General features: G+C 41.2%; 1 long non-coding RNA gene across 1 annotated transcript; it reads right to left on the reverse strand.

Moving 5' to 3' along the window:
• Nucleotides 1-38938: 38938 nt before the first annotated feature.
• Nucleotides 38939-58573, reverse strand: LOC122555226 (uncharacterized). Its single transcript, XR_015758752.1, has 3 exons — nt 58556-58573; nt 44236-44329; nt 38939-39043 (listed from the first exon to the last, which is right to left on the reverse strand). It is a non-coding gene; the product is annotated as an uncharacterized LOC122555226 (long non-coding RNA).
• Between the last annotated feature and the right edge of the window lie 2375 nt (nt 58574-60948).

The raw sequence follows: 60948 nt of genomic DNA on the forward strand, positions 1-60948 counted from the left end.
TTCATTGTGACCTTTCCATTTCTGGCCCTCATTTTGCTCCAACCAGTTCAAAGCAAAGTTCAGGTGTGTAAGACTTTTATTTTTAATCACTCTTAGGACATGGGAGCTACTGACTGGCTAACACAGATTATCGTTCCCAAACTGCCCTTGAGAGGTTGTAGTGAGCTGCTTTCTTGAACTTCTGTAGTCCATGTGCTGAAGGTAGACCCACAATGCCCTTATGAAGAGAATTCCAGGATTTTGACCCAGTGAGACTGAAAGAACGGTGATATACAGAGGAACCTTGATTATCCAAAGAACACGGGCAGGGTGTATTTCGTTCGGTTAATTGAATTCCGGATAATTGAATGCCAGATAACATATTTTAGCCAAGATTTGGGACCTTGCAATCTTGCCGGATATTCCAACATTCGGGTAATTGACTGCTGGATAATCGAGGTTAGTCTGTATTCCCAAATCAGAATGGTGAGTGGCTTGTTAGGGAACTTGCAGGTGGTGGTGTTCTCATGTATTTGCTGCCTTCATCCTTCTATATGGAACTGGTTGTGGGTTTGGAAGATACTATCTAAGGATCTATGAATTTCTGCATTGCTTTTCTAGAAGTACTGAGTGTAAGCTGTGGAGGGAGTGACTGCTTATGGATTTGATGCTAATAAAGTTGGCTACTTTGTCCTGGTTGGTCCCAAGCTTCTTGAATGTTGTTGGAGCTGCACCCATTCAGACAAGCGGGGAGTATTCCATACTTTCCTGACTTGTGCCTTGTAGGTGGTACATGGTATCTGGGAAATCAGGAAGTGAGTTACTTGCTGCAGAATTCCTAGCTTCTGACTTCGTGTTGTAGTCACTGTGTTTATGTGGCAGGTCCAGTTGAGGTTTTGGTCAATGGTAACCCCCAGGGATGTTGATAGTGGGGAATTCAGTGATGGTAGCACCATTGAATGTCAAGGGGCAGTGATTAGATTATCTCTTATTGGAGATAGTCATCACTTAGGATTTGCGAGCTGCAAAAGTTACTTCTAACTTGTCAGACCAAGCCTGGATATTGTCCAGATTTTGTAGCATTTCAATATGGACTATTTAAGATTCTGAGGAGTCCGTGATAGTGCTAAACATTATGCAATCATCAGTAAATAATTACATTTATGACTTGGAGGACAGGTCATTAAAGAACCAGCTGAAGATGGTTGGGCATAGGACACTAGTCTGAGGAACTCTTGCAGAGATGTCCTGGACATGATGACTGATCAACAACTACAACTATCTTCCCAGTACCAGATATGACTCCAACCAGCAAAGAGTTTGTCCCCTGATATCCATTGATTCTAATTTTGCTTGGACTCCTTGAAGCCACACTTGGTTGAATGAAGCCTTGATGTCAAGGGTCACCTCACCTCACATCTGGAATTCAGCACTTTTGTCCATGTTTGAACTAAGACTGTAATGAGGTCAGGACAGGCTTTGGAGAGTCAGGAGGTGGAATCAAACCTTTTGGTGAAGGTGAGTTACTCGCTACAGTGTTTCTAGCATCTGACCTACTCTTGCAGTCATTGTACAAAAACATTTCAGACATGTCAAGCTACACTAATAGTCATTGGAGTAGGTCCAAGCACCAACTAAAGTGCTGGTATGGCCATACTGAAAGTCCAAAGCAATTAAAAGTTCATTGGACAACTAGGATCATTGAATCCCTACAGTGCAGAAGGAAGCAAGTTCAGCCCATCAAGTCTGCACCAAACTGCCAAAGAGCATCACACTCAGACCCAGCCCTGAACCCCCAAATTTACCGTGGTTAATCTATCTAGCCTGTACATCCCTGGGCCCTGCAAGGCAATTTAGCATGGCCAACCCATCTAACCTGTATATCTTCAGACTGTAGGAGGAAACTGGAGCACCCAGCAAAAATCCACACAGACCCTGGGAGAACATGCAAACTCCACATAGATATTCAGCCAAGGCTGGAATTGAACCCAGGTCCCTAGCACTGTGAGGTAACATTGTTAACCATTGTGCCACCATGTACCTTTTATAACTACCTGGTTAGCATTGAGGTCAGCAACTGTTCTGTACCAGCAGCACTACTGGGAGTAGTTCCCACAACTGGTTCTCAGCAGGCTGTGCAAAAGAAGTAGCCTGGGTAAAAGGTTAAGTGCAGCGCCTCACCAGGGCAAGTCAGATATTCAATTTAAAAGGCAGGATGTGGTCTTCCTGCTGGGATGGATCTTGCCATTGGTCACAGGATGCCTGAGCAGGAGGGACTCTCTTTCCCACCCCACCCAGTCAGGAAGGGAGCAGGGTCTCTATCACATGTCTTTCCACCCAATATAGGGGTCCACCACCCAGACTGCTCCTGGGTCATTAAATCCTACCCATCTGACTGCAAAGGAAATTATAGGATTATCCTACTTATAAATTACAAACAATGTTCTCCTAGAATGTCACTTACTTTTGAGGGCGTGTTGCCTTTTGGCTACCACTAACAGTATTTCCTCTCTCGCAGCAGGAAACTGTTTCAATAAGTTACTAAATTTGTCTGATGACAATGAATATAGTTTGCAGACAGTTAATGCTCGCACAGATGCTTTCCGGTAACCTTTAGTAAGAAGACAGATTTCTGAAAATAAATAAGAATTCTAGTAAATAACATCAGCTTTACTGTATCTATCTACTGTCCTACTGATATAATACAATTTGCAATTTGTTTGAAAAATGGTATGGATTTATTGGCTAAAACTTTATAGGACCAAATTTCCTGCTGGTAAAGGAAGGGTGCTTTTGCCTTTTTTATGTAACTTTGTCCAGAGCCTTCTCACAGGCTTGACAATGGAATTTCCTGCTATTGTACTGCTATGTGACATTTTAAAATAGTGGTTATGATTTGAACTACTAATCCAAAGGCCTGATATGATGATCAAAAGATATGGATTCATAATCCCACCACTGGGGAATTCAAATTCCATTAATCAAATAAATCTGAAATAAGAAGTTGGTATTATTAATGATTGCTGCAAAATATCTAGATAGATTTTTTTAAACAATCTGGTTTACTAATGTCTGTTGAAACTTTATTGCTGGAACAGCACAGCAGGTCAGGCAGCATCCAGGGAACAGGAGATTCGACGTTTCGGGCACAGGCCCTTCTTCAGGAATTCCTGAAGAAGGGCCTGTGCCCGAAACGTCGAATCTCCTGTTCCCTGGATGCTGCCTGACCTGCTGTGCTGTTCCAGCAATAAAGTTTCAACTTTGATCTCCAGCATCTGCAGACCTCACTTTCTCCCCTTTACTAATGTCTCCCAGGCAAGAAAATTTACTCTACTTCTCAAGCTTTTGTGACTCCAGACCCATAGCAATGTTCTGCCATTTTCAAATTACCTAGTATCAAGTTACTACTAAATTAATTGAGTATAAATAAAAAAAACCTTGTACTGAACACATAAATAGCATTGCCTTTCCCATCCACTCTGTATTCTTCAGTATCATCTGCGAACATGTGCCAAAATTGGAAAATTTGTCTCATGGACTACATAAGCAACAGCCCACATTGTCTGAAAGGTGTGATTTTATGAGTATGATGATGTCCTAGTCTTTTCCATCATCATCCCAAGGTTTGTTTTGTCCCATCAGGTGAATCTACCAGTTATTTGCAAGCAAGTGAAATTCAATGAGAAGGAGTGCCATTGGAGTCCTCAAAGTTGTTTCCAGATCACTTGAAGTCTCATGACATCAAATCAAATGTAGGCAAGGAAGCCTCCATTGATTATCACTTATTGTTCTCTTTGAGGTGACAGCTAAGTATACTATATTGCCATGTTGAACACTATTTGGAAAAAAACACTGACAGTAACATTTTAGATATGAGTCTTCAAAGTCTACCACCAAGCATTACTCAGTAACACCATAACAAATGCAGCAGGTTAAGTGATGAAAGCCATTTCTACCGAACTGGGACTGACAGGTGCTGAGAGCCAACAAGAGGGAAAAATTGACCTTGTCCTAATCAATACACTTGTGGCAGACAAATTGGACAGAATTTTACCTTTATTGAGACAAAGCGTGGGAGTGGGCCTAAAAGCAAGAGGCAGTTTTCCTTGGAGATAGGTCAGGTTTTCTCACATGATTATGTTCTTCTCAGGTTACTACATATTCATGCACGAGTAAGATGCTAAGATTTATGGATAGGTGGGGAGAACGTTCCTTGCATCATATTTAAGTTGTACCCAGACAGCCCTTCACTTTTTGTAACGCAGGAGCACTGGCTCAAGACAACTTAGCTCCAGTGTTGCAAAAGGATGAATGATCACTTGAACTCTACCAAGATATGTGCTGCTATCTACTCAATGTTTAATGCCTTATAATTATAAGCTAGCATTATAAGGTTGTCACTGCATAGTACTATCACAGACAAGACCATCAGATGCCTGGCGTGCAATCTATATTTGTCAGTTTAATGTAGCGCTACTTGCACCACAGTATCTGCCAGAGTTCACACTTAAAGCATAAAAAGAGTTTATGCATCATCAGCTCACTAATCTTTCATCACATCTTAACACGTGTCTCCTGAAGAAGAAAAACATGAACAACTAGTATGAAGGTGCACAGGCATAGGCTCTGCACCTGCTTTGAGAAGCAGGGCCTGAGCTGGCAGGAAGTGGAAGCATGGCTGTGCTAATAAGGAGGTTGGATACCTACAGCTGCCCATCAGAAAGTAACATCTTAATGAAACATTGGATAAAAGTGGAGGCTCATGATACTAACAATTCCTTGTTTTCTTTGCTGCCTCCAGATGCCAGTCTCAAGCCAGGAGCAAAAGAAGAGGCCCCTGGGTGCCAGCCCCCTGTAGCACAATTCTGATGAGGAACAATAACATGCCTCAGAGGACGGACTGTCAAGGCTTTTGTTCCCATCATTCATCTGCAGTGAGATAACTGACTCATTGGATGCTCTGTCTAAAGTATGCTTGGAGTCATATTCTGGTGAACAGAATACTAATGTGGCCCCATGATAGACAAAGGAGAAATGGTTGAAGTTTCTGATTCATGGAGGACAGAGAACATAGAACAGTACAGCACAGAACAAGCCCTTCAGCCCACGATGTTGTGCCGACCATTGATCCTCATGTATTCACCCTCAAATTTCTGTGACCATATGCATGTCCAGCAGTCTCTTAAATGTCCCTCATGACCTTGCTTCCATAAACTGCTGCTGGCAACACATTCCATGCTGTCACAACTCTCTATGTAAAGAATCCGCCTCTAACATCTCCTCTATACTTTCCTCCAACCAGCTTAAAACTATGACCCCTCGTATTAGCCATTTCTGCTCTGGGAAATAGTCTCTGGCTATCGACTCTATCTATGCCTCTCATTATCTTGTATACCTCAATTAGGTCCCCTCTCCTCCTCCTTTTCTCCAATGAAAAAAAGGACTTAACTTTTAATTCACTTGTGGGACTTGGGCATCACTGGCTGTGCCCTGCACTTATTGCTTGTCCTTAGTTGACCTTGAGAAAATGATGGTAAGCTGCCTTCTTGAACGGCTGCAGTTCTGTAGATAAATCCACAATGCTGTTAGGACGAGAATTCCAGGATTTTGATCCAATGACACTGAAGGAAATGTGACATATTTCCAAGTCAGGATGGTGAGTAGCTTAGAGCAGAACTTGCAGGTGGCGGTGTTCCCATGTATCTGCTGCCCTCGATGTTCCATATGAAAGTGGTCAGGGGTTTGGAAGTTGCCATCTGAGGATCTTTGGTGAATTTCTGCAGTGCATCTTGTTAATGGTAAACAATGCTGTTACTGAGCTTCAGTGGTGGGGGGAATGGAATGTTTGTGGATGTAGTGCCAATCAAGTGGGTTGTTTTGTCCTGGATAGTCTCAAGCTTCTTTAGTGTTATTGGAGCTGCACCCATCGAGGCAAGTAGGGAATACTCCATCACACTCCTGACTTGTGTCTTGTATATAGTGGACAGGCTTTGGAGAGTCAGGAATCGAACCTCCTGGTGGAGGTGAGTTACTCACTACATGATTCCTAGCCTCTGACCTGCTCTAGTAGTTATTTTATTTATATGGTTAGCCCAGTTAAGTTTCTGGGGAATGATAAGATTGTCTCTTATTGGAGATGGTCATTGTCGAAAAAGGTGCTGCTGGAAAAGCACAGCAGTCAGGCAGCATCTGCGGAGCAGGAGAGTCAATGTTTTGGGCATAAGCCCTTCTTCAGGAAGCCCTCGCTTTCTACTCCTTGGAAATGGTCATTGCCTGGCAGTTGAGTGGCATGAATGTTACTTGCAACTTTTCAGCCCAAGCCTGGATATTGTCCAGATTGTGCATTTGGATATTAGTTGCTGGAGAACAGGTCCAAAAAGAAACAAAAATTCCAATTGGAGGACTCACCACATATGGTGAATTAAAAACGTTTAAAGATGCAAGGGTGGGTGGCGTGTCAGAAGGTCAGACAGAATATAAAAACAGGAAAGTTCACCTAATTGCTTAATGAGAGAAAAATAGAGTACGAGGGAATTCTAGTTAGAAATATAACAGGCAAGTAATTTGAACTTCTATAGATATTCAAAAAGGGAAAGAGTTAACAAAGTGACCACTGGTCCCATAGAAAGTACATCTGGGAATTAATGATTGAAAATAAGGAGATGACAGATGAATTAAATTAAAAACTGTAGAGAATATAAATCACACTCCATAAATAACTGTAAATAAGGAAATGGAAGTGTGGGAAAAGCTAAAGAACAACACAATCTTTAATAAAATATTACTGAGCAAACTGTTGCAAGTCCTTAGGTTCTGATGGATGTCATCCTAGGGACTTTAAAGAAGTTGCTTTTGAGATAGCCATGCATTGGTTTAATTGTACAGAATTCCCTTGATTTGAGAACAGTTCCATTAGAATGGAAAATAGCAAATGTAACTCCTTTATTCAAAAGGGAGACAGAAAGCAGGAAACTAAAGGCCAGTTAGGTTAACATCTATCATAGAGAAGATATTAAAAACTATTATTAAAAATGTTATACCAGGGCTCTTAGAAAAGTTTAAGGTAAGCAGGTAGAGTCAACATGAAAGAGAATTTATGTTTAACCACTTTGTTGGATTTCTGTGACATAATAACTTTATTGATAAAGGAGAACCAGCAGATGTATTATATTTGAATTTCTGGAAGGCTTTTGATAAGTTATTGCAGAAAATAAAAACTAATAATTTATATGGTAATGTATTTGCACGAATAGATGATTGACTAGCTAACAGATATGGAAAGTAGTCAAAAATGTTTCATTATCTGGCGGGTATAATTATTAAGTGGTGTGCTGTAGGGATCAGTGCTTGGGGATTAACTCTTTACAAATCAAATAAATGACCTTTTGAAGAGGCTTACACATGGATGGTTCAGTTTAATTTTCCATAAAAACCATACACATAGAAGACAGATTTCTTTTTAAATCATGGAGGAAAGTTTTTAAATGAAGTTGTGTTTACAGAGCTTTTGGAGAGGCCTACAGGTGGATGGTTTTGGACTGAGTTTTTTTAAATCAGAAGATTGAAAGCTGTCTGCTGGACCATTTGAGCAGGAGTTGTTTTTTTTAAAATTCGATTGTTTAACTAAGTGGTTGAATTTATTCAAGATTCATTCTTTTGATATTCTTTATTTCTTTTTTTTTGCATGCTTATCATTAACTCTTTGGGTAAAGAAAGGTTGGTTATTTTATACATAAGGTGTTGAATCAAACAGATACTGTTTGGGTACTGTTGAAAAGGATAATCTCTCAGAGGAAAATAGAAGAGACAGTCAGATCTAATCTAATCTAATCTTGGGCACCAAGAATGAATTCTGTATTAAGTGTTATGAAGGTGTAGAAGTGTACTGTACCTTTAAGAGAGTGAAGGACTTGGCAAGCACACCGAGTGCTGGAGACTTTACAATGTAACATTTGGTTCAGAACAAATAGTACAGGCTGAGTTGCTACGAGACCAAAATAAATTCAAATTCGGCCAATCAGTTTAAATTATACTCCAAAATACCAAATTCCAATCAAGTTTGAATTTAGTATATTGCCAATCTTAAAAGCCAATGACACAATCCGATGCTTTGGGAGTATAATACTGGGGAAAATTGAACAATTGAGAGGAGAACTTGCATGTAAGGAAACATAGTTCTCTTAAAGATGCCTTTATCGATCAGTAACCTGTGAAGCAGAATCCCCAAGAAGAAACGAAGACAGGAATATACCGAAGAACTGAAAGCTGCCTGCTTTTGAGATAGGAAGTTTTGTTTTGTAAATCTTAATCGGGGGGGGGGGGGGGTGGTTATCGGACTAGTATTGTGGAAGGGGAAGGCAAAAGTTAGAGGAAGGAATTGTAAATAGTTGGTAGTTAATTATTCCTTCAAGAAATAAAGTTGTTATTTTTTACTTTAAATAGTTCTTAACCTCTCAAATTTTCACAGATTAATGCATGGGATAAATCTTTTCTGTGTTGCTGGGTTAAGTTGAGCAGGATGGTTTACCCTGTGTCATAACATAAGCAGGGCTTGACACAATTTTAAAAAAATAATTGTTATAGAGGATTCTCCTGTCAAGGGCACAAATAGGAATTCTGCGACAGTGAACAGGAATCTAGGGTAGCATGTTGCTCTCCTGGTGCCAGGATTAAGGACATCTCAAAATGTTTGAAGCATACTATTAAGAGGGGAGTGAGAATCCCAGACATTTTGTACACATTGGTGGGAATGACATAGTTAGGGAAAAGATTTAAGCTTTACAGAGTGAATATGAGATGTTAGGAAGAGGATTGAAAAAAACAGAATCTCAAAAGTTGTAATCTCTGGTTTATTCTTGGTGCCAAGTTCAAATGAGGCAAAGAATAAAAGGATAATGGAGATAAATCAGTAGCTGATGAGGTGGTGTAATGTTCAGGGATTCAGGTTCTTGGATCATTGGGATCTCTTTTGGAGCAGAAAAGACTTGTTCAAAAAGGATGGATTTCACTTGTACTGGAAAAGGACCAATATCCTCGTGGGAAGATTTGTCAGTTCTATTAAGGGAGACTGTATTAGAGAGAGGGAATGGAGGGATCCTAAGTAGCAGAGTAAATAAAAAGATAGATGAGGATGGGTTTGAATCTGAAAAGTACAAGTTAATTAGGAATGGCAGACAAGAGCAAATCAGAGAACGAAGTAATTGAAGAATTAGACTTCATTTATTTCAATTCAATGGGTCTTACAGGTAAGGCTGATCGAACTCAGGGCATATTTGGTAACATGGGATTGGGACATTATAGCTATTACAGAAACTTGGCTAAGGAATGGACAGGACTAGAGACAAAACATCTGCAGATGCTGGAATATAAAGCAGACAGGCAGGAGGCTGGAAGAATACAGCAAGCCACGCATCAGCAGGAGGCGCAGAAGTCAATGTCCTTCTTCAGGATGGGAGTGGATGTGGGGGGAGCTGCAGATAAAGGAGTAGGCAACGGCAAGGTGGTGAAATGGGGATAGATGAAGACAGGTAGAGGGTTCGACTTAGTTGGTGAATGGGAGGACTAAATCCGGTTGGTGGAAGGGACCAGTGGAAGGGAGAGGGAGGGGCGGGATTGGAGTCAGGGGATGGGGAGGGAGGATATTTGAAATTGGAGAACTCAATGTTGAGTCTTCTAGGCTGGAGGGTGTCCAGGCAGAAAATAAGGTGTTGTTCCTGCAACAGGAGCTGTGGTTTGTTTTAGCAATGGAGGAGGCCAAGCATGGTCATGTCAGAAAGGGAGTCGTTGGGAGAATTGAAATGGGCGGTGACTGGGCAGTCTGGTCTGTCTAAACGGGTATGCAGGGCCGACCGGACCTCCCAGTCACTGCCCATTTCAATGTCTGGTGGCCCTCAGGTTAAATCACCACCAGTCGCTACTCTCTGATGAAGAGAGCAGTCCTGATGGTCTGGTAAGACTATGGTGAAACAACTGATGCCATAGGAGGAATAGAAAAAGAGACAAAAGAGGAGGGGGAGTGATGGTTTTGATTTAGGAAACCATTACTGCTCTAACTAGAGAAGATATTTCTGAAACATTATCCAGTGAAAATATATGGGTTGAAATTAGAAATCAAAAAGGAATGATCACCTTGATAGGACTATAAACCTCCCTACAGTCAGAGGGAAATTGAGGAATAAATATGTACAGGTTCTCAAATATATGTAAGAATAACATAATTGAAATAGTAGGTTATTTTAATTTTCCAAACATTGACTAGGATTACAATAGTGTTAAAGGTTTGGATGGTGAAGAATTTGTTAAATGTGTTTACAAAAATTTTCTTTATTAATATGTAAATGTTTCTACTGGAGAAGGAGCACAAACTTGACCTCTGTTATAAGACAGGCTAAGTGACTGAAGTGATAGTAGGGGATTTTGGTTCTAGTGATCATAAATAATTTGTTTTAAAATAGTTCTAGAAAAGGATAAGCCTTCCATAAAAAAAAATAAAGTTATTAATTGGAGTAAGGCACACTTAAATGGTATGAGACAACACTTTGAAAAATTGATTGGAGTAGATTGTTCAAAGGTTATGGGACATCTGATAAGTGGGAGACTTTAAAAGTGGATAATTCAGAGTCACTATGTTCCTGTAGGGTGAAAGGTACGACTAGTAGGATTAGAGAACAATGGATGAATAAAGATATTGAGGTTCTAGTCAAGGATTAAAAAAAACATATAAATTAGATATTAACAACTAAGTTCAAATGAATCTCTTGAACAGTTTAAAGAGTGTAGGGCATTCTTAGGAGTGAGATCAGGGAGGCAAAGAGACGATATAAGATAGTCTTGCCAAATAAGGTTAAGGATAATCCAAAGAGATTCTACAAGTATATTAAGGAACTACAGAGAGAATAGGGCCTCTTAAAGATCAACGAGGTCATCTTTGTGTTGAATCTCAGGAGATGAGAGATATAGTAAAGAAACATTTCATGTCTGTTTTTATTAGGAAGAAAGAAATGGAGGCTAGAGAACTCGGGGAAATAAATATTGATGTTATGAAAACAGTGCACATTACAGAAGAAGAAATGCTGGAGGTCATAGAAAATATAAATTGTGGATACATCTCCGGGATCTGATCTAGTGTATCCCAGGACTTTGTGGGTAATTAGGGAGGAAATTGTGGGGCTACTTGCAGAAGTATTTGTTTCATCTATAAATATAGGTAAGGTGCCAAATGACTGGAGTGTGACAAACATTGTGCCTTTGTTTAAGAAGGGATCAAAGGAGAAGCCTGGGAACTTTAGACCTGTGAGTCTGACTTTGGGGGTGGGCAAGTTGTTGGAAATGATTCTCAGAGATGGGGTTTATATATATTTCAAGAGGCAAGGAATGATTAGGGATCAACAGCATGGTTATGTATGAAGGAAATCGTGTCTCATAAACCCAACTGAGTTTTTTGAGTAAGTAACCAAGAAGATCCATGAGGCAGAATGGTAGACATTGTTTATTTGTTTAGTAGACACTGACAAGGTACCACATGATCAACTAATTAGTAAAGTTTGATCAAATGGGATTCAGGGTGAGCTTGCCAATTGTATTTCAAATTGGCTTAATTGCAGCAGACAGAGAGTGATGGTGGAGGGTTGTTTATCAGACAGGATCCCTGTGACTAACGATATTTTACAGGGATTAGTGCTCAGTCCACTTTTGTTTACCATTTAGATGTGAATATAGAAAGATTGATCAGTAAAGTTTGCCAATGATACTAAGATAGGTGGTGTAGTGGACAGTGAAGAAGGATATCTAAGATTGCAAAGAGATCTTGATCAATTGGGTCAATGGGCTAAAGAGTGACAGATGGAGTTTAGTTTGGATAAATATGAGATCTTGCATTTTAGGCAAGACTTATACGATTAAAAGTAGGGCCTTGGATAGTGTTGTCGAACAGAAAGACCCAGGGGTTCAGGTAGATATTTCTTTGAAGTTTGCATATATAGATCACATATAGATAGGGTAATTAAGAAGGTGTTTATCATGCTTGCCTTCATTGCTCAGACCTCTGAGTACAGAAGGTGGAACATTATGCTGAGATTGTACCAGAATTTGGTGAGGCTTGTTCTGGAGTACTGTCTCCAGTTCTGGTCTCCCTGTTATTGGAAGGATATTATTAAACTGGAGAGGGTTTCGCAAAGATTTTGCAGGATGTTGCCAGGAATGAAGGGTTTGAGTTACAAGGACAGGCTGGGTCTTCTTTCACTGGAGGATAGGAAATTGAAAGGTGACCTTATAAAATAATGAGGGGTAAGGATAAAATGAATAGCAAGTGTCATTTCCAAGGGAGCATATCTTTAAGATGAGAGAAGAAAGATATAAAAAAGACATGGGGACAATTTTATTAACACAAACAGTGGTTTTTGTGTGAAATCAACTTTCAGAGGAAGTGATGAATGTGGTACAATTACAACATTTACAAGATATTTAGATAAGTACATGAATGAGAAATGTTTGGAGGGACTTTGGCCAAACACAGAAGATGGGACTAGTTTATTTTGGGATTATTTGGGTCGGCATTGACTGGTTGAACTGAAGGTTCTATTTCCATGCTGTATGACTTTATGACTTAAATGAAAGGGCTATGTTGCTTTCTTGAGGGTGGATGTGGGAGAATCTAAAACAAAAGATTATTTTTTTAAAATAAGTGGTCATTCATTTAAGAGAGGGATGATGAAATATTATTTCTCACAGAAGGTCATCATTCTTTGGAATTCTGTTCCTTAAGGAGGTGGAAACTGAATATTTGAATTTTTTAAGATACAGTTGAATAAGTTCTTGATAAGGAAAGAGTTGAAAGGGGTCTGGTTTTCGAGGGAATGTGGAGTAGTCAAATCAGCCATGATCTTGTTGAATAGCCAAGAGGACTACTTATTTGTACTACTACTCTATCTTATTTGTGTTTTTTCAGATTAGATTGATTAGATTCCCTACAGTGTGGAAATAGGCCCTTCGGCCCAACAAACCCACACTGACCCTCCGAAGGATAACCGACCCAGTCCCATTTCCCTCTGACTAATGCACCTAACACTATGGGCAATTCATCATGGCCAATTCACCTGACCTGTACATCTTTGGACTGTGGGAGGAAACCGGAGCACCCGGAGGAAACCCACGCAGACACGGGGAGAATGTGCAAACTCCACACAGACAGTCGCCTGAGGCTGGAATCGAACCTGGGACCCTGGTGCTGTGCACCAACATATAATGGTAGGAAAAGCAAGGTTAAAGAACACTGAAATCACTTTGGGTTCACTGGTGTCAATTTCTGAACAACATGTGACACAAATATAGCACTTTGTACGATGGTCCTGTGGTCTCATTCAATCTTTTGAGGCTTCAGTTAATTTATTTTCCTTGCAAACTACTTTGAGGGACAATGATCACTCTAGACACTCACGTGCACATCATGTGCAGCACTGCAAAGAGCATTGAAGCTCCCATTCACAGCTGTTCTCTGGGAGGAACATGACCTCTGTAAAGCAGAAACTTAAACTGAATCATTGAGTTTTGGGAGTCATGCAGCATAGTTTAGTCTCTCGAATTTTCAGTGGTAGATCAATGCCCCTTGCAAATGATTGTTTTAATCACACAAGCGTAGCCTCTATGTACTTCTGTATAACTTCATATTTATGCCTTACCCCGAAAATATAACAATAGGTTATAGTGCAAAGTGAACAAATTAACTTACGATTTATACCAAACCAAGTAACTCAATATGTTAAAGTTATAACATAAGTATTCATTTGAGGGCAAGAATGCTTCTGAACCATAATGGATACCCACATAATACAAAGTAATTCAGCATCAAATGTTGCCACTATCAGGTAATCTCAGGCTTGTCTGCCTCACTTCACTTCTACCCCAGCTTCCTCAGTATCCTCATCAATAGTGTTGGTTTCCTCAGCATCTCCATCAGGCTCCCCTTCTTCCTTGCCTGTATAGACAGATGATTGATCCATCTCCCTCTCTTTTAAGTTTTCACTCTGTTACTGAGTAAGGTTGTGCAGAGTGCATCAAACAATCATTATTGTGGAGGCCCTATCCAAAGTGTATGAGAGTAGTCCTCCTGAATGGTCTGGGCAATGTAAACGCATCTTCAGAAGTCTAATTGTTTGCTCAATGATTGCCCTAGTGGATGCACAGGCAGTGTTGTAGCCCTGTTTGGGATCAGGTTAAAGGATTTCACAGTGGGATCATAAGCCATGTCTTATCAGAGTACCATTTGTCCCCTATCAGCCATATTGATATACTCAGTGTTGTGGGGGTAAAACATTTGAGGAGCTTGGGAGTTGTGTAGAATGAAAGCACAGTGATAACTGTGGATAGCAGGTGCATACTGCAGGAATTATTGCCTATGCTCAAAGACTGGACATTGAGAGTGTTCAGGAATCACACTGGATGATGCCATGGAGTTTTGAGTACCAAGCATACAGTCAATAACTCCTTATACCTGATGGAAGCTGGTGATGGCTGCAAATCTGATGGTTCAGACATCTGGGTCACAGTGAACTAGACAAACTGTACTGGTTTCCTGTAAATCCTAACTGCCAATTGAACTCGCATGTTAACCTTAAGAGAATCCTGAACTAGGACTCCTAATTCCCTTTCTGCTTCAGATTTCTCAAGACCTTCCTCACTTAGAAAATAGTCTATGCCTCTGCTTTTCCTACCAAAGTGCATAACTTCACACTTTTCCACATTGTATTCCATCTGCCACTTCTTTGTCCACTCTCTTAGTCTGTCCAAGTTCTTCTGCCTGCCTGCCTCTTCAACACGACCTGTCCCTCCACCTATCTTTGTATTGTCTGCAAACTTAGCAATTATGTCCTCAGTTCCTTTGTCCAGATCATTAATGTATAACATAGAGTCATAGAGATGTACAGCATGGAAACAGACCCTTCAGTCCAACCCGTCCATGCCGACCAGATATCCCAACCCAATCTAGTCCCACCTGCCAGCACCCGGCCCATATCCCTCTAAACCCTTCCTATTCATATACCCATCAAATGCCTCTTAAATGTTGCAATTGTATCAGCCTCCACCACCTCCTCTGGCAGTTCACTCCATACACGTACCATCCTCTGAGTGAAAACGTTGCCCCATAGGTCTCTTTTATATCTTTCCTCTCTCACCCTAAATCTATGCCCTCTAGTTCTGGACTCCCCGACCCCAGGGAAAAGACTTTGTTTATTTATCCTATCCATGCCCCTCATAATTTTGTAAACCTCTATAAGGTTACCACTCAGCCTCCGACGCTCCAGGGAAAACAGCCCCAGCCTGTTCAGCTTCTCCCGATAGCTCAAATTCTCCAACCCTGGCAACATCCTTGTAAATCTTTTCTGAACCCTTTCAAGTTTCATAACATCTTTCCGATAGGAAGGAGACCAGAATTGCACGCAATATTCCAACAGTGGCCTAACCAATGTCCTGTACAGCCGCAACATAACCTCCCAACTCCTGTACTCAATACTCTGACCAATAAAGGAAAGCATACCAAACGTCTTCTTCACTATCCTATCTACCTGCGACTCCACTTTCAAGGAGCTATGAACCTGCACTCCAAGGTCTCTTTGTTCAGCAACACTCCCTAAGTGTATAAGTCCTGCTAAGATTTGCTTTCCCAAAATGCAGCATCTCGCATTTATCTGAATTAAACTCCATCTGCCACTTCACAGCCCATTGGCCCATCTGGTCAAGGTCCTGTTGTAATCTGAGGCAACCCTCTTCGCTGTCTACTACACCTCCAATTTTGGTGTCATCTGCAAACTTACTAACTGTACCTCTTATGCTCGCATCCAAATCATTTATGTAAACAACAAAAAGTAGAGGGCCCAGCACCGATCCTAGTGGCTCTCCACTGGTCACAGGTTTCCAGTCTGAAAAACAACCCTCCATCACCATCCTCTGTCTTCTACCTTTGAGTCAATTCTGTATCCAAATGGCTAGTTCTCCCTGTATTCCGTGAGATTTAACCTTGCTAATCAGTCTCCCATGGGGAACCTTGTCGATCGCCTTACACAATAGCTGTGGTCCCAACTCTGATCTCTGTGGAACTAAGTGGTCATTGGCTACCATTTTGACATTTAACCCCATTCTCTGAGTTCTGCCAGTCATCCAACACTCTATCCATGCCAGTTCCTTGCCCCTAACACTATGGGCTTGTATTTTATTTAGCAGCCTCCTGTGCAGCACTTTGTCAAAGACCTTCTGGAAATCCAAATATGTTACATCCACTGGCTCTCCTTTATCCAAATTGCTTATTACCTTCTCAAAGAATTCTAACAAATTTGTCAGGCATGACCTCCTCTAGATGAAACCATACTGACTTAGCCCTATTTTACCATGCACTTGCAAGTACTCTGCAATTTCATCCTTCATAATACACTCTAAAATCTTACCAACAACTGAGGTTAGACCCAGCAGCTATAATTTCCCATCTTCTGCTCTCTCCCTTCTGAAACAAGGGTGTTAGATTAGCCATTTTCCAGACCTCTGGGACCGTCCCTGACTCCAGTGATTCCTGGAAGATCACTATCAACTTCTCCACAATCTCCTGAGCTATCTCCTTCAGGACCCTGGGGTGTAGTCCATCTGGTCCAGGTCATTTACCACCTCCAGACATCCAGCTTTTCTAGCACTTTCTCCTTAGTGATGGCCACTACACTCATCTCTGCCCATTATGATACTAGTATCTTCTGCCATGATGCAAATTATCTATTCAGTTCCTCCACCATTCATTTGTAGCCTCTTACTACTTTTGCAGTCTTCTTGCTTCTTTCCTCCCTTATTGCCTTTCGGTTGTTCTCTGCTCATTTTTAAAGGCTTGTCAATTCTCTAGCTTGTCACTAATCTTCATTGCATTGTATGTGTTTTTCTTTCCCTTTTATGCTGTCGCCAACTTTCCTTGTCAGCCATGGTTACCTCATCTTTCCCTTAGTATGCTTCTTGTTTTTTCTTCCTTGGTATGAATTTCTGTGGTGCATCCTGAATTACCCCCAGAAACACCTGTCATTACTGCTCCCTGCTAGGCTCCCCTTCCAGTCAATTCTGTGCAGTTCCTCTCTCATGTCTTTTGTAGTTACCTTTATTCAATTGTAATAACATGTTATCTGATTCAGCTTTTCCCTCAAACAATCAAATTGTGGTCTGCTTCCTAAAGGCTTCTTCATCTTAAGCTCCCTAATCAAGTCTGCCTCATTACATATCACCAAATCCAGAATTGTCTGTCCCTAGTGGGCTCTACCACAAGCTGCTACAAAAAAAGCCATCTTGAAGACATTCCATGAATTCCTTTTCTTGGGATCTGCTACCAATCTGATTTTCCCATTTGCAGGCGACACAAAGTTGGGTGGAAAAATGAGCTGTGAGGATACAGATGTGTTGCATTGTGATTTAGACATGCTGAGTAGTGGGAAAATGCATGGCACATGCAGTATAATGTGGATAAATGTGCGGTTATCCACTTTGGTAGCAAAAATAGAATGCATATTATTATTTAAATAGCTACATATTGAGATATGGGAATGTTCAATGAGATCGAAGTGTCCTCATGCACTGAAAGTAAGCATGCAAGCAGGCAATAAAGAAGGCGAATTGTATGCTGGCCTTTGGTGAAAAGATTTGAGCACAGGAACAAGGTTGCCTTGCTGCAATTATACAGATATTGCTGGACCACACCTGGAATACTTTACACAGATTTGGTCTCCTTATCTGAGGAAGGATATTCTTGTTATAGAGGGAGTGTAGCGAAGGTTTACTAAATTGATTCCTGGCATGACTATGAGGTGAGATTGACTCGGTTAGGATTGTATTCACTGGAATTTAAAAATACAAGGGAGATTTTATAGAAACCTATAAAATTCTAACACAATTAGGCAGATTATATTATGGAAGGATGTTCCCAATTGTGTCCAGAACCAGTCACAAAAGCTCAAACGCATGTACCAACAGTTTCAAGAATAGCTTATTTCTTGCTATTATTGGTTGGGCCTCTCAACTTTCAATCTAATGCTGATCTTACTTTTTGAGCACCTTCTTTGCAGCTGTAACTTTGTATTCCTCACTCTGTTCAATCACCCAATGATCTTTGTATGGTATGATCTGCCTGTACTGCACGCAAAACAAAACTTTTCACAGTACCTAGGTAACTGTGACAATAATAAATCAAATAAATCCAATATCATTGGTTAAGGATTAGGGGTAGGACTAAGGACTGAGATGAGGAGACATTTAGTACTGAGATGAGTTGACATTTCAGACATTTCATCACCCAGACAGTGGTGAGCCTGTGGAGTTCACTACCACTGAAAATGGTTGGGGCCAAAACATTGTGTTTTCAAAAAGGCAGTCATAGCTGTTGCCGCTAAAGCAATCTAGGGATATGGGAGAAGGGTGGATTAGGGTATTGAGTTTGATGATCAGCCCTGATCATATTGAATGGCAGAGCAGGCTTGAGGCTTACTCCTGCTCATATCTTCTATGTTTCCATGGAAATAAACAGTTACTGTATCAGATTAATATCTGCATGTTTCTGTTAAGACCCATTAGTATTCTTTGGTTTATACTATATCTAAAACAGAAAATCTAGATTTGCAAGTGGTGATCAAAAAATACAAAGAGGCATCAAAACATATATAAACTTACTAAACCATTTAGTCTCCCATTAAAGACACTTTGTGATTAAGAGTATTGACAACTAACAGTGTTAACCTATCAGATTTATCCAGACAGTACTTTTCATGTGCTATATGTAGAGCATAAGGTTTACTATAAGGTTTTGTTTCTGTCAACAAATCCACATGTTCTATCTTATTCATACAATGAAATAATTATACATTGCATATGATGTTGATGACACACAATATCTTTTAATACCTGCTATATACTCATTTATATTATCATTTTACCTTGGTAATAAACAGCTTTCTATGCTCTCACTTAACTGGCAGAAATCATTAACTGCCAAAAGATGTCCAGAGATGTGAAGATTAGGTGGATTGGCCATGCTAAATTGTCCCTCGTGTCCAGGAATATAAGGCTAGATGGATTAGCTAGGGTAAATGTAGGGTTACAGGGATAGGTGAGAGCTATGTTTGGATGGGATGCTCTTCAGAGAGTCAATGCAGACTTGATGGGCCAAGTGGCCTATTTAAGCATTGTTGGGAATTCTATAAACCGACAAAGAGAATGTTTTGATTGCTTTGTTAGCAGGTAATTGTGAGAAACAAATCTCTACCCTCCATCCAAACCAACCAATCCAGAAATGGGGCAATTTTGAAAGGAACCAAGTGCAGGAAAACATCACTTCCCTCCCCAGGTCTCCACTCTTGCTGCTCTTTCAATCACAGATTCTATCAGTGGAGGAGTGGCATGATCTGGATAGACAGAATCTGTGTTTGAAGGAGTAGGTCATCATAGATTCTGTCTCATGTTATTACTGGGGTGAACTTTCTCAATGGTTACCAGGACCTTCTGAATAATTTCAAGGGTGAATTACCCAATGTGCATCTGAGCCCTTGTCAGACGTTTGATAGAATTCTGCTTTTCTATGTTTATGATACATAGTTTCCACTATTTAGTACGCACGCAGCTTCACCAAGTTCCTTTCTCTACCTCTCCTAGTATTACTCTTGGTATATTCTTTCTCATTCCGCATTGAACCATGTAACACTGCAGGAACAATGGAATAAGAGTCCAACATTTAGCTCATTGATCCTGCCCTGTCATTCATAGATCATGGCTGATTATCTACCTCAATGCCACTCACCCGCACTTAATTTCATTGGTTTACAAAAACCTACTGACAACTGTCTTGAATATGCTCAATAATTGCTCTCTAGAGTAGAGAATTTCAAAGATTCACCAACATCTCTGAGTGAAGAAATTCCCCCTCATCTCTGTCTTAAATGACTTGCCTCTTTATTGTGAGATTATGTCCCCTGGTTCTAGTCACCAGCCAGGGAAAGCATCCTATCTGCATGCATTCTGTCACAACCTGTAAGATGTTAGAAATTTCAAGAGATCCCCTTTAGTTATTTAAAATTTTAAGGAATATAGTTTCCTAAATCTAGCCTTGTATAGTTTCCTAAATCTAGCCTTGTAAAACAATTCCCCCTCTAGGAATAAATCTTGCAAACCTCATGAACCCTTTCTATGTAACAAGAATCAAACTGTACTGTTTCACCAAAACTGTATCCAACTGAAGAAAGACATTGTCTACGCTCAGACTGCCTTGAAATTAATGCCAACATACAGTTTTTCTTACTATTTGTTTGCTGCACTCGCAGCTCTTGGACCAGGACACCCAGATTCCTTTTATATCTGTACTTCCTAATCTCCCACCATTTAAGAAGTATTCTAGCTTTCTGTCTTTACTCTATCAAAATGAATAACTTCACACTTGTTCACAAAAACAGGCTAAGAAAAACAAAGAAAAAGCATTTCAGATTTGTTTTATTCTCCATCTTCTTTTAACTCCAATCAGGAATGCTGATCTGAAGTTAGAACACATAGAAATTAAATTCATTTTAAAAATCAGGATTCCTCAATTAAATTGAGAGGCACACTAATTTGCACGGTGGCACAGTGGTTAGCACTGCTGCCTCACAGCGCCAGAGACCCGGGTTCAATTCCCGCCTCAGGCGACTGACTGTGTGGAGTTTGCACGTTCTCCCCGTGTCTGCGTGGGTTTCCTCCGGGTGCTCCGGTTTCCTCCCACAATCCAAAAGGATGTGCAGGTTAGGTGAATTGGCCATGCTAAATTGCCCGTAGTGTTAGGTAAGGGGTAAATGTAGGGGTATGGGTGGGTTGCGCTTCGGCGGGGCGGTGTGGACTTGTTGGGCCAAAGGGCCTGTTTCCACACTCTAAGTAATCTAATCTAAGTAATCTAACCTACAAATATAATGTTATAATTCTAACTATTTGCATTTCCCAGTCCTTTTAGATCTTGAGTTCACAAACCTCCAAAGTAAGCACCATCAGAAAGATGTTTTTGATAATATTCGGTCTCAACTGAAACGATACCAGATTCAATGAAGAACATCCTGTCTGCCACATCACCCTCTCTTATGATTACATCGTCCTTTTGAAAGACTTCATAACGCAGATTTACAATGATAGCCTTCAAAAAATTAGGATCCGCATTTTGGAACATGGGTACATTTTGGACCAGACTTCTGCATAGGTATGTTAGAACATCCTGTAATAAAATAATAAAGCAAACAACTTATCACTCACTAATTACTGCTTTTGGAAAAGAGATGCTTAGATAACTCTTGTTTTTGGCATCTTGATGGCTAAGTATGTTTTTCATTATGAATCTCAGAGCTGCCTAACATTTGAATTTGCCTGTTTTAATGAGGTGACTTATTAAATTCAAGCATAGATTGCAAAATATAACAAAATAAAGGAGAAAATAATTGATTTAAAGAAAGGACTACGTAAATATCAGGAGCCTGCACCCAGCACATCATTGTAATGCTGGAAGATATTCAGCAATATCATTCACAATTCTTTTACTCTTTGTTCACAGCTGCATTACTTACAGCTTCACTAACTTTAGGTATCATAGCGCTTATAAAACTCGCTTTGCACTTTGCTTGTCACTGCATCATGCCTTCTTCTACTTGTACTCACATACTCAAATTATTAAAATGCTTATTGTCAGGATTCACACCTTGCAGACCATCAGCCATTCCACCCTTGCAGATAGTACACAAAATTCTTACTAATAAACGTTGTCCTTTCTTGCAGAAGCTGACACACAATGTAAGACATCAGATGACATCACTGGAGAAAGAGCCTGCTTGAAGTTAGTCCTCCATCTCAAAGGAAATATGCTTGCTATCATGGTCAAAGGCAGAGTCAAGGCCATGGTGACAGGCACCATCGGAGAAGGTGTTGGACCTCTTGGTGCCTTCTGAATTTTATCTCACCTCACACACACTACAGAGTTAGGTGCAAATGCTCTCTTTATTCTCCCTTCAAACCACAAGCTAAGCCTCAAATACAGAAATTGCTGGAAAAAGCTCAACAGATCTGGCAACATTTGTGGAGAGAATTCTTCTGAGGAAGGGTCACTTGACCCAAAACATTTACTCTGATTTCTCTCCACAGATGCTGCCAGACCTACTGAGCTTTTCCTGCGATTTCTGTTTCTGATTTCCAGCATTCACAGTTCTTTCGGTTTTGATTTAGCATAAACTAAGCCTCTTTTACTTAAGGTGCAGAAAGTGTGCAAGCCCTTGCACCAGTGTGGGAAAAGCAAGTGAACCTTTAGGAAGATATGTTATCACTCGATCTGACTCTTCAAAGCATCAGGTCAGAGAATAGCACTGACTTTAGAGCTAGGTCAAAAGATACATTTTTATGCAGTGGCTCACCAGTTTCAAGTGGTCTGAGAATTGGGTCTGTATACTAATTTTGGTGCAAAGCACTGAGTGGTTACCTCAAGTGCCCAAACTACCAAAAAAAGGCCAACATTTATCTAATAGGAAATACTAGCTACACTGACAAGAGATGAGAATAGAATAAAACTGAAAGAACAAGGACAGGACAGCAAAAGAACAGTGCCTTTGGCCCACCAGATCTGTGCTGACCATAGTGCCATTCTAAACTAATCCCATGTGCCTCCAATGGTGTATCCCTCTATTCCCCGTCTCTTCGTGTGTAAGTCTGAATGCCTTTTAAATATTGTTATCATATCTGCTTCTACCACGTCCCCTGACAGTGCATAACAGGCACCTACCACCCTCGCACATCTCCTTTGAACCTTTCCCCTCTCACCTTAAACCTACCCTCCTAGTATTTCACATTTCCCAGCCAGGGAAAAAAAACTCCGATTATCCACACTCTCATAATTTTACGTCCTTTTATCATTTTGCCTCTCAACCTCTGACGCTCGAGTGAAACAGTCCAGGTTTGACAAACCTCTCCTTATAGCTAATATACTCCAATCCAGGCAACATCCTGGTAAACCTCTTTTACACCCTCTCCATATCCTCCAAATCGTTCCTATCGTGTGGCAACCAGAACTGTACACAATACTCCAAATTTAGCTAAATTAAAGTCTTATTCAGCTGCAACATGACTTACCAACTTTTATACTTAGTGTCCTGACTGATGAAGGCAAGCATGTTGTACACCTTCTTTATCATCTTATCCACAAGTGCTGCCACTTTCAGGGAGCTATGGACTTGTACCCCAAGGAGCCTCTGTATATCAATGCTCCTCAGAATCCTGAAGAAGAGTTACACTGAAACATTGACTTCTCCACCTCCTGATGCTGCCTGGCTTGCTGTGTTCTTCCAGCCTCCTGCTTTGTCTACCTTAGGCTCCTGCCATTTACTGTATGCTTTCTATATATTCCATACACATATTGTATACATTTACTGTATACTTTATATTTGACCTCCCAAAATGCATTTCCTCACACAAATGTCTGAAAAGTTTGTGACAAGTATTTTTTTTTAAATTTCACTCATAGGATGTGGGTGTTGCTGGCTAGGTCAGCATTTATTGCCCATTCCTAATCCCAGTTAAGAGTCAGCCACATCACTGTGGGTCTGTAGTCACGTGTAAGGATGGCAGTTTCCTCCCCAAAGGACATTAGTGAAGCAGATGGATTTTTCCTGACAATTGGCTGGTTTCATAGCCAACATTAGACTATTAATTCCCATTTTATTTCATTAAGTTTAAATTCCACCATCTGCCATGGCAGGATTTGATCCTGGGTTCTGAGGACATTACCTGGGTCTCTGGATTAATTGCCCAGCAAATGATATTACCAGGCCATTGCCTCCTCATAATTATGTAATTATAGCATTTTTTATGACGTGCAGTGAGGTGCTCCTCGGCCACTTGAAATAGGTGCAACTATTCAAATCCAAATTGGTCAATACGTTAGTTTTCACTTTATTTATCTCCTATTACTGTCAAGATTGTAGACCAATACATCTGTAAATCAAATCAACAGTCTCCTCGACATCTCCACATGCATGTATTACAGGTTGAAGTTCACCTATCATCATATTAGAATATATATATATAAAGTGACAGAAAAGACCATGGCAATGCTTTGGAAAGTGTTTTCCAATGTATCCCCATTATAATTCATCACCACTTTATCAAGATGACTATGGATGAGTAACAAATACAGTTGTTGATTGGTGCCACCACATTCCAAGAAAGATATATTAAGAAAGATTCTTGGAAATTAACATCACCCCAGCACTGCCAATAACAAACTGCAAAAGAATTAGCATAGTAACATTCAGTACATAATTACAAAAGGGCATATGTCACGTATGTAATCAAATCCATTGTTGAGCTTTTAGCGTGTTGTGATTGTAATATTCAATCAAAAGAACAATTTTATCTAGAATAGGGAGAGGGACCCCAATATTTTAACAAGGCACTCAGAACGATCCAAGGGGCCCTGAAAAGCAGTGAATATCATTCAGTAAAAAATCTCAAAAAAGGAACTAAACTGGACAGACCACGAACAACAACCTAGGTACTGGAAAGAACAATGGCAAACTCAGTCCTGTCAAATTCCTGGCTAACACCTAAGGTCTACTACCAAAACCGGGAGAACTGACTCACAGCCAAGTCAAACAACAGCCTAACGTAATTATACATTTGGAATCATACACTACAAACAGTGTCCCAAGCAACACCATCACCATATTTGGGTGTGTCCTGTTTTATCAGTAGAACAAATGAAACATAGCAGTATACAGTCAAGAGAAAGTTGGCCTGGGAGTCCTCAATTCGACTCTGGTCACCATGAGTTCTCATAGCATCAGATCAAACATGGGCAAGGAAACCACCTGCTGATTACCGCCTCACCTTGTCTGACGAACTAGTACTCTTCCAAAGTGAACACCACTTGGCGGAAGCACTGAAGGTAGCAAAGACATAGACTGGGTGGGGACGTCAGTATCCATCAACAAGAATGGCTCAGCAACACCACTACTGATTAAGCTGGTGAGATCCCAAAGGACTTGCTACCAGACTGGATCTGCAACAGGTAACAAGGGTAAAACTAAAAGGGAAAAACTATACCTGACAACATCCTCTCCAATCTGCTTACCACAGATGCATTTGTCCATAACATTATCAGTAGGAGTGACCATCATAAAGTCCGTGTGGAGACAAAATCCTATCTTCACATTCAAGATGCCCTCCATCACGTGTGTGACATTACCACCATGCTAAATGGGATAGACTTTAACAAACCTATCAACTCAAGACTGGACATCCATGAAGCATTGTGGACTATCAGCAGCAGCAAAATTGTACTACTACACAATCTGCTTGGTATATCCCCCTCCCGACCATTCCTATCAAGCCATGATGTCAACCCTGGATTGATGAAGTGTGCAGGAGATTATCCTCGTGGAACTACAACAAAGGACTCCTTGTGTGCAAAACTGCAAAAGCAGAAAATGACAGAGAGAGCAAATAGATTCCACAACCAGCGGATCAGATCTAAGCTCTGCAGTCTTGCCACATTCAGCCATGAATGATGGTGGGCAATTAAACAATTCAGTATTGGAGAAGGCTCCACAAATATCCCCATCATCAATGGTGGGGGAGCTAACAATCTTCAGCCAAAAGTGCCAAGTGGATGATTCATTTTGGCTTCATCTGGATGTCCCCACATCAAAGAGTGCAGCACCCCTTTAAGTGAGACAGGTTACCTTCAAGATACAAAATCAGAAATTGTGGGGAAACTCATCATGTTTGGCAGCATCTGTGGGTGGCAAAAGCAGAATTAATGTTTCAAATCCGATGACTCTTCATCAGAACAGAAACTTCTGTTTTTGTTCCAGATCTCTAGCATCCGCAGTTCTTTGTTTTATTTTGTTTTACTTTTAAAGTGCTGCAAATTAGCGGATAAAAGCAATAGCCATGTTCACCATCGGGCCTGCTGTTGGCATGCAGCAGATCAGCAGCAAGTATGAAGCAAGGCTGTACACTGAAATTGTTGAAATTTGGATTCTTTCCACCAGGAGTGGAGAGTCCTGCAGGTGGTGGCATGTTAATCATTCTGACTGCCTACCTAAGAAGGTGAAGGTGGATATATCAAGGTGCATATGATACAGTGGAGGCCCAGGATTTTCTGATCTCAACTCTGTTTCTTGGCAGCACAAAATTTGAAAGTTGTCTGCCTCAACTGGACTAGGATAATTCTAAGTCAAAATCTGAGAAAGGGAGTTCTCCAATGTTTATATCTTTGCCTTTCAGTAGCCACCTCCATTAAATGGCTGCTCCTTACCGTCACAACCATTTCAGCATGTCCACAGAGTTGTTCATGAACTACAATTTGTAAAACCTATTCAGTTGCCTTTTGAGTTTGCAACGGTTTCAATTTAAAAATAACCAGTAGCTAAACTTCAGCCTTAAACAACATCAAAAATGGGTTTGTCATGCAGCTGAAAGTAACAAACAGTGATACAGTCTCGAGTAAAAATACAGATAATATGATATGAAGGAAGGATAAAAGATACTTATAAAGATGAAAGTCTAAAGGTGATAAGGTCAGTCTGTTATCAAGCCTGTTGCTTGTTTGAAGATTCTCTTTCCAAAGTGAAGGGGTGGAAAATCTGAGTCAGAATTCAGCAGCTGTGATAGATTCTGTCATTGAATAGGTTATAATGGTGGACTTAGTCAGTAATGCAGCCTTTGGGGTAGAAACAGAAGTTTCTTGTGCTGCACTAATTCTACAACTACTGCATGTGCAGATTGTTTCAACTCTTTCAACAAAACTTTGGTCGATTTATGAAAGCTTTTCTCCTTGTTCTTTCTTTAGTGAAAACTTTCACCGAGGGTGTCCATTCTTTGGGAGTTCTGTATAAAATGCTGTTTCACAGCCTGTCTTATATAGATCTAAAGTGTCATATCATGCTTTCATATTAGGCAACAGATCCAGTCATTATCTTTAGAGCATGATAATTAACTTTTAATATCCCAACCATCAGTTTGGATGGTTGTCATTGTCAGGTTGTGGTGAACTAGAACAAACAATTTACACCACAAGGGAACCAGAGTCAGTAAGTTATATAACTGAGTTCTACTGCCCAGTGTGCAGCAATGATCTCATCATAGGGAATAAACTGAACTGCTGCCAACCTGCATAAATGGCATCAGTCACTATCTTGATGCATTTGTGGGTAGACGAATGAGATATATCACACTTTGCTTACTGGAAGGAGCCAGTATCAATAAAGTTCAGTATAGCAGTGACATTCATAACCACCAGGAGAATAAGCAATTCTTATCTCGCAGTCCAGCATTCAGCATAGTTTCGCTATATTGTCCTGGGACATGTGAAACCTGTACCAACACTGCATTTTGCTCTTGCCCAAAAAACAGAGTTGTGACCAGAAAATTCTGGGCCTCCACTGTACACTATGCACCTTGAGGGGCATTACAGGCCCTGTATCCACCTTCACCTTCGTGGGCAGGCAGCCAGAATGATTAACATGCCACCACTCGCAGGACCCTCCAATCCTGATGGAAAAGATCCAAAATGGGAACAGAAGGAGCGAAAGAGATTTTTGTATTTCAGAACAGTCATTGGTGACATGCCCTGCAGTTGAGGGCTGAGCACATTTCCCCATACGGTGAGACATGCTGCACCCAGATAATGAGAGACGCATATCTATCATCCATCCACATTCAGGTTGGCCTCTGCAAATACTTAGTGAAGGTGCTGTCCTGACTGAGTGAGCACAGTCAGGGGAGGTGAGGGGAGGTGATGACATAGTGGTAATGTCACTGGACTAGCAAGCCAGAATTCCAGTTTGTGGGCGGCACGGTGGCACAGTGGTTAGCACTGCTGTCTCACAGCGCCAGAGACCCGGGTTCAATTCCCGCCTCAGGCGACTGACTGTGTGGAGTTTGCACGTTCTCCCCGTGTCTGCGTGGGTTTCCTCCGGGTAATCCGGTTTCCTCCCACAGTCCAAAGATGTGCAGGTCAGGTGAATTGGCCATGCTAAATTGCCCGTAGTGTAAGGTAAGGGGTAAATGTAGGATTATGGGTGGGTTGCGCTTCGGCGGGGCGGTGTGGACTTGTTGGGCCGAAGTGCCTGTTTCCACACTGTAAGTAATCTAATCTAATCAATGTCATCAAGAAGGGAATGCCTGTAGCACTCCACCATCCTCAAAACAACGAACGCTCAACCTCTCACTGCACCCAATCCAATACACCATAACAGTCCAAAGATGTGCAGGTCAGGTGAATTGGCCATGCTAAATTGCCCATAGTGTTAGGTGCATTAGTCAGAGGGAAATGGGTCTGGGTGGGTTAGTCTTCGGAAGGTCGGTGTGGACTAGTTGGGCCGAAAGGCCTATTTCCACACTGTAGGGAATCTAATCTAAAAAAAATCACGTACACAGTAGATGGGGTGAGATGTTTTGTGCCTCACATAAGACCCTTGGAAGTTAGACTAACAGTGGTTCCCCTTCAGCTAGCATTGGCTTTATGTAACATCAATGTTGTTGATTTCCACATTATTAAGATGCCTGACTTTAAGTTGCAAGCATCAATTGCATGCTGCAAATTGCCTTTGACCAGCATCTAACCCCTAAGCACCCTCACTTTGCACTCACAGCAAACTGCAATGAAATATTTGCAAATTAAATGTAGCTGGGCTTTGAAAACTGCTGTTTCATGTATTTGACATTACAATGTTGTGTGACCAGCAAAATGAATCCTGTGTTGACACCCATCAAACTGACACTTTCTCAGTCCCTCCTCGGCACTGTTCCTGCCATTTTCTAATAGCAAGAGAATAGTGTCATGATAGGCCATGCCGGGCTTCTTATCTGTTTCTGCCTCACATCTTACACATCCCATCTCACTCAGACCCTTATAGGGTTCCACCCATTGTAGCCAAAATATATCAAAACTTGTTCTTACAATCGAGGCAAAACTTACATAGAATTTAATTTTCCAGATGCTTATCAAATCATGTGTACACCAAGATGTTTAGAGGTAAGAAATAATATTTAGAACTCTATAGAAACTAATTAACTGAGTGTGTGAACATTAAATGACCTCAGCATCATTTTCAAAAATGACTTCCAAAAGTCTTGTATTTCCATTTCATTTGTACTTGAAATAGTTGATCTTTTTTTAGCATTTTGAAGTATTTTAAATAATTCTTTACAGTTTTGAAACTTCTGGCTCCCTTGAAATTCAGAATTCTATACACATTTTATCACCGTTCAGTACCTCTTTCAGATATTCTGTCATCTCGGAAATTATCGCTTCTTGATTAAACCATTTCCCATGAAAACGTTCTCTGTAATAGTTTGAAATCTTCATCCGTAGATGCCGAGGCAATCTCTTATTCCTTGTGTACTCTTCCACTTGGCACAGCTAAATGACAAAATAAAAAAAAAGTTCTTCAAGCTCTAATCCCTAAGCACTAACCTTATCAGTGATACCCAGTTCGGGTTCCACCAGGGCCATTCAGCTTCTGACCTTATGGCATACTTGGTTTAACCATGAATAAAAATGCTGAATTCCATAGCTGATGACACCTGACATCACTTTACTGGTGATCGAGAGTAGACTGATGGTGCAGTTATTGGTCAGTTCGATTTGTCCTGCTTTTTGAGTGCAGGACAACTTTCCACATTGACGGGTGGATGCCAATGTTCTAACTGTACTGGAAAAGCTTGGCTGGGGCTGTGGCAAATTTTGAAGCATAAGTATTCAGTAATATTGCCAGAATGTTTTCAAGGTCCTTCGCAATATCCAGTATCTCTAATCATTTATTGATAGCATGTGGAGTGAATCAAATCGGTTGAAGACTGGCATCTGTAATGCTGGGAACCAGTGGAGGAGGCCGAGATGGATCATTAACTTGGCACTTCTGGCTGAGATTGCTGTGAATGCTTCAGCCTTATACTTTGCACTGATGTGTTGGGCTCTTCCATCATTGAGGATGGGGATATTTATTGGGAGCCTCCTCCTCCAGTGAGTTGTTTAATTGTCCACCACCCATTCGTGATGGGATGTGGCAGGACTGCACAGCTTAGATTTGATTCACAAATTCATACAGTGCACAAAAAGCCCTTTGTTCCATTGAGTCTGCACCGATATAACTAACATTAAATCTCAATTTCACTCACTTGTCCCATATTCTTGAATGTTAGGATATTTGAAGCATTCTTTTGGTCGTGGGATTGCTTAGCTCTGTCTATCATTTGCTCTGTCTATCATTTGTCATGCAAGTAATCCTGTTTGGTAGCTTCACCAGTTTGCCTCCTCATTTTTAGGTATGCCTAGTGCTGCTCCGGCTGCATTCTCCATTAAACCAGGGTTGATACTGGTTTGACAGTCATGGTTGAGTGGGGGAATATGCTGGGCCATGAGATTACAGATTATGCTGCTGCTGGTGGCCACACACCTCATGGATGGCCAGATGAGTTGCTGGATCTGTTTCAAATCTGTCCCATTGATAGTACTGCACAACATGATGGAGAGTATTCTCAATGTGAAGGCAGAACTTTATCTCCACAAAGGACTGTATATTGGTCATTTTTCCCAATACTGTCATGGACAGATAAATCTGCAGCCATCAGATTGGTAAGAGTGACCACCACGCAGTTCTTGTGGAGACAAAGTCCTGCCTTCACATTAAGAATACCATCCATCGTGTTGTGTCCCATCAATGGGACAGACTTGAAACAGATCTAGCAACTCATTTGGCCATCCACAAGATGTGTGGACCACCAGCAGCAGCAGAATTGTACTTGCGTTATTTGTGGAGGAGTACTGGTTCAACAGCCAAAGGAAGATGGTACAACATAATCAGCAGGAGGTTTCCTTGCCCATGTTTAATCTGAAGCCATGAGACTTCATGGGGTCCAGAGTCGATGTTGAGGACTCTCAGGGCAGCTCCCTCCTGACTGTGTGACACAGTGTTGTCACCACTGCTAGCCTGTCCTGTTGGTGGGACAGGACATATCCAGGGATGGTGATATCTGGGATATTGTCTGTAAGGTTTGATTCTGTGAGTATAACTTTGTCATGCTGTTGCTTGATTAGTCTATGAGACATGTCTCCCAAACTTTTTTAAATTCACTTATGAGATGTGGGCACCTCTGGCTAGGCCAGCATTTATTACCTATCCCTTGTTGCCCTGAGGGCAATTAAGAGTCAACCACATTGCTGTGGGTCTGGAGTCACATGCAGGCTAGATCAGGTAAGGATGACAGATTTCCTTCCTAAAGGACATTAATGAACCAAATCGGTTTTTCTGACAATTGACAATGGTTTCATGGGTCAACATTAGTTTACGGACCCTTAATTTCATGGACTCTTAATTCCAGAATCTTTATTGAAGACAAATTCCATTATCTACCATGATTTGATTCGAACTTGGTCCCCACAACATTAGCTCAGTGTCTGGAGTAATACTATAGTAAAACTACCACTAGGCCAATGCCTCCCTATGCATTAGAAGTCACTCCAAAAATTAGAACCCTCCTGTGCTCACATTCTTCCACGCAGTCAGCTCTCATTCACCCCCATAACAGTGGGGAGTGTGTGTTTGCACTGACCACTTGCACGTAAGTGTGTTAAACTGAATAGTTTTGGGGCTCCTTATCTAAAGAAAGATGTACTGGTATTGAAGGCAGTCCAGATTCACCTGGCTGATCCCAGGTATGAGGAAAGGTTTCAGAGGTTGGACCTGGAGTTTAGAATTGGAGTTTAGAAGAATGAGAGGAGACCTCATTGAAACATGTGAGATTTTTGGGGGACTTGACAGGATAGATGTGGAGAGTTGTTTTCCCTTGTGGAGTGTAGGACCAGGGAATATAATCTCAAAATAAAGGGTCTCCTATTTTAGACAGAGATAAAGAGGAATTTCTTCTTACAGGGGAGTGAATTTGTAGAATTCTTTGTGGCATAGGACTGTTGAGATTGGGTTATTTAAGTATATTCAAGGCTGACAGAGATAAATTTATAATCAGTAAGGAAATTGGTGGTTATGGGAGAAAAGGCAGGAAAATTGAGTTGAGGATGATCAGATTAGCCACAATCTCCTTGAATAGCAGAGCAGATGATGGTCTCAATGGCCTACTTGTGTTGGCCTACTGATGGGCTAAGTGTAAAGCATTCAAGCAGCACAGATTTTGAGCTGGAGGGTGAAATATAGACTGTTCTGATATGGTCACAGATCAGAGACAGGAGGGTGTGACTACAAGCAAGGAAGATCAAGGGACCCACAGGATAGAAGTGCAGAAATGTTAACATCTGCAATAGTCCCAACAGGTTTGAGGCTCTGTTAGGATAAAGTGAGGACTGCAGATGCTGGAGATCAGAGCTGAAAATGTGTTGCTGGAAAAACGCAGCAGGTCAGGCTGAAGCCAATTTCAACCTCCCTGACTGTACTGTCTCCTACTGCCAGTAAATTTCCTTTGCAGAACCCTCTCCTGTGGCTTTTCCTGAAGAAGGGCTCATGCCCGAAACGTCGATTCTCCTGCTCGTTGGATGCTGCCTGACCTGCTGCGTTTTTCCAGCAACACATTTTCAGATTTGAGGCTCTGTTAGTTTGTTTGATTGACAGAGTGGGATGGGGGAGAAGCTGAGCGATGGCTGAGTGAAATGACCAAGGCACCGAGGCACAGAAGTCTTTCAAGCCACAGGAGAGGGTTCTGCAAAGGAAATTTACTGGCAGTGGGAGACAGTACAGTCAGGGAGGTTGAAATTGGCTTCAGCAGCAAAGAGAATGATTTCAGATGGTGTTTTTATCTTCTGGTGCGAGGAGTTAAGGATATTTGGTTCGGGCAGAAGTAGAACTTGCAGCAGGAGGGCTGAAGATCCAATTGTTGTGGCCCATTACAGGCATCATTGACGTAGGTAAAAAGAGGAAAGAGGTTCTGCACAGCCAGGATGCAGGATGTGGAGCTAGGCACCAAATTTAGAAGCATAACCTCAAAGGTTGTAATCTCTGCACTATAACCTGAGCCATGTGCAAATGGGCTTAGGCTAAACTAAGTTTGAGAGATTTGATGAAAATGTAGATTGAAAATGTACCGCCTGATTCTACTTCCTACCGAAGATTCACAAAGCTGACTTCCCCAGTCGACCCATTGTCTCAGCCTGCTCCTATCCCATTGAAATCATCTCTGCACACCTTGACACCATCCTATCCCCCTTAGTCCAGGAACCTCCCACCTACATTCGGGACACCACCCCCGCTTTCCACCTCCTCCAAGACTCTTGTTTCCCCGACCCCATATGCCTTATAGTCCCTGTCTACATCTATTCGCCGCGACAAAGGCCTCCAAGCCCTCCATTTCTTCCCCTCATGCCTTTCCAACCAGTACCCTTCCACTGCTACCCTCATCTGCCTGGCTGAACTGGTCCTCACCCTTAAAACTTCTCCTTATAATCCTCCCTCTTCAAAGGGGTAGCCATGGGCACCCGCATGGGCCCTAGCTATGCCTGCCTCTTTGTCAGGTACATGGAACAGTTAATTTTCCGCAGCTACGCCAGCACCTTTTCCTCCACTACATTGATGACTGTATCGGCACTACCTCATGCTCCCAAGAGGAGGTTGAACAGTTCAACAACTTCATGAACACCTTTCACCCTGACCTCAAATTCACCTGGATCATCTCGGACACCTCCCTCCCCTTCCTTGACCTCTCCATCTCCATCTCTGGCGACCGACTAACTATGGACATCTACTATAAACCCACGGACCCCCACAGCTACCTGGACTGCACCTCCTCCCACCCTGCCTTCTGTAAAAACGTCATCCCTTATTTCCAACTCTCCCTCTCCACGGCATCTGTTCCCAGGATGACCAATTCCACCATAGAAAATCCCAGATGGCCTCGTTCTTCAAAGACCACAATTTCCCCTCTTATGTGGTAATGATGCCCTCCAGCGCATCTCCTCCAGTTCCCACACCTCTGCCCTTGAATCCCACCGCTTAATTCACAATAAGGATAGACCACCCACTCCCCACACCGGTCCTCACCTTCTATCCCACCAGCTTCCATATACATCACATCATCCTCCACCATTTCTACCACCTACAAATAGACCCCACCACTAGGGATATATTTCCCTCCCACCCCTATTGCGTTTCAGAGAGACCATTCCCTCCATGACTCCCTTGTCAGATCCACACATCCCACTCAGCTCTCACCCCACTCCTGGCACATTCCCCTGCCACTGCAGGAAATACAAAACCTGCACCCACACCCCCTCTCTCCAAAGCTCCAAAGGATCCTTCCACATCCAACAGAAATTTAGCTGCACTTCCACCAATGTCATCTACTGTATCTGTTGCACCCAATGTGGTCTCCTCTACATCAGAAACACACGACGCCAACGTGCGGATCATTTCAGAGAACATTTCTGGGACACCTGCACCGACCAACCCCATTGCCCCATGGCTGAATACTTCAACTCCCCCTACCACTCCACCATGGACTTGCAGATCCTGCGTCTCCTCCGTCTCCAAATCCTAATCCCCGACGCCTGGAGGAAGAGCACCTCATCTTCCGCCTTGGGACCCTGCAACCACATGGGATTAATGTTGATTTCAGCAGTTTCCTCGTTTCCCCTCTCCCCACTTTATCCCAGTCCCAAGCCTTCAATTTGGCACTGCCCTCTTGACCTGTCCATCATTTTTCCCATCTATCCGCTCCACCCTCCTCTCTGACCTTTCACCTTCTCACCCACCTTCATCAACATATTACATTCTCAGCTACCTTCCCCCAAGTCCCACCCTCTCCCATTTATTTCTCAGCCCCCCAGCCCATAAGGCTCATTCCTGATGAAGGGCTTATTCCTGAAACGTCAATTCTCCTGCTCCTCAGCTGCTGCCTGACCTGCTGTGATTTTCCAGCACCACACTCTTGACAAAGACTGAGGAGCAGCCTAATAAAAATACATAAAATTATGAGAGGCAAGGATAGGGTGGATATTTGGAGATTTTTTTCCAGAGTGATAATGTCAAATACTAGAGCACATAAGTTTAAGGTAAGAGGGAAAAAGTTTAAAGGAAATGTGTGAACAAAGGTTTTACAAAGAGAGTGGTAGGTGCCTGGAACACTCTGCCATTGGAGATGGTAGAGCAGCTCCAATTGCAACTTTTAAAAGATACTTAGACAGACACATTAACAGTCAGATGAAGGACTTTTGCCCGTAACATCGATTTTCCTGCTCCTCGGATGCTGCCTGACCTGCTGTACTTTTCCAGCACCACTCTAATCTAGACATTAACAGTCAGGCAATACAGATAAATGGATCATGCGCAGGCAGATAGGATTAGTTTAGAATAGTATCATGGACAGCCCAGACATGGTTGGTGAAGGGCATGTTCCTGTGCTGTGCTGTTCTAATTAATTTACAATGTTGAAATTTAGCAACCAGACTAAAATGATCACACTCTTATAATTATGTTGTGATGCTCATGTAGTTCTCTATTTTTTAATTTGCCTTAGGAATTAAATTCTGCCTATGCAAGTGAGAACTAATCCTAAAATTAAGGAAGCAGAACATAAAAATTAGATGTATTTTAAATGTAGATATTTTTAATTAACCTATTCAGACATCTTATGACACACCTCTGAAACAAGTTGAACTTGAGCCCAGGCCTTCTGAGCTGAAAGATGTGTTGCTGGAAAAGCGCAGCAGATCAGGCAGCACCCAAGGAGCAGGAGAATCGACATTTTGGGCATAAGCACTTCTTCATAAGCCCGAAACATCGATTCTCCTGCTCCTTGGATGCTGCCTGACCTGCTGCGCTTTTCCAGCAACACATTTTTCAGCTCTGATCTCCAGCATCTGCAGTCCTCACTTTCTCCCAGGCCTTCTGTCACAGAGGTAGGGACACTATGACTATACCACAAGAGCTCCCTGCACATCAACAAAAGTATCAATACATTAAATGAAAATTACATTTTTACATCTGCAGCTGTTTGGTATTGTTCCCATGTTACCACCTATGCGAAAACACAGTGGGATATATTTTCAATAGTGACTGTAACACATTGTGTTGCATTAATTTGTGTATATACTCAAAAAAGGGTCAGTAAAACATAACCATTTAATATAAATTGAGCAAGTTAATAAAAATGGCAGATTTCATTATCTTGAATCACACTGTGAATTCTAGATACAGGGCTGTAAGAACATTGGTTTTGAGCTCTAGTTCTGCTCAGTCTTTAACCAGAATAGTCAAATTCATTTTAAAAAAAATTCTGATGTTATCTAGAAAGTATTGAGTCAGTAATGAAACTGATTGCAAAAAACGATAATGTTAAATGTTACAAACAAGGTGAGGGAGAACTACTGACATCGATGTTCTTTTCCCAACTGTCTGAAGTCAGGAAACTTTTGAGATGAAAATTTATGTATTTCAACCCAGGTGTGTGTGGACAATTTGAAGAAACAGCACCAGGCTTTTCCTGGATTTAAATAGAGATTGCGTGTTTATAATCTGACCCAAAATCTAACTGCAAGACAGTGAGACAGTTTTTGAATATACAAGCCAGGTTACCTCACTTCTGTCATTTTTGACACAATGGCTACAACATTCCACACAGTAGCTGAAGACTTATCCAGAACTGAACCCACCATTATTGGTAGTGTGTACTCTTTATACCTCAATTGGAAAATTTCTAGCACATATCCACCTCTATTTTATTTTTAAAAATATTGTGCCAGAATTGCATGGAAATTAGAAAATAAAGTAGAAATTAAAGGAGGAGCAAATTACTGTAGATGCTGGAATCTGTACTGAAAACCACAAATGCTGGAGACTACAGCGGATCTGGCAGTGTCCATGGAAAGAGAGCAAGCAAACACATCAGAGTTGAAGTCTGACTGAAAATTGCAACAGTAGGTAGAAAAATATTTTAAAATGAAATCTATGTTTTCATTGCAGCAAGAATTGTACAGAGTTTGAATATGTACTCTTGGTTCTGCGGCAATAGATGGCTCCATCTGAAATTATGTATTTCAGTAATAAGGTAGGGTTCCATAGAGAATTTATGCAAAGTCAACATTTTTATGATTTTTCACATATTCCAATATACAGTTTTGTGGAGAAGGGTGTAAATGTTATTGTTTATGTATAGCAGTGATAATTTTGCTGTTCATCGTATCTTGCTGATTTTGAAAACCAATTTGTGTTCAACTATTCATTGAAATAAACTTCTGTTACATTCTTATTCTTTGGTCTGTTGCCCTTTGCAATCAAAATCAAATATGGAACAGTTAACAAACTTGGTTTGAATTTTTCAATGAATAGTGAAATCTAATGTGGAGAGAAGGAAGTGAAGGGCAGAGGGTTGAAGAATTGTCAAATGTTTGGTGGCTACCTGTACACAGTTGTGATGTTCTTCAACCAGGATGACAAGCTTATGTTTTGGGACACCTCCTGTTCCATGGTCATTGCTTATCCTTGGTAAATAATTACATCATGCGTAATTTCTCCAGCATGCTGAAGGTACATGTGTTGTATTCAGAAGACTGGAAGATGTAGGAGCAAAAGTATGCCATTCAGCCCATTCAGTCTGATCCACCATTCAACGAAATTAGGTTTATCTGATAACCCTCAACTCTACATTCCTGTTCTTTCCTCACAGTCCTTGATTCTATTACTGATAAAACAATTTGTCTATCTCACCCTTGAATATACACAATTGACCCAGCCTCAAAAGTCATCTGTGGTAAAGAATTTCATAGATTCAAGAGGCTGAGAAGAAATTCCTCCACATTTCTGTTTTAAATATGCGACCCCTTATTCTGAGATTATGCCCTCTGGTCCTAGACTATCTCAAAAGGGGACACAATCTATTCTGTCAAAACCTCCAAGATTTTTGTATGCTTCAATAAGGTTGCCTCTCATTCTTCTAAATTCCAATAAGTACAGGCCCAACCTACTCAACCTCTCCTCATAAGACAGCCTGTATATCTGGTATCAGTCATGTGAACCTTCTCTGGATTCACTTTAATTCCAGTATATCTTTCCTTGGATAAGGGGCCTAAAACTGTTCACAGTATTCCAGCCATAGTCTGACTAGTACCTTGTATAGTTTTAATAAGCCACCTCCCACTACTTCTATATTCCATTCCCTACGAAATAAAGGCAAACATTCTATTTACTTGCTCTATTGCCCACTGAATTTCAATGCTAGCCTTTTCTGATTCATTCACAAGGACTCCAAAATCTATTTGTAGCTTCCTGCAGTCTTTCTTCATTTAACTAATTTTCAGTTTTTCTATTCTTCTTGCTAAATGCATAATCTTACATTTTTCCATATTATATTCCATCTGCCAAGCTTTTTGCTCACTTGCTTAACCTGTCTATATTCCTCTGCAGACTCTGTTTGGCATCCTTGCCACTTGCTTTTCTACTATTTTTGTGTCATCTGCAAACTTAGCTATAGTACATTTATTTTCCTCATCCAAGTCATTTATACATATAAATAATTGTAGTGTCAGCACTAATACCAATGGCAATTATACATTCAATTTCCCAATGTTCTGCATTGCAGATATTAGTATATTTGGGGTACAGGAACCTTTCCTATTGATGTAAGTCACAGTCTATTTGGTGCTTTCAGCCCTACATAGATTCTGTTGATCACTCCTCCATGAGGTGATTTAATAAACATGTTTGAAACATATGCTATTTTCAAACATCAATTTATATAGTTCAAATCTGATCAAAAACAACTGCATTTAAATATTAGGTATCAATTAAAAATTCAAGTTTACTCTCTGAAAATCTTAAGATGACTTTATACAGAAAGATTCATGAGCTGAAAACAGAAAGATTAGACTTTGTCGTGCATGTCTCTAAAATTTAACTGGGCAAAAGCATTTTCCGACTTTAAATTTCACAAACCTTCTCTCTGTACATTCGTCCTGGAACATCTGCATTTAATACCATATCTGCCACATTTGCCACCATTATTGTATGCATCAGAGCTCCAGAAATCATACTGACCACCGTGACTGCAACCTCTGTTAATTCTGTAAGATAGTTTAATATAAGATACTTCACTGCATCAATTGTAATTATTGAGAAACACTTTTATTGTTAAGCAATATCTGCAACTTGTAAATTGTTTTTCCTGCTAATTTCTTGGCATTGAATGTAACAAAATAGATTTATGATTGAAACCACTATATTGTAGAGAGCTGATAGACTGTTAAAAGCAACATTAAGAGATTAGCTACTTCTTTAAAAGATAGAAAGATCATCTATTTCGAAGGTGATCTATCCCCAACTATTCTCAGATATTTAAAGTGTTTAATAAGAGAACAAATAAGAGGGTGTAGTGATTGGAATAAGGTTGGCCAAATGGATCTTGTTGAGTATGAGATCCCTGATTGGGGCTGTTAACCTGGGCCAATCAGGGAGCCCTATAAGCAGGAGTCTCAGGAATTCTCCTCACTCTAAGATTGACTCTAAGATAGCTGGTCAGAGTCATAGAGATGTACAGAACAGAAACAGACCCTTTGGTGCAACTCATCCATGCCGGCCAGATATTCTAACCTAATCTGGTCTCATTTGCCAGGATTGTCCCATATACTTCTAAATATTTCCTATTCATGTACCCATCCAGATGCCTATTTAATGTTGTAATTGTACCAGCCTCCACCACCTCTTCTGGCAGCTCATTCTGTACATGCACCACACTGTGCATGAAAAAGTTGCCCCTTAGATCCCTTTTAAATTTTTCCCCTCTCACCCTCTAGTTCTGGACTCCCCCACCCCAAGGAAAAGACCTTGTCTATATACCCTAACCATGCACCTCATGATTTCATAAACTTCTATAAGGTCACCCCTCAGCCTTCGACCCTCCAGGCAAACAGCCCCAGCCTATTCAGCCTCTCCCTGTAGCTCAAATTCTCCAACCCTAGCAACATCCTTACAAGTTTCACAACATCCTTCTGACAGGAGACCAGAATTGCACTCATTATTCCAAAAACAGCCTAACCAATGTCCTGTACAGCTGCAACATGACCTCCCAACTCCATATTCAATGCCCTGTCCCATAAAGGAAAAAATACCAAATACTTCTTCACTATCCTATCCACCTGCGACTCCACTTTCAATGAACTATGAGCCTGCACTCCAAGATCTCTTTGTTCAGCAACACTCCTGAGGACCTTACCATTAAGTATATTAGTCCTGCTCTGATTTGCCTTTCCAAAATACTGCATCTCACATTTACCTAATTTAAACTCCATCTGCCACCCCTCAGCGCGTTGGCCCATCTGAGCAAAATCCTGTTGCACTCTGAGATAACCTTCTTCGCTGTCCACTACACCTCCTATTTTGGTGTCATCTGCAAATTTACTAATTATATCTCCCATGTTCACATCCGAATCATTTATATAAATGATGAAAAGCAGTGGACCCAGTACCGATCCTTGTAGAACACCACTGGTCACAGACCTCCAGTCTGAAAAACAACCCTTCACCACTATCCTCTGTCTTCAACTTCAAGCCAGCTCAGTATCCAAATAGTTAGTTCTCCCTATATTCCATGAGATCTAAACTTGTTAACTAGACTACCAGGAGGAAACTTGTTGAACGCCTTACTGAAGTCCGTGTAGAGTCTTATTGAAGTGGTACAGAGTCCAGATTAGAGTGGTGCTGGAAAAGCACAGCAGGTCGGGCAGCATCTGAGGAGTTGCCTGACCAGGTGGCGCTTTTCCAGAACCTCTCTAACCTATGATTTGAATATGCTGGTGTTGGACTGGGGTGTACAAAGTTAAAAATCACACAACACCAGGTTATAGGCCAACAGGTTTAATTGGAAGGCCACTAGTTTTTGGAGCGTCTCTCCTTCATCAGGTGATAGTGGAGGGCTCAATCCTAAAACATAGAATTTATAGCAAAAATTTACAGTGTGATGTAACTGAAATTATACGTTGAAAAATTGATTGTCTGTTAAGCCTTTCATCTGTTAGAATACCATGATAGTTTCACTTCTTTCATGTGTAAATCACAAAACCTTTTTTTAAAAAGTTGCATTCTCAGGTTAGCTGTTAACAATGGTGATAGCTAGACAATGTGTTAAAGGTGTTAGCCCCCTGTGTTCTCTGTCTATGCCATGATGTTTAGATTGATTCTAATCTAAAAAGTGAGATAACGGAGTTTTACATGAATGCATGCAGTTTTTGAGCAAAGTACAATGTAACCCTGAAAGTACAAATTCACCCCCCAAAATATATGTGTGTATGTGGGTCTTTGTCTGTGCGTGTGTCTGTCTGGGTTAGGGGTTGTGAGTGTGAGAAAGTGTATGTGTGTGTGTATAGTGAGTGTAGAGTGTCTAAAGTCTGTGAGGGGGTGCATGTGTGAGTGTGGGAGCGTGTGTGTCTGTACGGATGTGTGTGGGTGTCTGTGTGCGCGTCTGTGTATATGTGTGTCCATGTGTATGTGTGTACAGGAGTTCCTGTGTGTGTGAGTGTGTGTGTAGGAGTATCTGCTTGTGTGTGTATAGTGCAATGGTGGTCACCTGTAATGTGACATGAACCCAAGGTTCTACGCATACACCGGATCTGCTCAGATGAGGAGGAAAGTGACGGACACCTGGAAGTACTCAGGGATGCCCTCACAAGAATGGGGTACGATGCCCAACTCATCAACCGCCAGTTCTGATGTGCCACAGCAAGGAACTGTAATGACCTCCTCAGGAGACAGACACGTGCTGCAACCGACAGGGTACCCTTCGTTGTTCAGTATTTCCCGGGAGCTGAAAAACTATGTCATGTTCTTCATGACCTGCAACACATTGTCAATGAGGATGAGCACCTCACCTTCCCCACACCTCCACTACTTGCTGTTAAACAACCGGCAAACCTCAAACAGATCATTGTTTGTAGCAAGCTGCCCGGCTCTCAGGACAACTCCATACAACCCTGTCACGGTAGGCGCTGCAAGACGTGTCAGAGTGTGGACATAGATACCACCATTACGCGTGGGGACACCTCCCACCTTGTACATGGCAGGTACTCATGTGACTCAGCCAATGTTATCCATCTTATAAGTTGCAGGTAAGGATGCCCAGAGGCATGGTACATTGGGGAAACCGAGCAAAGGCTACGACAACGGATGAATGGGCACTGCACAACAATCAACAGACAGGAGTGTTCCCTCCCAGTTGGAGAACACTTCAGTGGTCCAGGACATTCAACCTCGGACCTTCAGATGACCATCCTCCAAGGCTGACTTCGGGACAGGCAGCAGCGAAAAGTGGCCGAGCAGAGGCTGAAAGCTAAGTTTGGTACCCATAGGGAGGGCCTCAACCGGAACCTTGGGTTCATGTCACATTACAGATGACCACCATTGCACTATACACACACACACATACTCCTACACACACACACAGGCACTCCTGTACACACATACACACGGACGCACATATACACAGATGTGTACACAGACACCCACACACACCCTTACAGACACACACACTCCCACACTCACACATGCACCCCCTCACACTTAAGACACTCTACACTCACTACACACACACACATACACTTTCTCACACTCACAACCCCAAACCCAGACAGACACACACATTCACACAGACAGACAAAGACCCACATACACACATATATTTTGTGTGGTGAATTTGTACTTGCAGGGTTACATTGAACTTTGTTCAAAAACTGCATGCATTCATGTAGAACTCTGAGCTCAAAACTGCATGAATTCATGTAAAACTCCGTTATCTCACTTTTTAAGATTAGAATCAATCTAAACATCATGGCATAGACAGAGAACACAGGGGGCTAACACCTTTAACACATTGTCTAGCTGTCACCATTGTTAACAGCTAACCTGAGAATGCAACTTTTTAAAAAAAAGTTTTGTGATTTACACACGAAAGAAGTGAAACTATCATGGTATTCTAACAGGTGAAAGGCTTAACAGACAATCAGTTTTTCAATGTATAATTTCAGTTACATCACTCTGTAAATTTTTGCTATAAATTCTGTGTTTTAGGATTGAGCCCTCCACTATCACCTGATGAATGAGCGACGCTCCAAAAGCTAGTGGCCTTCCAATTAAACCTGTTGGCCTATAACCTGGTGTTGTGTGATTTTTAACTCTCTAACCTAGACTCTGATTTCCAGCATCTGCAGTCCTCACTTTTGCAAAGTCCATATAGATCACATTTACTGCTCTGCCCTCATTAGTTTTCTTTGTTATTTGTCCAAAAATTAAATCAAGTTTGTGAGACATGACAGCCCACGCATAAAGCCATATTGAATATCCCTAATCAGTCCTTACCTTTCCAAATGCATGTAAATCCTGTCCCTCAGGATTCCCTCCAACAACTTGCCCACCACTATTGTCAGGCTCACTGGGCTATAGTTCCCTGGCTTTTCCTTACCAACTTTCATAAATAGTGGTACCACGTTAGCCAACCTCCAGTTTTCCAGCACTTTACCTGTGACTATCAATGATACAAATATCTCAGCAAGGGGCTCAGCAATCACTTCCCTAGCAGTCCATGTACTAAGCATGTGTAAATAAAGGGTGATTTAGTGATGGGATACTGGTCTCCGTGGAGTTATTTCAGACGGCCTTAGAACAGGTTAGATGTTCACCATCTCCTCTACTTTTGCTGAAGGTCTTTGTGTGTTGTATATGTACGTCGAGAGTGTAGTGCGGGAAAAGCACAGCAGGTCAAGCAGCATCCGAGGGGCAGGAGAATTGACGTTTCGGGCATAAGTCCTTCATCAGGAATGTTGTATATTTGTGTATGATACTGCAATATTTTTCAAAGTAAACCCAAATATTTCCATTCCTGAAGCAACTGTAAAATGTAAATTTTAACTGGCAGGAATCTGTCTTTTAGTTCATAAATGTATCAACTGGATTCCAAGACAAACTGAATTAGTCATTGTATTGGAAAGTTATTATGAAGGGAGACATGATATTGTACATTCTAACATAAATTACAACAAAACTCGAAAATCTAAACCATCTGAAAAATCCTCTCCATAGGTAAAGGATCTTGTATGTCATCTTACAGCAACTAATTCACAAGCTGATATTTGATTCTCTTCAAACAATATCATTGCTCAAAAGTAAAATACTTACTTTTCTTTAGGAGACATTTATGGAAATCTTATAAGAATACTTGATCTTTATTTAACTTTATATCTGATTGATGTAGTTTGATACATTTTAGTACCTGTAGGTAGGCCTCCTGTCCCATAGCTGTTGCCTAATGTATGAGAGATGGCACGGAACACTCCAGCTGAATACTGATCAGCCCACCATGCTTTCTGTGAAGTAAGACAGAGTTTTCTGTTCACAAATTTTCAATATTAATGCATTAAGGAAATTTAAAATCAGAGTAACCATTTACTTCATGTGACAGGAGTTTATACTGGATAATGAAAATGAATATCCAATGTAGTATATGTTAATACAGTGACTCCACCATCAGATCAGTAATATACGGCTAGTGGGTCTAACTGCCTTGGCCTGGCAGAGTCAGGAGGAGCTAGACAGACTGACAATTCACCAATTGCTCCTCCATACCTTCATCTTGAACAGCAGGAGCCAACATCTCAAGAAAGTGACAGCATGTATCACCTACTCATGGACTTTGGAATCTGACATGTACTAGCCTCACTGCAACTTCATGACACATATATGATCCACACAGTACAGTTCTGCTCTTCAGTGTTGCATTTTGGAATGTACTGACATCCTTCATTGCTGCTGCCAGGATACTTTTCATCCAGAGGTAGGCACCCACCTAATGGATTAACTACTTGGACTAAGTAGTATCTCAGGCTGCTGACTTGCTCTGTTATCACACACTCAATTTGTGCCAATCTAGATGTTCACAGTATCCTGGCCTTGCCTTGCAATGCTTTTCATCTGCCTTTAAAGGCTGTTAGTACTTTTGTCTTGCCTTTCTGTTTAGCCTAGATACAAAGCCAGACAGCTTCTCATTCTTGGCAGCAGTGATCAGTCAAGAGAGTGATAGCACCGTGCTATATCAATCTCACAGCTATAGCATGTGCCAGCAGCACGTACAGCAAATGCACTGCTTGTGCATCAATCAAATGTCCATGTTTCAATGTCTAAGTGTACTGTTCTCAGTCAAGAGGACCCGGTATAGAAAGTCACTAGCATTTTCAGATCTCAGTTCAGAGGTTCAAATATGGTCAGTTGGCTGCTTGGCACGGTCACAGTCAGGGGGTCTGTGTCACTATTGTCCAGAAAGTCAATGACTCAATGAAAGTCAACAGCAGGTTATCAGGTGACAGTACTCGTCAGGAAAGTTGGGGAAACAATGCTGGAGTTTGGAGGCAGTAACCTGGGATGCAGAGGAAGCAAAAATGATAAAGAGGGTAAATTCTAGAAGGGGGAAGGCAATAATGTATAGGAGGACATGGATTACTACAAGAGGGGTCGGTTAGTGGCAGTCACCACATCAAAGGGTAGGATGATGGTGGGAAAAATCAGAATGTAGGGCCAGGGTTCAGTGGTAATGATGAGAGGTGCAAACATAATTTCAGATGGTGTGCAGAGAATCAGTTGTGTTTGCCTGGCCAGGGAGCACCAGGGAGGAAGGGAAGAAAGGGAAATTGAGATTTTGAGGGAGGAATTCTTCAGTACAGGATGAGCCAGTGACTTATTGTGCCAACACGAGCTGTGTTTCTTGCCATCTACAGTCAACTTGAAATGTGCTCTGCAAATGGAAAATGGCTGCAATGAACCTGGGAGAGTGGAGCCAGAGTTTTTTTCTGTCTGAGCATTCAGATTCCCTCAAGGGGCAAAGCACGGAGCAGGTACTTTCACAGAACAAACTGAAGTAATCTGTAAGCATAGCATCATGCAAGTGAAATGCATGTAGTGTACAACTGTGTGGGGTCCAAACAGTGATCAAAAGCAATCCTAGCATATCATTGGTCATTTCAGATTGAGGACCTCTGTGAAAGAGAAATAATCACAAGTGACCTTAAAAGTGCCAATAAAGCACAAAGACACTGCAAGATCTAAATGGAAAAAAAAACAAAATAAAGGCAAGATGTTAGAAATCTAAAACAAAAACAGAAATTGCTGGAAAATCTCAGCATATCTGGCAGTATCTGGGGAGAGAAATCAGAGTGCTGTTTCAGGTCTGGTGATCCTTCAGAACTTCCATTCTGAAGAAGGGTCACTGGACCTGAAATGTTTAATATGATTTCTCTCCACATATACTGCCAGATCTCCTAACATTTTTCAGCAATTTCTGTTTCTGTGCAAGATCTGAAAGGTTGCACAAGGGCACAGAACTGATTCCCTCCCACTGATTCTGCCTCACTTCAAACTGTGGTCTTCGCTGATGCCTCTGTTACATAACCCCATTAACTGAGGCAGGGCATTGATAGAATGCAGCACATTCTTCAACCAGGGCCATAGTTAAGCTTGATGAAGATGAGTTTCTGATGCTTGGATTGGTCTGGACTCTTGCAGTACACTGCAGGCAGAAGATGCCCCATAATCCTGGCATGCTGTGCTGTGCACAACTGAAGCAGGTAATGGGTGAAATATGATAGATGCCAAAGAACTGGGGAATGGCAGCAGTCTTTTGAGGAGAAAGATGAGGATATTGAACAGGAGAAACATCACCTTCAGCATGATACAGCACTGTTGTACTGGGCATAACAAGCCAGAGAGGAGTTAATTGGCACCCGTTTCCAGTAGATGTCAGCTTGGTGCAGGGATCATTCATTGACTGTAAGTTGTTATTGCTTGAAAGGCAAATAGCCTGTTTCTGTTCCAAGATCTGGCACGGTGGCTCAGTGATTAGCACTGCTGCCTCACAGTGCTAGGGATCTGGGTTAGATTCCAGCCTTGGGTGACAGTCTGTTTGGAGTTTGCACATTCTCCCTGTGTCTGTGTGGGGTTCCTCTGGTTTCCTCCCACAATCCAAAGATGTGCAGGTCAGGTGAATTGGCTGTGCTAAATTCTCCCATAGTGTTCGGTGCATTAGTCAGGAGTAAATACAGGGTAGGGTAATGGGTGTGGGTGGGTTACACTTTAGAGGGTTAGTGTGGACTTGTTGGGCTGCAGGGCCTGTTACCATACTGTAGGGAACCTAATCTAATCCAAAGACAGTTTTTTTTTATTGTTTGCTCCTACTATTGCTGCATAAATGTGAATGTTTTGAACTATTTAAAGACTTCCCTGCTTGTGATGATCCCACTCTGAACAATGATAGTAGTTTGGACTATAAAGGGCACTGTGATGAGAATAGCACTGACTTTAACAAGGTTGTAAGATAGGATGGCTAATGACAGGAGTGCTCTGTGGCTTGGATCCTAAATAGCAATAGATATGAGGCTGTGCACTTTACTTGCAATGCAGTGTCAGCGTGCCACCTATGTGCCCTTAGAAGTATTGTTTGTGGTTGTTCTTCTACTGCATGTATGTCAAGGATAGCTCTGGACTGCCAGTGATTGACCAAGTGCACAACTATATCTTAAATACTGTCAGCACCAGGCATTCTGGGTATCCCAGTAGTGTGAGTAAGTTTCCCTACAATAAATGGGAGCATACAATGAACAGGTCACCATAGCAGCATGGCACATAACGAATAAGGTACAGTTAATTTAGTCATGTTAGAAAACTTCCTAGACCTCACAGAGAGAAACCCTCCTTGAAACTTGATAAAAATGGCAAACAGACAATTTTTGGTACAATTCACCTCAATGTCCCTGCATGCTCCATAACTACCATCATTCCCAACCCTTTGTCCACATAGGTCAGCAGCAGCAAACTGCCAGTCTCGCCAGATCATCATGCCTTGGATCAACTCATTGACTAATTCAGCCCTTCAACACTTTATTTCAGAGCTCAAGCACCTGTAACTTGAATCCTTCTGTCAGGTTGCTTTGTGTAGACAGGCAGGAGGCTGGAAGAACTCAGCAAGTCAGGTAGCATCAGGAGATGCTTTGTGTGCCACAAAAATATCACATGTATCTTAATTGGATGCATCTAATGTCTCCGAGCATTTGGACAATTTGCCTTTACTTGGAGATTGCCAGTTCCTGTGACTTGCATTGCTTTTTACAACAGAGGAAATAGCAGGTAGCATGTCATGGATGGGAACACGGAACAGTCAAAAGTGTGGACATGTCACTGTATGGCACCGGGTTACATCAACCAGACAACTACAATTTGTGCCAATAAGCCAAAAACACACTGCACATGGTTCAAGCAAATGGCCATGTCTGAAAGTGAAAGGGGGAGAAATCCTTAATGGGGTTAAGAGCAACTATATTCAGTCAGAAGGTTCAGCCACAATCAGTCAAGCTGTTTCCTTACTAACTTCTTCTGTTAGACCCTGAATATTTGGCTTTTTAATTACCCCTTTTTTGATTTGATTTATTATTGTAACTTGTATTGAGATACAGTAAAAAGTATTGTTTTATATGCTAATCAGGCAAATCATACTGTACACAAGTACATCAGGGTAATAGAATAGAATGCAGAATATAGTGTTACAGCTATGGAGAAGGTGCAAAGAATGATCAACTCTAATATGGGAGGTCCATTCTTAAGTCTGATATCAGCAGGGAAGAAGTTATTCTTAAATCTGTTGGTACGTGTTTTCAAACGTTTTTGTATCTTCTTCCCGATGGAAGTGGTTGAAAGAAAGTATAACTGGAGGTGGGATGTGTCTGTGATTATGTCAAGAGTGTGGTGGTGGAATGGCTGCTTTCCCGAGGCAGCAGGAAATGTAGATGGGATCAAAATAGGCACTAACGATATAAATAAAAAAACGAAGTGAGGTCCTGAAAGAAGAATTCAGGGAGCCAGGAGAGAAATTAAACAGGAGGACCTCAAAGGTAGTGATCTCGGGATTACTACCAGTGCCATGTGCTAGCCAGTGTAGAAATGAAAAAATAGGCAGGATGCACACATGGCTTGAGGGATGGTGTAGGAGGGAGGGGTTCAGATTTGTTGGACATTGGCACCGGTTCTGGAGAAGGTGGGACTATTACAAAAAGGACGGTCTTCATCTGAACCAAACTGGAACCAATGTCCTTGGGGGAGTTTTTGTGACTGCTGTTAGGGAGGTTTTAAACTAATGTGGCAGGGGGCTGGGAACCAGAAGAGAAGACAAGTAGGCAGCGAGGTGGAAACTGAGACTGTAAGAATCATGAAGATAGCATTAATAAGGGGAAGAATAGGCAGAGAGCAGATGAACGCAAAAGAACTGGTGGCCTGAAGTGCATTTACTTAAATGCAAGGAGTATAGTGTGTAAGGCAGATGAACTTAGGGCTTGGATTGGTGCCTGGGAGTATGACATTATTGCAATCACAGAGACTTGGTTGAAGGAAGGGCATGTTTGGCAACTAAGTGTTCCACGATATAGATGCTTCAGACAGGACTGGGAGGGAAGTAAAAGGGGGGTGGAGTTGCATTGCTGGTCAGGGATGGTATCTCGGCTGTGTGAAAGGAGGACACTATGGAGGGCTTGGATAGTGAGGCATTATGGGTGAAGCTGAGAAATAAGAAGGATGTAGTTACATTGTTGGGGCTGTTGGGCCTCCCAACAGTGAGCGTGAGGTAGAACAACAAATAGGTAAACAGATTATAGAAAGATGTAGAGGCAACAGGGTAGTGGTGATGGGAGATTTTAATTTTCCCAACATTGATTGGAGTACACTTCGCATCAGAGGTCTGGATGGGGTAGAATTTGTAAGAAGCATCCAGGAGAGTTTTCTAGAGCAGTATGTCAATAGTCTGACGAGGGAGGGGGCCATATTGGACCTGGTATTGGGGAATGAGTCAGGACAGGTGGTAGAAGTTGCGGTGGGGGATTTCTTTGAGATCAGTGACCACAATTCTGTAAGTTTTAGAATACTTGTAGACAAAGATGAGAGTGGTCCTAAGGGAAGAGTACTAAAACTGGGCCAAGGCCAATTATATCAAAATTAGGCAGGAGCTGGGAAATGTGGTTTGGACACAGCTCTTTGAAGGGAAGTCCACATTTGATAGGTAGGAGGCTTTCAAAGATAAGTTAACGGTAGTGCAGGATAGGCATGGCCCGTTGAAGGCAAAGGATAGGAAAGGCAAGATTCGTGAACTGTGGATGACAGGAGAAATCATACAACTAGCCAAGAGGAAAAGGGAAGTATACATAAGGTCCAGGCAGCTAAGAACAGTATGGGCTCTGGAGGAATATCGGAAGAGTAGGACCACTCTTAAAGGAATCAAGCGGGCTAAAAGGGGTCATGAAATAGCTTTAGTGAGCAGAATTAAGGAGCATTCCAAAGCATTTTATTCTTATATAAGAAGCAAGCGGGTAACTAGAGAAAGGATTGGTCCACTAAAGGATAATGAAGGAAGGCTGTGTGTCGAACCTGAGAAAATGGGTGAGATTCTCAATGATTACTTTGCATCAGTGTTCACTGAGGAGAGGAACATGATGCATGTTGAGATTAGAGATAGGAGTTTGATTAGTCTGGATCACATTGACGTAAGTAGGGAAGATGTGTTAGGTAGACTTGAGGTTATTAAGGTGGACAAATCCCCAGGACCAGATGGGATCTATCCCAGGTTGCTGAGGGAGGCAAGAGAGGAAATAGATGGGGCCCTGACAGATAACTTTGTGGCATCCCTAAACACAGGTGAGGTGCCAGAAGACAGGAAGGTTACTCATGTTGTTCCCCCTGTACAAGAAAGGTAGTGGGGATATTCCGGGTAACTACAGGCCAGTAAGCCTGACGTTAGTGGTAGGAAAGTTGCTGGAGAAGTTACTGAGGGATAGGATCTATTTATACTTAGAAAAGAATGAGCTTATCAGTGATAGGCAACATGGTTTTGTGTGGGGCAGATCATGCCTTACCAATTTAATAGAGTTCTTTGAGGAAGTGACCAAGTTGATAGATGAAGGAAGGGCTGTTGATGTCATATACATGGACTTTAGTAAGGCGCTTGATAAGGTTCCCATGGAAAATTAATAGAGAAAGTGCAGCCACATGGTGTGCAGGGTGTTTTAGCTAAGTAGATAAAGAACTGATTGAGCAACAGGAGACAGAGAGTAGTAGTTGAAGGGAGTTTCTCGAAATGGAGAAAGGTGACCAGTGGGTGTTCCACAGGGATCAGTGCTGCAGCCACTATTGTTTGTGATATACATAAATGATCTGGAAGATAGTACTGTTGGTATGATCAGCAAGTTTGCAGATGACACAGGTGGAGTAGCAGAAATCATAGGGGACTATCAAAGAATACAGGAGAATATAGATAGACTGGAGAGTTGGGTGGAAAAGTGGCAGATGGAGTTCAATCCAGACAAATGTGAGGTGATACATTTAAGCAAGTCTAATTCTAGACAGAATTATACAATGAACGGAAGAGCCTTGGGAAAAGTTGATGAGCAAAGAGAGCTGGGAGTGCAACCCTGAAGGTTGCTGCACAGGTGGATAGAGTGGTCAAGAAGGCATATGGTATGCTTGCCTTCATCGGATGGGTTATTGAGTATAAGAGCTGGCAGGTCATGTTAAAATTGTACAAGACTTTGGTTTGACCACATTTAGAATACTGTGTATGGTTCTGGTCGCCACATTACCAAAAGTATGTGGACGCTTTGGAGAGGGTGCAGAGAAGGTTTACGAGAAAGTTGCCTGGTATGGAAGGTGCTAGCTATGAAGAGAGGTTGAGTAGGTTAGGTTTGTTTTCATTAGAAAAAAGGAGATTGAGGGGGGACCTGATTGAGGTTTACAAAATCATGAAGGGCATAGACACGATAGATAGAGATAAGAATCCAGGGTGAAGGATTCAATAACGAGAGGTCACGCTTTCAAGGTGAGAGGTGAAAAGTTTAAGGTAGATACATGTGGCAAGTACTTCACACAGAGGGTGGTGGGTGTCTGGAACGCGTTGCCAGCAGAGGTGGTAGAGGCAGGCATGGTAGATTCATTTAAGATGCGTCTGGACAGATGCATGAGTAGGTGGGGAGCAGAGGGATACAGATGCTTAGGAATTGGGCGTCAGGTTTAGTCAGTAGATTTGAATCGGCTCAGGCTTGGAGGGCCATGGGGCCTGTTGTTGGGCTGTAAATTTTCTTTGTTCTTTTGTTCTTTGTTCAATAGAAGGAAGGCTGGGTGCCACGGTGGACTGGGATGCGTTCACAACTTTCTGTAGTTTCTTGCAGTCTTGGGCGGAGCAGGTGCCATATCAAGCTGAGATGCATCTAGACAGGATGCTTTCTATTGTGCATCTATAAAAATTGGTAAGAGTCATTGTGGGCAAGCCAAATTTCCTTAGCCTTCTGATGAAGTGGAGACATTCATGTGCTTTTCTCACTGTAATGTCAATTTTGACGTTCCTGTCAATTTTGGTTTTGCAACATTTCTGGTGCTGCAGCCTTGGTTTAATTTATTTCTACATGGATTTCCTGATGGTAGCCATGCTTCATGGTATTTGCTCACTTTGACAGCAGTAATTGTTGTTGAGTTATAAATACTTTTCTTTTAATTTTAGCTTTCTCACCCTATATGTTAATTTAAAGTTTTCCTTTTGCCTAACAGGGAGTTTTAACTTTGCTCAAAGAACTCCAAACACATGCTCACTTCCTAGCAAAACATCTAATCAGGACTGTTTGTAGATTGTCACTTCCTGATGGAGCATGTAACTAGTGGGTGCAACCAACTTCTAGCTCATATTTGCTTCTGCACTTCTCTTTGCAGGTCTGCAGCAGAAGACTTCAACATTAAGTATTACTGTTCCTTGATGATCTTGCCACAGGTCTATAAGCTGTTTGAGAATTCAGCTGCTGCAGCAGCCAACTGGATCAAAATCCTGGAACTCCCTTCCTGACAGCACTGTGGAAATATTTACGCCACATGGATTACAGAGTTCCAAGAAGGACCCTCCTCACTACCTTGCCAAATATAATTTGGAATGGGCAATAATCACTGCAGTAGCCAGCGACACCTATATCCCCATGAAAAAATAAAAAAGCTAACCAGCAGAGGAGGTACACTAATTGAATCTACAATTCAATGGATGAGATCAAACCTTTGTACATTCTGCAACATTAAGTTATAAATGGTAGTTGACAAACAAGAGGAGTTGAAGGCTATATGAAAAGACCCATCCTCATTGATTTGAGAGCCAAGCACATAGATGCAAAAGTTAAAACTGAAGCATTTGCAACAATCTTCAGGAAGAAATGCCCAGTAATAATTCATCTCAGTCTCCTGAAGTTCCAACCTGGTAATTTGACCCACTCTATATCAAATGAAGCAACAATTCAGTGTACTGTTACAGCAAAGACTGTGTTTCAGTTATATCCTGCTGCTTGTACCAAAGACTTGTGCTCTAGAACGAGCCGCATTTTCAGCCATGCTGCTCGAAGACAGCTAAAACATTGACAATCTGGCCAATTACTGGCCTGTTGACCGACATTCAATCATCAGTCAAGTAATTAATGGAAGGTCTCATCAACAGTGCTTCAAGCAGCACTTACTCAACAATAGGCTTCTCACCAATATTTGCTTTGGATTTCATCAAAATCACACAGTTCCTTACCTCAATACAGTCTCTGGTCCAAATATGAACAAATGTGCTGAATCCCAGAAGTGAGATAAACTTTTGTTATTAATTAACAGGATGTAGGCATCTCTGGCAATGGCAACTTTTATTACCCATTTCTAATTGACCTTGAGAAGGTAATGGTAAGTTGCCTTTTGAACCACTGCAGTCTTTGGGGTGTTTATTCATCCACAGTATAATTATTATTATTACAAATGAAGTTCTAGTGACCAAGGTTGTATTTAATGGAGTTTTGCCAAGAAATTCTAGTCTGGCAAGTCAACGGAAATTGGAAATTAGTTCTCACTGGTTACAGTCATTAAATACTGAGTTTATTGAAATGGCAAGCAACTGGAAAGTCAGGGTCAGTCTTATGGACAGAGCAGAGGTTTTCCATGAATTGGTCACCCAGTCTGTGTTTGGTTTCATCAATGTAAAGGAAACAGCATGGTGAACAGCAAATAAAGGACTCTTAACTGAAAGGAATACAAATAAACACTGCTTACAATGTGGTTGTGGCCTTGGACAATGAGGAGGTAGGGGTGAATAGGCAAGTATTACACCTTCTATGATTGCATGCAATTTGGCATTGAGGTGAGGAAGTGTTAGGAGTAATAGAGGAGTGGATGAAGGCGTCATAGAAGGAATGATTCCTGTAGAATGGTCACAGGGAAGGGAAGGTGGAATTGTGTTTGGTGGCAATATCCTGCTGGAGGTGCAGAAATGGCGGAGGATGATCCTTTAAACATGGAGATTAGTGTTGTGGGAAGTGAGTAAAGAAACAATCCTGCCATTGTTCTGGCTGATAGGAATAGGTGAGGGTAGAAGTGCAGAAGGGTCAGGCACAATTGAAGTCCCCATCAACAATGGTGGGGTGAAATCCTTGTCTTAGGAAAAATGAGGACATGTCAGAGGCACCTACTTCTCCAATACTGCATCTCCATCTGGATCCCTTCCTTTGACTTTTTAACTGCACTTGATCTCTACATCAAGAACTACATCAAAATAACATGGTTGCCTTAATCTCTCTGCTTCTCTCACTCATTCTAATCTTTCTCCCTCTGAAATTGCTGAACTCCTTTCTCTTGGATCTATCCTGACTTTGTTGTCAAACCTTTGGTATTAAAATTACACAGTTGTCATCTGGTGTGCTGACATCTATCTTGCTGAGGCTGATTGCCAGCTCTTAAGTGCTTCCTCCCACCTCCCTCAGGAGACATCATGAACTCCTATACATTAATTAGCCTTATGTGCACTACCTTATTGAACACCTTTGGGAAATAAAAAAAAAATTACATCTACGTTTTTTTTTTCCTATTTTCCTTGTATCCTCCTCAAGGAATTCTAATAAGTTATGAGATGTATGATTTCCCATCACAGCCTCCAGAACCCAAAACTGAGTTCCACAGCTTCAGAATAGGACATCTGTCCTCCCTTTTTCTTATATACCTCCCCTCACCACCATGCCTTTATTGCATCTTGATTTGTTGTCAATCAAATGGACCCATGTTTTCCTTTTCACACCTTCCTTGACACCCATTTTGCATCTCTATTTCTCCTTTACCACTATTAGCACAATCTTTGTGTTTAGGCTTAGGCACTGTCACAACTTGTTCTACTTGCTCCTCCTCCCACATGGTCAACAACGTAACAGCCATCATTTTCTAACCCTTACCAGTTCTGAAGAAGAATCATATCAAAACTGAAATATTAACTCTGTCTCTGTCTCTACATATGCTCTGATGTGGAGGTGTCGGTGTTGAACTGGGGTGGACATAATTAAAAATCACACAACCCCAGGTTATAGTCCAATAAGTTTATTTGGAAGTACAAGCTTTTGGAGTGCTGCTCCTTCATCAGGTAGCTAGTGGGGCAGGATCATAGGACACAGAATTTATAGTAAAAGATCAAAGTGTTATACAAGTAATATGAAGTATTGAACAAACCTAGATTGCTGTCTTTAATCACTTAGAATGGGGACGCAGGTTTTGAGTGATTAATATGTAAGTCAAGTCACAGTCCCGAGACAACTTAGGGATTTATAAAAAAGGTGGCATCTCAGTTCAGCTCAGCTACAGATGCTGCCAGACCTGCTGAGTCCCTCCAGTACTTACTGTTTTTATTACCACTGATGCCTCTTAATTTTGGGTAAGGATACTAACCAAGAAAATTCTTTTGTTTACACTTCATAGAACATTACAGTGCAGTATAGGGCCTTTGGCCCTCGATGTTGCATCAACCTGTGAGGCCAATCTGAGACCCATCTAACCTACACTATTCCAACAGAACAAAGAACATTACAATGCAAATTCTTTCCTCGTTCTACCCATTATCCCAGTCCCTATCAGGTTAACTGAAGTCTCCATTATCACTTCTTTATTCTTTTGCTCCTCACCATATTTGCCCAGCAATTTTGTTCCTCTGCACTTTCCCACCTTTCCGCGGCCTATAGAATAAAACTTAGTATAAGTATACCTTTATTGTTTCTTAACTCTAACCAAATACATTCAGTCCATGACTCTCTCTCTAACACTACAATATTTTCCTTGATCAAAACCTAATCTTTCCATTTATTTTCCATTCCTCCTTAGCACACATCCAGAATATTTATTACATACTGCCCCTTTTGTACCCAACTTTCTGTTATCAATATATCATATTGCCAATGTGGCTAATTGTGCCTAGGGTTCATGTCTCTTCCTTTGACATTACTATCACTGAATTCTTCCACCATCACCACTGACCAGATAAAAATTTACATATTCTGCAACATGTAACTCATCTTTTGACTCCCCAAAGATTTGACATAATTCACAAGATCCAAGTCAGAATGGAATGCTGTCTGCTATGTGGCTGACTGCAGTTTCAACAACACTCACTTAATACCATTCAGGACAATCTGCCTGCTTGATTGGAACTCCATTATGTGAAGTATTCACTCATGCCATCAGCAGACTATAAATGCCATATGCATTATTTACAAGATACACTGCAGAAAATCTTCTCCAACATGTTCCAAACCCACAAGCTTTACTATCCAGAAGATCAAAATCAGCCAGCAATAGTGAAAACCTTCAAGTTCCCTTCAAGTCACACACTATCCTGACTGAACTGCTGCCACTGGGTCAAAATCCTGGAATTGCCTCCCCAAAAGCATTGTGGCTGTGCCCACATCACATGGATGGTAATGATTCACAAGGGCAGCTCACCATCCATCCCAAGGATAATTAAGGATGGATAATAAATGTTGGCCATGCCAACAACTTGCACATCCCATGACTCAAAAATAGGAGAAGAAGCAACTTGGACAGAAAAGTAAACTTCAGATATATTGTTAGCAATGAAAGGTTAACAGATTATTGATTTGAAAAAAAGCGATAATATTTTGAAACAAAACAAAAACATACAAATATGTATACATATTTGCATGTTAGTTTAGGGAAGTAAATCCACACATTAAAATAATGAAATAACACCAGTTGTTGAAATAATGTTACAATTGAGTCAAGATGGCCAACTTTACCATATTCAGCTGGAAGTGGGAAGAAAGGGAGGGTGGAGAAAAGCAGAATTTATTGTTTATAACTTTGTAGTATTCACAGACAACATAGCATGACTAATTAAATGTATGAGTAGAATAGAAAGTGGTCTAAATAAATTACTTTTGAACTATGCTGGGAATTTTCTGGACATACATTATGGATTCAATAATTAGGAAGGAAACTGGAGATAGATTGTTCTATTTTATAGTATTATTTAAACTTTCATTTTGTAGTTGAAGCAAAGTCTATGGCATTGCATGCTCATGTTTTAGCAAAACCATTTTGTTAGAATCATAATTTTATTATTTTAATTTTATCAGCCAGTTTCTTGTTTGACTCTGGTTTGTCTGATAATAACATCAGCTGTATTCATAATAATATTACACTATAAGAAAACTTGTAACCATTGTATTTATGACTTTATATGGAAGAAATAATTGGCAGGTAGAAGTGCAGATCAGTAATTGGCTGATGTAGTAATAGCTATGTAGTTCTCCTGGGCCAAATGACCTATTTTAGTAATAATCTCCTAATTGGTCAATTTTAGTTCAGCTGGACAATTAAAGATATAGTGGTCTTAAATGTACTGTGTTCCACGTGTTGGCCTCAATTTTCTGATCTGTGTCAGAAACCCTATTTACTAAAATTGCCTGCTTACCTTTGGTAGATTTTTGGGCGAGTCTCCAGACCAAGAATCTTTCCAACTGAAGCAGTGCCGATAAATTCAGGGATCCTCACATCCAGCAGCAGAATGATTGGTATTGAAACCAATCTATTTTTCAGCTATAATTGCAGTATTGAGGTATGAGGGGTTAGAGAGGTGGAGGATGTATAGTAGTAGGATGTAGGGTACCAGGTGAGTGAGGTACAGGTGTCATGTGGGTGGGGGTAGGATGCAAAGTGATTGGGGGTTACAAATGGCTGAGGAATATAGCTGTCAGGTGGCGTTAAGAGCTGTAAGAGGAGAATCAATGGTCAGGAGCATATCACTTCTGGACAGATCAGGATCTGGTTGGAAAGTTGGGGGGTGGGGGTGATTGTTGGTGGTTAGTGAAGGTATCTGGGCCATAAGGTGGACAATGGAGGTTGGGTTTGGAATGCTGCTCCTTCATCAGGTGGTTGTGGAGTATAATAATAATAATACACTATTAATTATCTTCAAGCAATATTTTGGTGAACAAAGTAACTTTCCCAGCCTCCATAATTTTAAAGCTTGCATTATTAGTTTTAAAAAAAATAACATCACATTGGTATATTCAGAATATTTTTGCATTGTTAATCTGTTTTGACTCAAGAATTTAGGTTGAGTCAGAACTTACAAGAAATGTAATGTAGTACATGGAATGCAGTATGGTGGTGTCACTACAGAGTAATGATTATCTCTGACAAGGTTCAGTCTAGGCAATTAAGGTATTACTTACTGTGAGATTTGCTTTTGCCACCCAACTGTCCTCAGGAAATCCTTGAATCATAGGAATAAAAAACTGAATGCAGCCATTCCAATGACAGATGATGAGTATTAGAAAACAAACAGAAAACGTACGTAGAATCAGCTGTATTGGTTCCAGATTTACATCAGTTGCCTAAAGAAAACAAAAGCATACTTCTTAAAATTATTGAAGATCTTTTGGAAAGGAATACAATTTTAATCTTTCCTAACAATCATTTGGGCCAATGGTGGATGCAGGTTAATTTAGATAAATATGAGGTATTGTATTTGGTGAGGCAAACGAGGACAGGACTTATGCAGTTAACAGTAGGGCCCTGAGGAGTATTGCTGAACAAAGAGACCAAGGAATGCAGGTACATAGTTCCTTGAAAGTGGAATCACAGGTAGACAGGGTGATGAAGAAGGCACTTGGCACACTTGCCTTCATTGATCAGAACACTGAGTAGAGGAGTTGGGACATCATGTTGGGGCTATGGAGGACATTGCTGAGGCCACTTTTAGAATACAACATACAATTCTGGTCATCCCTCTTTAGGAAGGATGTTGTTAAATTTGAAAGGGTGCAGAAAAGATTTACAAGGATGTTGAAATGGACAAGAACAAAGAAAGAAACAAAATACCTTAAATAAAATCAATGCAAACTTGAGGAACAACATCAAATGTTTTAATAATGTAGTTTTCAACCTTTCAGACACACATTTTAATAATTAAATATAGTAATCTCTGCCTCCTGTAAATAAAATGCAGAACTGCAGATGCTAGAGACCAGAAACAAAAATAGAAATTGCTGGGAAGACAGTATAGTTAGTGTTTTGAATCTGGGGACTCTTTATCAGAATCTCTGCCTCATATTTCTGTTTCTTTATATGTTTTAATCCTAGCTTTCTTTTTCAGCTGTTCATTCAAATCAACTCTAGGCACGTTTTTGTTTCTTTGTCTAAAATCTTGAAAAAGTTGACTATAGTGAGATTAGTGGCAGAATCAAGCTAGAGGTCCAGTGAGGCCTATTTTGAGGTCAGGAGCATCTCAATAATATCTTATGCATTTGCCTGGGGGCAATGCAAAATTCTTTCTAGGTACAGTTGGTTCTGATATAACGTAATAGTTCCATTCTCCTGAAATCTTGCATTATAAGAAAATCACACAATAAACACATCATTTAAACTAATGGAACAGGAATTGTATTAGAGCCAATACAGGTAAGGAAAGTTCATGTTCTACAAATAATAGTCTAAATTCTTCAATCACGTCAAATTCAATTCAAGTTGAAGAAACACACATTGTAGCAGAACTGGCTGTAGTGGCCAGTTGACAATTAATGGCTACTATAGCTTGATAAATGCCTAATTAATATTACAACTCACCTCATTAATATTCAGCTGCAATCTTGTCAAACGCTTTGCACAAGGTAAAAGTGGAGAAACATAGAAAATATGTGCATTCGAACTTTCGAGCTTGCATCACCATTCAATATGATCGCGGCTGAACATGCAATCTCAGTATCCCATTCGTGCTTTCTCTCCATACCCCTGGTCCCTCTGGCCGCAAGAACCACATCCAGCTCCCTCTTGAATATATCTAATCAACTGGCCCCAACAGCTTCCTGTGGGAGAGAATTCCACAGGTTCACAACTCTCTGAGTGAAGAAATTCTTCCTCATCCCAGCCATGAATGGCAAATGGCTATCATGAGGGGACATAATTTTAAGGTGATTGGGGGAAGGTTTAGATTCGTTACACAGACAGTGGTGGGTGCATGGAAGTAGGTTCTTCACACAGAGGGTGGTGGGTGTGTGGAATGCAGTGCCAGCAATGGTAGTACAGTCAGACACATTCGGAACATTTAAGCAATTCTTGGATAGGCACATGGATGACAGTAAAATGAAGATTATGTAGTTTAATTTAATCTTAGAGTAGGATAAAAGATCGGCACAACATTGAGGATCAAAGGACCTGTATTGTGCTGTACTATTCCATGTTCTATGAACCTTTGCTGGACTCCCTCAATAGCAAGAATGTCCTTTCCTTGACAAGGAAACCAAACTGCACACAATACTCAAGGCGTGACTTCACCAAGGCCCTGTATAACTGCAGCAAGACATCTTTACTCTAATACTCAAATCTTTCATTATGAAGGCCAACATGCCATTAGCTTTCCTCACTACCTACTGTGCCTGCATACCAAACTTGAGCAACTTTCACCATGACACCCAGGTCTCGTTGCACCTCAACTGGCACCATTCAGTTTATAATCTGCCTTCCTGTTTTTGCAACCAAAGTGGAGAACCTCACATTTATCCACATTGTATTGCATTTGTCAAATATTTGCCCACTCAGCCAGTCTGCCCACTACCCGGCATACTCT

This window comes from Chiloscyllium plagiosum, unplaced genomic scaffold (assembly GCF_037043375.1).
Source record: "Chiloscyllium plagiosum isolate Xiang-an unplaced genomic scaffold, Cpla_swu_hap1 HiC_scaffold_12, whole genome shotgun sequence".
Lineage (NCBI taxonomy): Eukaryota > Metazoa > Chordata > Chondrichthyes > Orectolobiformes > Hemiscylliidae > Chiloscyllium > Chiloscyllium plagiosum.